This window comes from Rousettus aegyptiacus, unplaced genomic scaffold, assembly GCF_014176215.1.
Source record: "Rousettus aegyptiacus isolate mRouAeg1 unplaced genomic scaffold, mRouAeg1.p scaffold_m13_p_13, whole genome shotgun sequence".
Classification (NCBI taxonomy): Eukaryota; Metazoa; Chordata; class Mammalia; order Chiroptera; family Pteropodidae; genus Rousettus; species Rousettus aegyptiacus.
Window position 1 is genome coordinate 37,838,504 of NW_023416288.1, and position 69,580 is coordinate 37,908,083.

The 69,580-nt window shown below is 54.9% G+C and overlaps 1 protein-coding gene across 15 annotated transcripts; it reads left to right on the plus strand.

Annotated features, from left to right (window-relative positions):
• Nucleotides 1-1,015: 1,015 nt before the first annotated feature.
• ADCYAP1R1 (ADCYAP receptor type I) lies at nt 1,016-50,361 on the plus strand. Of its 15 annotated transcripts, none has more exons than XM_036230449.1 (18): nt 4,325-4,482; nt 5,772-6,081; nt 11,052-11,190; nt 12,641-12,746; nt 21,853-21,960; nt 25,451-25,492; nt 27,842-27,951; nt 28,619-28,716; nt 29,141-29,273; nt 30,168-30,321; nt 30,748-30,808; nt 31,364-31,433; nt 35,385-35,476; nt 38,784-38,867; nt 42,164-42,247; nt 45,129-45,258; nt 46,664-46,705; nt 48,150-50,361. In XM_036230449.1, the coding sequence occupies exons 3-18, from the start codon at nt 11,140-11,142 to the stop codon at nt 48,336-48,338; spliced, it is 1,554 nt and encodes a 517-aa protein (XP_036086342.1). In that variant the 5' UTR covers nt 4,325-4,482; nt 5,772-6,081; nt 11,052-11,139; the 3' UTR covers nt 48,339-50,361. The 15 variants fall into 15 exon arrangements, 14 of the variants coding, with proteins under 14 accessions (XP_036086341.1, XP_036086345.1, XP_036086342.1 ...); XR_004953962.1 differs by lacking the exon at nt 4,325-4,482 and adding an exon at nt 45,694-45,891 and having other exon boundaries at nt 5,678-6,081; nt 48,150-48,199; XM_036230448.1 differs by lacking the exons at nt 4,325-4,482; nt 5,772-6,081 and adding an exon at nt 1,016-1,097.
• The last annotated feature ends 19,219 nt before the right edge of the window (nt 50,362-69,580 follow it).

Below are 69,580 nucleotides of genomic sequence, written 5' to 3' on the forward strand. Positions count from 1 at the left end.
ATGAAGAAATAAAATTGATGAAAATCTACATAGGTTGTGTGTACCCTTCTTCTTTAATGCTGTCAAGACTGGTGAAGAAGATGAGGCTCAGAGAGGTCAAGTCACCTGCCCGGGCTCACAGAGCTGGTCCTGGAGCAGCGGAGGCTGGAATCCAGGCAGTCTGACTCTGGAGCAGTCATTTTAAATTCCTGTAGGCTCCTCTGTATGACCCCCACCCCTTTTCTTGCCACAGAGGTGTTCTCTAACAGATCACACTTGAAGGCATCCAGGCAAGCACTCCCAAGCTAGCTGATCTTCCCGATGTGGGGGTGAAGAAGACCCAAGGAGAGTGAGGTAAGGAAGGCTTCCTGGAGGAGGAGGAACAGGCTGACAGAAACGTGAGGATGTGAGAGGGAGAAAGGGCTTTCTCGCTCTGGGTAACCTGGGGATGATGGAAAAGAGGGTGGTGAGCCCCGGGGAAGGCCCGACTGAGCCTCAGAAGCCGTGAGTGAGACCGAGCGGGGGTTCTCGCCTCCGCATCCTCACCCCCCTGGTCCCTGCCGCGGCTCCTGCTGGAGTCTGCCTCCGGGTGGAGCGAAACCGGCGGGTGGGGTCCAGCTCCCCACTACCACCGCCCCCCACCCCCTCCACCCGGCCTAACCCCTCCCCCGGACGCCCATTGGCCTGCACCCCACCCCCGAGCCTGCGAAGCGCGCGGGGGGAGGTGGTGGTCCGCCGCCCGCCTCCCGCCCCCCGCCCGGGGCCTGGCTTCGCGGTGGAGGCGGCGCCTCTCCCGCAGGGCAGAGCGGCTGGGCGGGCGCGGGGCCCGGGGCGGGCGCGGGCCGGCGGGGGACGCCGCGCTTCGGCCTCGGGTGGCGACTGACAGCGGCGGCTGCAGGCGGACGCGGTCCCTGTGTGCGCACACGCACGCGCCGCGGCGCAGGGACCCCCGGCGGCGGCCGCCGGCGGACACACGGCCGCGAGACCCGAGCTCGGCGCGCGCCCCTGGGCGCACACGCTCCGCACCCGCGGGCGGCGCGGGGAGCGCACCCCGCGCCGCGTCTGCCCCAGGCGGGCCCGCAGCGCGCAGCCCCGCGACGAGGCCCCGCCGGGAGCAGGTAAGGGCCGCCCCTGCCCCTCCGCGCTCGGTCCCCTGTCTCCAGACTCCAGAACCTTCGCTGCTGGGCGACTGCGGACCCCCTCCTCCCGCTTGGCGGGCTCCGCACGGGCCAGGGGGCCAGGGCGGCGCGGGGCCAGCCCTGCGGGTCCGAAATGAAACCCCTTCGCCGCTGCTCGCTTCCTGCGCGACACGCTGACGTCCCTCCCCCGCAGATGTCGGAGGCGACCGGTCCCTGCAGCCCCCGGGGGGTGGGGTCGGCCTAGCCACCTCGCGCCCCTTCCGGTGCCGGAGGGGGGACCAGGGCCGGGAAGGCGCTGCGGCGGACCCTCAGCGACCCGGAGGGACCCGTCTCCCCACTCCCAGGGCGGACCGACGCACCTACGCGAACTGGCTGGCAAGGAACGCTCCAGGGTCCCCGGGGGCCGGACACCGCAGTCCTCGGGGGGTTTGCAGGGTGAGCAAGCGATGTGTTCAGTAGAGGATGGTGTCGGGGCAGCATACAACGCCCCCCTATGGTGACACATTCGGGATCGTTCCAAGGAACCTCTTCTCTCTCGGATCCCCGCGACGTGGAGGGGGTGGGGTTGGAATAGCTCTGGGGGTCCCGTGAAGAAACGTTCTTCGGGGGCCTGTGGGAGAGGACACCTGCCTCGGGGACTGTCGTGACCCCACCCCCCCCACCCCAGACCCTACTGGCCGCCTTAAAGGCACAGGTTCCTGCAGCAGGAGCGGGCGGGGGCCACATCCTGGCGGGACCTTGGCGCGTTGAGGAGTCAAAAGGGGCCAGGGCGCCAGTGGATAGAGCTGGACGCTGAGGAGGGAGCCCGGCCACAAGCCACCGACTGTATTTCACGTGGAGCTGGGGAGTGGAGCCTCATCCTCGTCGGAGCTCAGGCCCGCTTTGTAAACGCTGGGGGAGGTGGTGCATTTCTGTGCTTTTAGCGTAAGTGCGTCAGTTCCCAGCCTCCCCCGTGTCCACGAAGCCACCCCCTCCAACTGCCTACCCCCCAAAACACAGACAAACATCTGGCTTTTCTGGTGAGCAGCCCTGTGTGCGTGGCAGGGGAGGGGGGCAGCCGGCCATGGGGACGGGGCTACTCGCAGTCGGTGGAGGGCAGCTCTCCTCGGGGCTGCTGTTGGGCAGAGACAGACGAGCATCCTGGAGGTCAGGCTAGAGTCTTCAGAGCGGCTGTAGGATTCAGAAGAGGGTGGAAAACTATGTTTCGGACTTGCGGGGTGGGGCGGGTAGCAGCAGCATTCGGATCTTTCCAGGATGCCTCAATCTGGGTTTGCTGCTGAGTACAGGTGGAGTTGGGTGGGCAGAGCCCACAGTTCCAAACTGAATCTGGGGCTCCTGTTCCCCACTGACCTTGGGGAGGGCAAGCGGAGGCGCCAGACTGGACGCAGGCCAAAATTAGAACGTACGAATTAGACAGGACACACTGGACAGGCCCTGGGCTGGATCTTCCAACCGATCCATCAACAAGTGTGTGCGGGGTGACCAGGGAGCCGGCCAGTCCCTTCGCTCCCCCAAGGGCAGTTCATCCTTGGGGCTGTGTCTGGGACAAGACCCGGAGTCTGTTTGCCCCCGTGTCCTGCGAGGGCAGGTGTCTGTGGAGAGCCTCTCAAAGGCCCGTTTCCTGAATTCTAAGGATTAATCGGGCTAAAGGCTCCCTGAAGGGCCTGTTCTGTCTCAGGTTCAGGAGCCATCCTTTTGCATGCCGCCACCCTCTCTGCCATGCTCCTGCTTAGGGACGCTCCCTCAATTTGAGTTGAATAAACAGACACACAAAATGGATGTTTACAAATTGGTATGTGCAGCTAAGAGACTAGGATAGGCAGGAGCTAAGGCGGCCAGGGGGCTTTCTTCCTGGGGACGTGGCCTCAGGTGGAGTGTCTCAGTCTCTGGCCTCCCAGGGAGGAAGATTTCATTGACCTAGGGCGGGCACTGGTTAAGTAGCGACACCTCGAGCTGTCTGCCGGAGGGCAGAACCCAGGTGTGCCAGGTGTGGAGCATGAGCTCCGCTCAGTGCCTGAAGGCCTTGCTTCCCTGCGGCCACCCAGCACGGGGCCAGCGCCTGGGTGACCGTGGATTTCTTGTCATGGAGGTATGTGAGCAGAGGTCCCGTGCCCCAGGCAGGGGCCGCATGGAGGGCTTTCTCCTGGGGGAGGGCTACAGGCCCAGGAAGCCTCGGCCACCGCGGATCGGAGGAGTCAGAGTCCAGAGTCTGAATGACTGGGCCTAGTGGTCCAGCTGCCTGGCAACATTCAGGCTGGCAGCATCAGCTGCGACATGTTTGTACTGAGCCCTGGATGCCGTCAGAGGCACATGGTGACAGCCGCCCCCGCAGTGACACATAAAGGAGGAGTGACACATAGCCGGGGGAGCACATAGGTGTCTCATGGCACCTGCCAGAGAGCTGGGGCAAAACACGCAGCAGCAGAAAGCCGAACGGACATTGCCACACACACCCTCCCCTAGATCGAGGCACAACCGGGGACTCAGACGTTTGCCCAAGGAGGGTCGCGAGAGTCCCGCTTAACGAAAGACCAGGCGCACGTTGAACCGAATGGAGAGAAAGTGCACGTGTCGCATGAGACTAGAGCGAGGGCCGGCGAAGTTTCTGTCAAGGGCCAGATCGTCAGTGTTTCAGGCTTTGCCAGCTACACACTGCCGCAGCTGCTGAGTCCTGCAGTTGTAGCGCGGAAGCCACCACACGGGACACGGGAACACGGGCATGGCGGTGTTCCGCTCGGCTTTACTTAAGGACACCGGGATTCGAATTCCGTATAGACTTCACGTGTCACAAAGTGAGTCTTTTAATTTTTTTTTTTTCTGACCATTTAAACATGTAACCATCATTCTTGCTTGGCTCACCGGCTATAAAAAATACGGGTGACGGGCTGGTTGTGAGCTGCAGCAGGGGTCTGCCAGCCCCTCGCTGGGCCGGAAGGTGAGAGAAGTGATTCCTGAGGCTGGAGGAGGCCGGGGCCGAGGGCCGAGGGCCCAAGCCACTCCGGGGGCCCTGGACTCTGCCCTCCGCTCTGCCCGGCGCTCACGGCGGCCCTCCGTTTAATGGGTCAGTGCCACCAGAGGCTTCCTGCCTGCATCAGCACCCCGCCGCAGACAGGCCCACATCCTGTCCCTGTGGTAAAGCTCCCATGCTAAGGACACCCGAAAACCACATTCACGACTGCAAAAAAAAAAAAAAAAAAAATGACATCACAGCACTTGCGCTCACCGACCGAGCCCCGAGCCTCCTCTCCCATTCTCCCTCTGCACCTGGGTCTGTACCCACCTCCAGCAGGCACTCGTCGGGGGTTTCTGGGCCCTCACCGTGGGCTCTGCCTGTGTTCTTCGGAGGGACTGCTGGTTAATAGAGGTCAGTGCAGATGGAGTGGTGCTCTCAGGCCACCTCTCCGCGAGCCACACCCCCTGCCTGGGAGCTGCTCAGGAAACATCAGCCAACTGTCTGTCTGCTCCTGGCTTCCTGTTCCCTCCCGCTCTGCCTTCTCCCTCCAGCCCTCCCTCCGCCTTCCATCACTGCCCTTCCCACCCTGCTCTTTCCCCCCTTCTTTCATCCTCCACTTCTTCATTTCCCCTCTTTCCCCTCGTCCTCTTCCCTGGTCCAGGGAGCGCTCCCTGCCAGAGAACTCCTGGAACCCCTCCAGGACAGATGTGCCTGGACCAGCCAGTGTAGAGGGGCTTTGCAGCATGAGCGTGTGAAAGTCTCCCGGTCCTGGGGCCTCCCACCCTCACGGTGAACTGGGGTAGCACCACCAGGGTGCACATGTGTGCGCGACGCGGCCCTCCCTTCCCTCAGCCCGAGGGCCCCAAGTGGGAAATGCAGGGCTTGGGCGAGATCCTAGCTGGGCCCCTTCTGGGGACCTGGCTTCTGTCACCTGCTGTGTGCTCGACCCTGGGAATCATGCTCCGAAAGGGGAAGGCTTGCACACCCACGTGGAGCACCAGCATTAATGATTAAACCCGCAGTAGTCAGGACGCCCCTGGTGTCTGGGCCCTGCCCTTTATCAGCTCCACCCACCGTACTGAGGAGTAAGGGGTTCTGATGGTACCCCCTTCCTTCCCGGACGGAAGTGCAGTTCCCTCCCTTCGAGAGGTGAGCTGGGGCTGGGGGGGCAGTGTTTCATCTTTCAGCCTTTGCTCCCCGGCTCGCTGCACTGGGAGGGAGAGGGGGAATTGGGGGTGGGGGCTGCTCAGGTTTTATCAATAAAAGGAGCGTGGGGAGAGCAACGGAGGCCAGCGGTGCAGTCCTCCTGGGTCATCTTCTGTGTGATGTCCAGGCGTGGCACTGCCGGGTGATGGGGAGGGATGCTGGGCAGGCAGAAGGGTCCAGTAGGAGATGGCCCAGATGGCCACAGCCTCAGGAGGGGAGGAGGGGGACCCAGCTGTGTGGCTCCGTGGAAAGAGAGGGCGAGGAGCTGCCCCCCCACTGTGCGGGCTTCTCCAAGGCAGAGGATGGCTTGGAAGTACGAGGTGGGAAGACTCAGAGCTCCCCGCCGGGGGCCCGGACCAGCCTCTGGAGAGGGGTGAGTGCCCCATTCCAGGAGCCGAGCCATCCTCAGGCAGGGAGCAGCAGAGAAGATCCCGCAGAGTGTGGGCAGTGAGGGATGGCTGGAGGGTCACTCGCTCCCCTCCCACTCCATGCAGAAAGTCGGGAGCCCAGTGAGTCACCACTGGCTCCGGTGTGCTGACTGATGACGCCAGCTTCCTGTGTGCCTGGTGCAGTGGCTCATCGGAGGACAAGGCTGCTCTCGTCAGTGTCTGCTCCCAGGCAGTCCCTGGGCTGATGCGGCCTGGGGAGGGCAGGCCGTCCTGAGTCGGGAAGGCGGAGCGGACTCCCCTGCAGCCCAGGTATCTGCCACACATCCATCCGTTCCCGGAAGTCAGGGGTCCAGGACTTTCCACTGTGCGAACCTCGGCAAGCGTCCCCCCCTCTCTAGTCTCAGTTTCTCCACAGGTAACTCAGCGCCACAGGGAGGTGGTCTTCACAGTCCGTTTCGGGTCTGAAGTGCTGCGTTTATAATGAACTCTTCCTAAGAAGCGTACTTCGGATATGGAAATGCGGGCAGGGGGTAGCAGAAAGCACGGCCAGCCCCCGAGGGCATGAGAGGGATGGCTAAGGGGGCACCAGTGCGTTCTGGGCCGATCTTCCTTTCTTCAGTAACCGAGGCCGGCAGGAGCACGTGGATGGAGTGTGCGGGCTCTGGCGCCAGGCGGTTGGCATATTCGCTGTGTGGTCTTGGGGAAGCGGCTAAACCTCGTCTGTAGGCTGCGGGTAATGCTCGTAACCACTTCACGGGTTTGGGCAGGCGAAATGAGTTAACGTGTATTTATTGCTTGGAGGAGCGCCTGACACATACTGAGCGTTTAATAAATGTGAGTCATTAGCAAAGAAAGGTGCAGCTGGCCTGCTGGTCCCATTCTGAATGTGACACAGGCCTATGGGGGTAGAGGTGACAGCAAGACAGTGCGAACACCTGAACACAAGTGGTAAGGTCGTAATAATGGTCGAAGCGTGTATAGCCCTTCCTGGGAGCCAGGCTGTATAACATATTCCATTGTTTACCTGTGTAAATTTGTTGATGCCTCACAGTAGCATCTATGGAATAGGTATTACTATAATTCCCACTCTACAGGTAATCAAATTGAAGCACAGAAGAGCCAAATGACTTGCTCGAGGCCCTAAGGCTAAATCTCCAGCAAAATGGTCCCAAGTCCACCACAATAAACATAGAAAATAGAGTTTAATTGTCCTCAGAGCAGTTGCAAAAGCCGTTTGCCCCAGCAGAGCCTGGATCCGAGAGAGAAAGAGCCTGGGAATATCGGTGACCGTGTTATCCTGAGCCACTTGAGCCCAGTGTGCATCCTCAGGAAGGGGAGAGTCTAACCCCAGGTCGCTGGGTCAGGCCCTGTCCTGTGAGAGGGCCACTGGCAGCTCGGGGGAGTCCAGAGGAGGGAGGCAGCCAGGACAAGGAGGAGGAGTAGCAGCTGACAGGGGTCTGGGTGGCAGACCCAGGGGACATACCTCAGAAGGCAGAGGCACCACGCACGTGGCCCAGAAGGGTACCAAGTTTGAAGCAGGTGGGCCTAAGACTGAATTCTGAGCACTGTCCGGCAGGGGTGCCGGGAGGGGCTGAGGAGCTAACCATCCTGGACAGGCTGCAGGAGGTGGTCCCCGAGGCCCCCGCTGAGGTCGGGGGGTGGGGAGGTCAGGGCCTGGGAACTCCCAAGTTCTCTCTCACCGGTGTCTGTGCCCAGCTGGGCAGGGGACGGGCTGTAGTGGCCGAAGGGTAAATAAATGGGGACAACACTGGGCAAAGAGAATGGACCTTAGAAGTTCTCATCACAAGAAAAAAAATTGTAGCTATATATGGCGATGGATGTTAACCAGACTTATTGTGGCGATTATTCTGCAATACGAACAAATGTTGAATCGTTACGTTGTATGCTTGGAACTAACATGATGTTGTGTATCAATTATATCTGAGAGAGAGAGAGAGAGAGAGAGAGAGAGAGAGAGAGAGAGAGAAGGGGGGTGAGGTCAAAGCGGCATTGAGAACTCTGGGTCCAGCTCCGGAGGACACTTGCGTTGACAGGACCCCAGCCCCTCCACCTGGGGTCCCTGAGCTGGGGCCACACCCCTCTCCTGGCTCACCTCATTGCCTGAGCAGCCTGGTGGCAAAGCGGAGGGCAGGGGGCTGGTGGGGCCGAGGCCGCTGCTCCTCCGTGCTTCCGATCCAGGCAGCTGCAGCTGAGGGCAGGGGTGAGCATTCCGCCAGCCCGGCCTCCCGTGTGCGCGTGTGTGCGCGCATGTGTGCGTATGCACACACGTTTGCATGTGTGTATGTCCGCGTGTGTACCTGCGCCTGCATCTGAATCCAGATGCATTTTTAATCATCCCTGCATATCTGAGCGCCTTTGCACAATGAGCGTGTGCAACTGTGTATTTTTACATGTATCAATAATCCGATAAACATACCTCAATATCTATGCTGTGGTGTAATCGTGTCTGCACACATCTTTGTTCTCTGTTCTGTGAGCAAGCTTCTGTGATGCTGGGAAGGGAAGAGAGAGAGAGAGAGAGAGAGAGAGAGAGAGAGAGAGAGAGAGAGAGAGAGAGACGGGCAGACAGACAGAGGATCAGAAATCAGCCCTCAAACACAAGCTCTTTCTCCGCTTGCCCACTGCCACTCACTTTACCTCTACAGCAGCCCCAGCCGTGGAGGCCGCTGGCTCCCGCGGCCAGCTCTCCTGGTTCTCATAAAGGTTATGATCCCGCATTACGTGAGAGTTACCTGAAGAGCTTCAAACAACACCGATGTCCAGGCGCCAGCCCCAGAGGGCCAACTCAGTCGGGCAGGGGTGATTTTAGGTGCTCCCCAGTGGTCTCACGAGCCCCCTACATTGAGTGCTGGGCCAGCAGGGCAGGGCGCATCTTGGGACCAGGGCAGGGGGAGGCGGCAGTGAGTCTCCACGTGCGGGAGCCGGGTCCCGAAGGAGGGCGTGGTGCTGTTGCGGTCTCGGGGTGTCGCTGAGAGCAGGGATCTCCGATTCCATCTGAGTCCTCCTCCTCCTCCTCCTCCTCCTCCTCCTCCTCCTCCTCCTCCTGGAAGCGTTCCCTGTGCCCCAGGGCGGAGGTGACCCTCAGGAACAGCGGCTGGCTGATGTTTCCGGTGGCATCTCGCTGGGAGTACAAATGAGACGGTCTTCAAGAAGGGGCGCTGTGTGTCCCCTTGGTGACATAGGCCACTTCCCTCCTCTGGCTTTTGTCTGGGTCCTGCTAGCCATGAGGCAGTTGGAGGAGTCACCCTCCTCTGCTGAGAAAGCTGACCTGCGAAGCAAAGGGTCTGGATTGTGGAGCAGAACGCGGGCCCAGGCTGCTGGCCGAGGCGGCTGGCACCGCTGCCGGAGGGGCCGATGGGGGTGCTGGAGGGGCCGATGGGGGTGCTGGGGGCCCCCAGCCCTGCACTGGGTGGAGGCCTTCCTGACTCCACACCTCAGCTGCCTTTGGCCTGACGATGTCCCAGGTGTGGGAGAGTCAGCTCCAGATCTCACAGACCCTCTGTTTTGTGGTGGCTTCTCTCAGTCCTCTGAGAGAAATGGCCTCTAGCATAGCATCTGACGGGTGGGCCAGGCAGGTCAGACACGACCTTGGGCTCCCCAGGGAGAGTGGAGGTGGCTGAGACCCCTGTGTCATGCCAGAGACAGCCCGTGACCACTGGGGGTGTGTGCAGAGACTAAAGTTGAGTGTCCTGCACAGCTAGTGCCTCGGGGTGCCCAGGGGTGCTGGGGCCGGTGCTTCCCCATCCTGCACGGTCCTTCCCGAACTGCCGGGGAGAGGCGGGGCCGGCATCCACGTGGCTTCCTGGACTTCACGGAGCACGTCTCAGAGATACCCAGGCCTCCATCAGCATCTCCGAGCGGGCCCTGAGCAGACAGGGTGGCAGGTGGGTGAGAGGGGGCTCCTTTCATAGAGCCTTCCTGTGGCTGGTTTTCTGTCGCCTTTTTGGGTGCTTGATTCTCACCCAGTTGAGCTTAGAGAGGGCAGCGTGGGGAGGTAAGGAGAGAGAGAGGGAGGGATGCGTGGGTGGGTAGAGAGCCAGGGCACAAAGGCCCTGGTGTGTAAGGACTGACGGTCAGGCTGCAGCCCCCCTGGGCTTCCTGGCCCAGGCACCTGAGGGTTAGAGGTGGCCCTGACACGGGCCTACTCAATCTTTTTAATAACTTAATAGTAATAGAAATAAATTTTAAATTACTCTGCAGTATTCCATTGCATGGCTGTGCGGGGCCTGTTAACAGGGCCTGCCTGACGTGTGCTTTGTTGCCCCGTTTTTTGCTGTCGAAGCCATTTTAAATGACGCCGCAGAGAATATCCTTAGATATGCTTTTTTTTTTTTTTTTTTTTTTGTACAAGTGCAAATGTTTCTCTAGGAGAGAGACCCAGATGCGGAATTGTGGGAGCGAAGGAAATATTCGTTGATGATCGGTTTTTAGAAGCAGACCAGATTCTTCCCCTGGGACTGTGCCGCCTCCATGTCCCCCTCTCCAGACCCCCCGAACCTTGTCATGCCCCGTAGTGGCCCCAGTCCTCACGGACTGCCCCTCTTGGAGCTCCTGCAGCTCTGAGCCCGAGCGCACTCTTCGGTAGTCACTCCGTACGTGGCAGAGGTACAGGCTTTATCCTGGAGGCCGAGCGGGCTGAGGCCGGGTGAAGGGAGGCCGTGTCTGTTAGGGCACCAAGCTCGGCGGCTGGCACGAGGTGTCCCTCCGTGAGTGTGCAGGTTGGCGGCGTGGTCCTTTCTCACGCAGCGGTCTGGAGCCGGTGGAGCGGCCCAGCTCCGTGCACTCTCTTGGTCACTCTGGTTTCTTTCGGGGTGTTGCTTCCCAACTCGGAGGTGTCCTTCTGGCTGCGCCGCCAAAGCTCGGTCGGGTCACGCGTTTGGGAAGGCCAAAGGCGCAGAAGTGGAGAGCATGCGATGCTTTATGGGCAGATGGTGAGGGTGACATGTTTCTGTCACCCTCATTCCATAGGTGGTGACTTCATCACATGGCCTCACCTGAGAGAGAGCGAGAGGGACTGGGAAATGCCCTCTCCAGGTAGACATACACGTGACAGCTAAAATTCTGTCACTGCGGAGGGATATTTGGGGGCACAGGGAGTCATCTACTGCAGAGGAGGAAGCCCTCCGGGCTGTGCCGGAGCCGGCATGCTCCCCGCCGTATGCCCTGTGCCTAGCACCGAGGGGGTGCTGAGCAGATGTCTGTGGGACAGGAGAATCAAGAATGGCGTGAATGAAGGCTCGGAGGGGTTCCCCTTGGAGGCCGAGAGCCTTGCTGCAGGTGGGGAGGGGTCAGGAGGAAGGGCAGGGTGTCCCTGCCCCAACCCTGACACTGCCCGCAGGATTCATGCCTCGCCTTTCTTTCTAGCCCCTAGACACTGTGGGGCTGAGCAGCGGCTGCTCCGAGTCGGAGATAAGACGTGCCGGCTTGAGCCTTCTTCTGGGCGAGAAACATCATGGCCAGCATCATGCAGGCCTTGTTGACTGCCCTCCTCCTGCTGCCTATGGTAAGGACCCGGGAGCATCTGCTTCATGACCAGCCGGAGCCCCAGGCTCCCTCGAGTCCCCACCCCAAAGAACCGCTGTCTTCTGGGTGCCCTCAGCCAAGCCAGTACCTCCACTGGGCCATCCAGCACCGTTGAAATAGAAAGGATGCCCCTTCCCCAAACCATCTGCTGATTGGACCAGAAATTGTCACACAGTTCACAAATCTATTGCGATGGGGACATGTGTGGCAATCTTTAGAGGTGTGCAGTACACAACCTGCTCAACTGGATGTAGGGTCCCTGGTCAGGGCTGCAGAGGCTCTTTTGATCCCATTCCTAGCCCACAAGTCTGCCAGATTCGAGCTCAGAAGCTTGCTCTCTGCTCATGTCTCTCCCAGAGCCATGGGGTAGGGTGGGTTCCCCGAGCCGGCCCCGGCCCCTCAGGCTGGGAATACAGCCCGGCAGTGGACGCAGCTGTCTTCAGAGCCCCGGATGGGAGCCCGGCTTCTGCCCGCTTCACTGTGTGACCACAGAGAGGTCCGTCCCCGGAAGCCGCCTGCACATCTGTGAGCAGTCGGGGCTAGACCGGACCCCTGCACACCGCCCTTGGCAGTCAGACGTCCACTCGCAGACATTCCCTTACGGAACCGTTCCTGACCTGGCGTTTCGAGTTAGTGACAGCACTGGGACCCGGCTGTCACGACAGCAATTTGTGGGCTTTGGAGTCCCTTGGTCCTGTGCGCGCATCCACTAACGAGCTGTGGGAGCTTGGGCGAGTGCTTCTTACCTTCTCTGAGCCTCAGCTTCTGCCTCCGTAGAGTGGGGCGAAAGTAAATCAGAGAGGCCGGCAGGCCCAGCGAATGCCGCCGCCGCGCCTCCGCCCGCAGCCGCCGGCGGTGCACGCCCTCCCGGAGCCCCCGGAGGAGAGAGAGCTTGAGCCCCCTCTGCCCCTCCTCTCCGCCACCCTCTGCCAGCTCCCCTAATGTGCGGTGGTAGCCTCGTGGCCTCTGGAGCCAGAGCGTACAATCTACGAAGCTGTGTGACTTTGAGCAAGTTACTTAACATCTCTGTGCTTCAGTTTCCCATCTGTAAAATGAGAAATGGTAGAAATAGTACGCACTTTGCAATACTATTGAAATACACACATATACACACGTGTATACACGTTTATAACAATAACGCACGCACACAGTTAAGTGCTATAGATGTGTTTGCTGCTATTATGATAAGACGTAGACACAGAGACCTGGGGAGGGGGTGGGACCTCCCAAAGGCCGCACACCGAGTTGGGGGAGAAGACATGGGATCTAAGACAAAGTGGATGTGAGGGACCCTGCTGGCCCTGAAGTCTCTGTCACTACCCACTTCCTGCTTCTGAGTCTACCCCGCAGCTTCCCCTGGGGCCCAGGGAGCAGTGCTTGTACGGGAACCTCCTCACTCTCTCCCATTTCCACCCCACGTGTCCCCACAGACCACCGCCATGCACTCTGACTGCATGTTCAGGAAGGAGGAAGCCATGTGTCTGGAGAAGATCCAGAAGGCGAACGACCTGATGGGCTTTAACGACTCCTCCCCAGGTGAGCAGGGCGGAGGGGCGGATAAGGTGTCTCTAGCTTATAACACCAGCCTCCAGCCACCTCACAGAGAATGGCGGAGGGTCCTAGTCCCTGGGGCCATGGCATTCCGGATCTGGCCTGGGCAGTGGCGCTGGGGTTGCCCTCCCTGGGGACGGCCTGCTCTCTCTGGAAGGGGCTGTTCTGGGTGGGCGGAGGTGGCCGCCTCTCTGATCCTGCGGGGGCCGGCATCTGGGCTGGGCCGCGGCGGCCAGAGAGCTGCTTAGCAGGCAGCCTCGGCCTGGTGGCAGCAGGGACACAGCCACTGCGGGCGCACGAGCTGGCGAGCACCCGGGCAGCCCAAGGCAGGAGGCGTGGGGCCCTCGCCCACCCCGTCTGTCTGCTCGCTCGTCGGAAGCCAGAGAACGAGGCAGCAGCGGGAACCCCCGTCCTAACCTATCTGCTGCGGGGCTTCTCCGGCGCCTGCCGTCAGCACGGACAGGGTGCTGCCTTCTCGTGCCAGAGTGGGGAGGGTGGGGAGGGTGGGGGCGGGGTGGGGGTGGGGTGGGGCCAACCCACCCCGCAGGACGTCTAGCAGCCCAGGTCTTCTTGTTAGATGCTTGCGACAACCCAGAATGTCTCACATTTCCCAAGGTCCCAAGGGAGTGGCATGGCCTCCGGCTGAGAGCCCTTCTCCCAACTCTCCCGCTGTGCAAATGGGACCTGGAGCCCCACGGGAAGGGCGCCCTAGGCTCCTGGACTCCCAGCGGGGCCAGGGAGAGGCAGTACGTGGGGAGACGGGATTCGGGGGTGGGGGCGTCACTGGAGGCCTCGCCAGCCTCACTCGTGCCTCGGAGTGGCTCAGCGGGTCTCTCTGTCCAGACCCCAGAGGGATCCGCTTTTCCTCCTTGGTTACAGGGAGCTCTTTCTGAGCACCATCTGTTTAAATACGTGATTAATCTGCAGCCCAGTTATGTGTAACGGTCCCTCCGGGCTGAGCTCCCCGGCCAGTCGGCAAACATTAACTGGTAATGGAGTCGCTCCCAGCCACGCTGGGCTTTCCCTCCAGACGAGCACCGGCTCAGCCCTGACTGAGGCCGAAAGTGGATTCTAGGCCCCACCAGCTGGGGAAACCAAGGCAGGCGGGCCAGCTGGGCACCCAGTTGTAGGAGGCCAGAAGAGCATCTGGTCCAAGGAGCTCGTCCAGGGGATGGGAAGGTGGAGCCTCGAGGCGGGCCTGGGACCCAGGCGTCCTGCCTCCCAGCCCGGGGCCATCGCTCCTGCATCTCTGGTCTCCGCTGCATTTGGGGTTGAGCAATAAGAAGCCTCCAGGGGGGAGGCGTAGAGCTGGGAGGCGGGGTGAACTGCACAGCACTTTGTGGAGCCCCGGCTGGGAGAGGACGGGACGGCGAGGGGAGGCCAAGGGGTGTCCAGCTCCGCTCGCTTCAGGCCCGTGGTCTTGCAGGGGCTCCGCCGGCCAGCCGAGGTTGGAGGAGCACCTTCTCAAGGGGACTTCAGAACAGGGGCCCTCTGGGCACCTTCCCGGTGCTGAGGTTGTGGGAGGACGTTGACCGTGCTGTCAGCTGCCAGGGCAGGGCTTGCTAGGGCCTGAGGGAAGCCTCAGGCCAGGTCCCGCGGCATCCTTGAGTTCAGATTAAACCCGCCCGTGCAGTAGGGACAGCGGTCCCTGTCACCGTGCTGTGTGGCACACGACGACTCTGGGGAGCATTTAAGATGCTCGCCCCAGACCTGCATGATCAGCGCTGGGGCAGGGGGCTTGTTGAGGGCGTGCGTTAAAAGGCTCCGGATGATTCCAAGTTTGAGAACCACGGATTCGTCCAGAGGAGAGCCTCCTCCGAGATGCTCACGCCATCACAGGCCCGAGGGTGGCCCACGGGGTGCAGGTAAGCCAGGCAGGGGGCCTTGCGTCGAAGTGAGCGTTGCAAAGAATCGACAGCGGTGGGTTGGGTGATTAATCTGTGCATGGGGTGACTTGAGCGAGGCCGGCCCTCCTGCTGTACCCCTTCCCTGCACCCCCCGCCCTTTCTGTCCCCAGGCACATGCACTGTGCACAGAATGCTAACCATAGGTGAGCCAATGTCCCTGAAACACAGTTGCAAACGAAAACAGGAAGTGCGTGCCGGGGACTGTGAGTTTGCATTCCCAGCACTGCTTTTATGTATGTTTAACGTATTCGTATGTATTTTGTATATCTCCCCATGATCCTTTACACCCAACACCGCTGAGCTGTTAGAGGCGAGGCGTGCCCCTGGCGCTGTGTGTGTGTGTAATCGGAGGGACAGTGAGGGGCTCCAAGGAGGGCACCTGCACCCGTCAAATTCTCGTCCCTCACTGGTCCTGGGACCGCCACGCTCTCCGGAGAATGTCACATGGTAATGTGTTTCGTGGCCTTCAGCGTGGAAGCCACGGGACAGAGGCGCAGGAGCTCAGCAGGCCGGTGGAGGGGGCAGGAGATACGGACGAGGTCATGGGGAGTGGAAGCAAGCCTCCTGACCAGGCAGATGCATCTGCAGCATCCTCGGGATGTTCTAAAGACGTTTCTTCGGGCCGTTATTGAGGAGACGTATTTAGTGGTTTTGTCCCTCGTTCCAAACCCTTGAATGCTAAATGGGCCTGGAGACAACACTGAGTCTGTCATGTGACACACGGGGAGGCCGCAGTCACTGGCCAAGGCACGCAGAGGGCCGAGCCAGCTCTGGGACAGGGCCCAGGTCTGCCGCCCCGGCTGGGGGTGCCCTTTGTGCTGCGGACTCCGGTGCCAGACAGAAGGAGAAAGGACTCCTGTGCGTGGGAACCTGAGCCTCCGCTCCTGAGGTCCCCGAACCCACGCAGGTGGCAGGCACCGCCTGCCGAGCTGGATGCTTTGTTCCGTCTGCTCAGCCCAGGCGGCCTGCCTCCGAGGGCAAGTCCGGCCAGCGCCTCCTCTTTGCAGGGCTGCAGGCTTCTGACAGCCTGGAGGCCTTCCCTGCATTTAAGCAGGCTTGGTCAGGTGTGGTCCTCTTTGAGGGTTCCCCAGACTCTGGAGAAGATGGGAGAGGGCGGCCCGCAGTGGCCTTGGGGGAGGGGCAGGAGGGAGGAGTCTTCGTCCAGCCTCTGGGGCCTGTCCAGGGTGCCCAGTGCCTGGTCCAGCCCCGCCCCACTCCAGAAGCAGAGAGGCCTGGAAGAGGCGAGGCTCTCCAGGGCTGGGCTCCACGCCCCATCCTTAGAACAAGATCGGCTTCTGCTCTGTGCCTCCCAGCTGCCCTGAGGCTGACGCAGCGCCCCGCGTGGGGTAGGGGCGGGGTGTGCGGGCACCCTCACTCCGTGGCTCTCCTCCTCACCTCTGACCTGGGCCTGCATCGGATGCTCCCAGAAGGCCCTCAACACAGACTGCTGGGCCCAGCCCCCGAGTTTCCGACTCTCTGGGTCTGGATGGGCCCTGGGCTCCTGCGTTTCTGGCAGGTTCCCAGCGGCGTGTGTCCCTGGCCTGGGGTCCGCGCTGGAGAACCACTGACCCCTGGGGCGGTAGGGGTGGGGGGCTGTGTCGTCCGCCCCCCGCCCCCAGCACGTCGACCTCGCAGCCGTTCTCATTTCACAGGTCAGAAACATTCGCTGCAAAGTAAATTTCAGTAGATTGAGCCGTTTTTTACCCTTGACTGGTACGCCGCAATGAGGGGCCCGTTCTAACAACACCCAAGCATCCCTGGGTGGCTTCTCGCAGGGAAACTATGCCTTCGTCTGAGGCCCTGTCGTGTCTCTGTGTGGAAATGGACAAAATCGTCACCATGACAACCTGAGATGAGGTCCCAATTTTGTTCCAGTCGAGGCCGACGGCTCTTTCTTCCTGTCCGGCCTGCTCAGCGGCCTTTTTCTCTCCCGTTGTCGCCAGGTGCTGCCTGTCCCTGGCTGTCTTAGTGGGAGCAGCCTCGGAGAGTGGGTGCAGCATTCTCCCCGCAGACAGGGATCCCCCCACGCCTGAACCCCTGGGACCGTGTTCCACAGAGGCTTTCGGTGGGACAGGCTGAGCCGGGGGGCACAGGACTTAGTGTAACGTGGGGTACGACATGGGAGATGGATAGGGAGGCTTTGGAGATGTCCACGCGGGGAGTTCTCCCGGAAATTCTCGGCCTCCGCTGCGGGGGGAGGAAGCGGAGGGGAACCTTTCCAGCCTCTCAACGGCGTCCGATGCACTTGACCGTCCGTCCGCCCCTTGAAGCACGTGTCCCGGGCGGCCGCGCCACTGGCCTCTCCCGGGCTTCCTTGTGTTTCTGGCCACCCCTCCCTGGTCCGCTTTGCCAGCTCCTCTTCTGATGTCGGCATTTCTTCTTCCGTCTGGGCCAGGCCCCCTTCTCTTCTCCTCTCTTCTCTTCTTCAATCCACGCTGTTCGACTAGACATAGCATCCAGGTCCAGGGCCCTACATGCCGGCCGCTCCCCATTCTCTTTCCCCAGTTCTGACTCCAGAATTCTCTCTAACTGCGTGTTTGGAATCTAGCTCCACTTGGCCGCTTGCGCCATCTCAAACTAAATATATCCCAGACTAAACTCTTGAGTTCCAGCTTGCCTCATTCCCCCCACCATTTGCTCCTTAACTCATCCCAGTCTTCCCCACTGGGGTGAACGGCTCATCCGCCCAGACACTCAGGCCAGAAACCCAGGTGCCGTCCTTGGTACCTCTCTGCGCCTCACGGCATTGGTCAGGTAGCCTAGACTGTGCTGCAGTAACAAATAGGCCTTCGCATCTCAGAGACTCAGCGCGGGGACGTTTAATGTTTGCACGTGTCACAGGCCAGTGTGGTCAGCAGAGGTGGGAGGTAGAGCCCGACCCCACGTGGCCACTCAGCGATCGAGGCTCCTTTCATCTGCCGCCCTCAACATGTGGCCTCCGAGCATGCCGCAGAGACGGGAGAGGGAGAAGGGGCGTGGAGGCTTCCGGGACTGTCTTTGAGGCCAGTTCGTTCATCGCTTCCACCCACTTACGATTGGCGAGAACCCGGGGCGTGGGGGAGGGGGCGCGGAGCACCGGCACGCTCGCCGGCCACGTCCAGCCAGTCTGTCCCCAAGCCCTGTCCGTCCTTCCCCTGGCCTCTCCCACGCAGGACTCTTCTCCATCTTGACCGCCGTGTCTCCACATGGAGTCTCCCATCCTCCCCAGACCACTGCCATGTCCTAACGAACACAGCCAGGCGTTGGCTTTCCTGCTCCTGGAATGTTACCTTCCCACATCGCTGAACCCCATCGTGTGACCGCTGGTCTGAAAACCCGTCTGTGGGAGGCAGAGTAATACTGCTACCAAACACGCCCGTGTCCTACCTGTGGAAGTGCCCCCTTACGTGGCAAAAGGGACGCGGCAGGTGGAATTAAGGGCCTTAAGGTGGAGAGAGTATCCTAGATTTTTCAGGTGTATACAGAGTAGTCACAAGGGTCCTTACAAGTGAAAGAAGGAGGCGGGAGGGTCAGGGAAGGGGAAGAGCTTGAGGATGCCAGGCTACCGACTCTGAAGACGGAGAAAGGGGCCACAGGGCAAGGAATGTGTCCGGCCTCTTGAATCTGGAAAAGAAAAGAAACAGGTTCTTCCTTGGAGCTTCCAGAAGAAATGCAGCCCTGCAGACACCTCGGTTTTAGCCCAGTGAGATCCACTTCGGATCTCTGACCTCCAGAACCCTAAGATGAGAAGTCGTGCCATTCGGTTTGCTTTGTTGCAGCAGCAGCAGCAGCAGCAGCAGCAGCAGCAGCAGCAGCAGCAGCAGGAAGGCAACAGACCATCCGAGCGCGTCTCCGAGTGTTGAGCAAGAAATCCAGACTCTTGCGCTCGACTGCCAGGCCGTAAGCTCGGTGCAGGCAGAGAGCGATGCTGTTTTTTTAATCCACTCTCGCGTTGCTCTGCAGTGTCTGACTCATAATAGGCTCTTAATATTTCCTGAAGAAGTGAGTGAATAAAGGGGAGGGGAAGGGGAAAGTGAGAATAAAAAAAAAAAAAAAGGAAGAGGAGGAGGAGAAAAAAAGGCATCTTGAAATCTTCCAGGCGCAACAAAGCTCAGCTTTGTTGGGACTGGTGTCTAGAACAGATGGGGATGGGGAAGCTGAGCATGTTCTGTGGGCGTGGAAGGAGGCTAGGTTGCTGTCTTTAGTTAGAAAAACCCAAGGATCCCTCGGGAGCCCAAACCCTGTTCTTGACTCCCTGGAAAGGGTCCCTGGGAGGACACAGCTGGTCCCTGAGACCAGCACAGGCCCCACCGAGATGGGGAGAGGAGCTAGAGCCCGCATCTCTTTCTGTCTGGGTCGAGCTGGGAAGCAATAGCTACAAAAGAAATATGGATGGAGCACCCCAGGAAGGTCTGAGGAGGCCACCTGAGTCCCCTGGGACCCCAGCGATGCAGGCTAGAGGACTGAGAGCTCCTGACGGGGTCAGGAACGTTGTCCCCCAAAGGAAAACTGGTCCCCTGCTCATATTTCTGACGCCAGACGTGTGGGCTTTCCACACCAAGCAATTCTCTGATTTTCCGCAGACGCCAACTGGATGTCCCTACAAATTAACCCACTTCTGACACAAACTATCTGGCACAGACCCCACAGGTTAAGGGTTCTGTCCCTGAAAACTGCCCCTTCCCAAGTTCAGACGCCAACTGCAAGTTGTGGGTCCACAGATGACCCCCGCGTCTGTCTGACGTGGCGACAAACTGGGGGTGCCCATGACCTCCTCCTCTGGTTCAGTAATTTGCTCTAGTGGTTCACAGAACAGAGGGAAAAATACACAGGGAAATACACGTCACTGTTTACCGTAAGGAGAGTTATAAATAATGTGAACGACCAGCCAGGTGAGGACATTCTCAGGGCGAGGCCCGGGAGGGTCACACGTGCGAGAGCTTCTGCCTCTGTGGAGCTGGGGTGCACCACCTCCCGGCACATGGATGTGTTCCACCAGTCCAGAACCTTCTGAGCCCCACATTCGGGGTTTTTATAGGGGTTCCATGATGTGGACATGATTGATTAAGTCGTTGACCATCGGTGATTAACTCCATTTCTAGCCCCTCTCCTCTCCCTAGAGGTCGAGGGGTGGGGCTGTAAGTTCCACCCCTCGAATCACATGGTTGGTTCCTTCAGGGACCTGCGCCCATCCTCAGAAAGTCAGTTCATTCGCCTAGGTTAGGTGTGGCTGAAAGGGACTGATGCGTAGCCACAGATGCTCCTCGGCCCATCGCTCAGGAAATTCCGGCAGTGTGAGGAGCTCGGTGTCAGGACCCCGGGACGGAATTCCCATTCCACCCCACGTCACAGTGATGGAAACCCAGCCCCGGAGATCGGGTCCCGGAGTTACGGGTTCTGGTCTGTGGAGGGGACCTAGGCTGGGCACCTAGGGAGGCACCAGGAGGGGTTTGAGAATGTGGCAGGCCGCTGGGTGGGGTGGCGGGCACCTTGGCAGGTAGGCGCCCCTCGGGAGATGTTTGTCTTAGCAGTCGGCCAACAGAGGCCGCCGCAGCCTCCCCAGCCATCCTCTGGGCGGCCGTGGGTCCTGAGTGCATCTCTTTCCATTTTGGACTCTGGTCACTCAGAGTTGGGAGCACCCTCCAGGACACCCATCCCTCGGTGTGCACACAGGGAAACTAACTCAGGGAGGAGGGTGTAGAGATTCGCCAGAGTCATGCAGTGAGCCCTTGGCAGAAGCAGACAAATCTCAAGTCTTGTGGCTGCCATGCAAGGCTGAGGGGACACCCGGGCCCTTCCCTTCCTGTGCCCCCAAACGCGAACTTCTCACGTGTGGTTTCTGCACCACTGTGTCGCTGGGCCTGACCTGCCGGGCCCTGGCACGTACTGGGGGCTCTGAAGATACTTGTGAGGAGAATGAATCCTTGCCTTGCCCCACGCCTCTGACCCCCGACCAGGGAGCCCCTTGCCCCGCCCCCCGGTGACCGCTCACCCCCCGTCTAAAGTGCCCTGGGACCTCAGGAGCGTCAGCTGGCTGTGCCAGAGCCTGACGGTCCATGTTAAAGGAATGTCTGTGAACTGGGCTCCCGGGACGGGGGCCAGACGCAGCCGGGGTCCACGGCCGCTCCACGGTTAGCACGGGCCCTGGCGGCCAGCCAGAGGCGTGCGACTGGGTCCCTTTCAAGGACGCGATGTCATAGCCAGCCATGTGCCAGTGGGAGTCCCTCTGTGATGGGCAGACGACGGGCATGGTCAGTAACTGGCCTGTCGCTGTGAGACCCGAGTCGTGGCTCCCCCTGTGTGGCCTCAGCATCCTCACCGTCTCGGTTTGCTGTGCTCAGAGATTTCTGTGGTGTTTTGGGCTCTCAGACTTGGTCGTTTCGGGAGCAGAATGCTATAGGCCACTGTGTGTGACTGGGTGTGACTTCCATAATAGCCAGGTCTGAATTCTGAGAGACAGATCGCTTCTGGTCCAGACAGCACCCGAGTGTCAGTCATGGACCCAGCAGAGAGGCCGCGAGCTCATGAGGCCTGCCCCAGGCCCGTTCCCTGCCCGGCGCCTGCCCAGGCGTCCCCTGAGCTGGCCGCGAGCCCTCCGCTGGCCTTGATTCTCACCTGTCGGGGCTCTGGTTCCTCTCCCCACCCGGGCCTCTCTCGGGGGAATGATTTCCGGGGACACCTAACCGAAATTACGGAACTATTGATAATGACAGTAGGGAGCGGGCACTGAGTGAGCCCCGTGCATTTCTGAGAGCTTGATGCACTTGAGCTCATTAACCTCCACCGCAGCCCCGCGCAGTGGGACGCTGCCGGTCACCGGCTGGCTGGCCCTCCTGTGGCAGAGTAGCCCTCTCCACAGCCGGTGTTTATAGACTCCTCAGCGGGATGCGGCCCCTTCCAGAAACTGCTCTGCCGTTGGACCCTCCACCCTCTCTGCCTTTGCCTGTCTGTTGCGATCGCGCGGCCGCGTCCTCTTCCTCTGTCCGCCTCGTGAGTAGGGGGTCCTTAGGGTTTCCTCGTCTGTGTTCCTCTCTCGTCGCGCCCCTTTCCTGGTGAACTCCCACGGCATTGCCTCCCCTGCACCCGCTGTGCCGGAGCGAAAAGCCAAGACCGGGCCACGGGGCCGTGCGGAGGCATGGGGGCGAGGAGACCTCCGAGAGGCGTCCGCGTCCGTGGCCCGGCTCACCGCGCTCTCTCTCGCACAGGCTGCCCCGGGATGTGGGACAACATCACGTGCTGGAAGCCCGCCCACGTGGGCGAGATCGTGCTGGTCAGCTGCCCCGAGCTCTTCCAAATCCTCAATCCAGACCAAGGTGGGTTTCCCGCCGGGGCCTGCTCAGGCCACACTCGGTGCAGCCCCAGACTTCCGTGGGACAAGCTCCAAGGACACAGGGTGCCCTGCAGGCAGGTGGTCCCTGCTCCGGAGCTCACGAGCCGGAGAGGCACGAAACCACTGAGCTCGTGCACACAGGACCATGGAGCCTGCCCTCAGACGTGGCTCCCAAGTCCACGTGGGGATACGTCATCGTGGGCGAGACAGGGCTGGGCTCTCAGATGTGGCCTCAAACACTTCCCCAGCTGGGGACGTTGGGCAAGGCATTCGCCCCTCTGTGCCCCGTTCCCACGTGGCGTGGTGGCTGGAGAACCGAGAGAGGCACATGGGCATCATTCAGCGCAGAGCTGGGCGCGTGGTAAAGCCCCGCGGTAACTCGTTAGCTGATGTTATTATCATTGTCACTCGTAGAGAGATGGCCAGGGGTGCAGGGGGACACACAGGCACGGACACACAAGGAGTCCCCCTCGGGCAGCTGGACACAAGACGCCGGCTCACGTCCACACTCGCACGCCTGCTTATCTCGGTACAGGCGCAGGGCCCAGATGCGCACAGTGCGTTAGCGCACACTGTGTGCCTGGAGCAAAGCGTGTTCTAGGTCCTCACTGCCCTCAGGGAGGGCTCAGGAGAGGAGCTGCTGGGGGTCCTGCCCCCTGGCGGCTTCTGGACTGCCTGTGAGAGGACAGTGGACACACAGGAGCGGTGTGACTTGCAGAGGCCAGACTGGGTGGCTGGTGTGTGAAGGGAGGCTAGGTGGGTACGGTTGTGCAGAGCTCAGTGTGGGTGTGTCTGTGCTTGGTGTGTGTGTGCGGGGGGAGGAGCTACTGAAGTCCCTGGGCGGTATTGAGGGGCCCCAGACTGATGTGGGAGTCCTTGGGGTGGGCAGTGGCTGAGCTTTGTGGCTCAGGATATGGGGATATGGGGCAGGGGAGAGGGCAGTTCTCTGCCCACGGACATGAGGCCTCGATGACCACAACTCCGTGGAGAGGGGTCTGAACTTGTATCTCTCCCTCGGGTGTGACTCTGGTGGGCTCTCCAGGGCTCTTCCTGCCTTCAGCTGAGGCCTCGTGATGCCCAAAGAAGGCTGGCGTCTGACCACATCACACCAACCCAGGGAAGAGCCTAGAACCAGACCCCGGCTCTCCACCCCAGCCCTATGGGCGTTAAGGGAAGCAGTTCAGCAAGCTGAGGGCGTTGAGTGGGAGCTGGGTGAGCAGGAGATGGCAGGTCTGGGCTCCGGCCAGGTGGCTTACTGGGAACCACCCACTGGCCCCGGGTTGGGGCCTTGGTTTGAGGAGGGGTCTGAGTCACATGTGTGGCCATGCCCAGGTCCCTTGCAACCGAGGCCTCAGCTTCCTCCTTCACCCGCCTAAGGCTTCGGTCAGTCTCCTTCTAGTAGAGAGTGTCCAGGCTTCACTCCACTCCGAAGTCCTGCCTGCACGTCCCCTGTCCCGTCTGTGAGAGACAGAGGCAAATTCTTTTTCACACCAGTGACACCAGCGACAGTGTGTCGGGGTGCCAAGCTCCCGCCATGGGCTCCCAGTTCCGAGACCGCGGAAGGCAGGCTTTCGCTACAATGCGTGGGACCCCGCCTCCCGCACTTCCCCTCATCGGGCGACTAGGGGACTGGGCGCGACCACTTCCTGTCCTGAACAGGATAGGAAGTGAATTTTGAAAGAGCAGACGTACGAGGGAAGTGCTCACGGGGACGAGGTACAGTGCGTGGGGGGCGTCAGGACCAGGCGGCCCAGCGGTTCAGCCCAGCCCCTAACTCATTCCTGTAGAAACCGAGTTAGTCACCACCTGCATGCATGCGCTCCTTTCATTCATCGTGTATTTAAAATTTATTCAAAATCTGCTTTGGGTCAGGCACCCTGGCGAGACTGCTTCTTGTCAACAACAAGAAAAGAAAAGGCAAAAATGAATCAGCAGTAAAACGAGATTTTCTTAGGATAAACGTCCCTTCAGACTCCATCCTTCCCTCCGGCAACTGCACAATGAATGTGTTCTTTAGACCTGATTCTTAACGCTTCATTAAGGGCGGACGTCGTAGCATCTCTCTGGTCACGAAGCCGGGTTCCGGAGACTCAGAAAGTCGGGAATGGCGTTGCTCGCCGAAGCCCTCGCTTCCCAGGGCTGGCTCCGGCGCCCACCGCGGTAGTTGTCACCCCGCGGGGTGTGGAGCTGCAGGAGCAACGCTCTCTCTCCTCCTCCGGAATCCCTCATTAACGGTGTCCTGTTCCGGAGGAGAGAGAGAAGCGTCCAGTGTCTGGGCAGGCCCCAGCTCGTAGTCCTTATGGCTCTGGGCCCCCAGCAGAGCCTCTGCAGAGTTTGGGAGTTGGAAGGGGGTCAGGAATCGGAGGGTTCAGTGAGAGCGGACCCCGCATCGGCCTCCTTCTCACTAATGCACTCTCTCTTTCTCTGTTTCGGCCTGGGAGACAGAAACCAAGGGTAAGAGGAGCCCTGGAGAGGACAGACTGCCGATCATCTGTCTGTCTGCCATCCAGCAGGAGCCCAGCTCTGACTGCTGGGACTGGGTGGGGTGGGGTGAGAGGCTCATCAGGGACCAGGTTCTTCCCTCCTTCCCCCCTCCCTCCTTCCCCCTCGGCCACCCTAGAGGGATCCAGGGAGATGGAAGACACAGCTCTTGGCCTTAGGATGCTCGTGGGCTTATGTGGGAAGATGAGACTAACACGTGGAGGGGTTAGAGAAGAAGCTCCCACACGCATAAGTGCAGGCCTGACTGTGCGTGTGTGTGTGTGTGTGAGCCCGGACACAGACATCCCCGAGTGACCTCTGAGTTGGAATGCACAGCAAGCAGGAGAACAAAAGAGACCTAGTGATGTCGCATGCAGGCACAATAACGTAAAGGCCAAGGAAGGCTTCCTGGAGGAGGTGGCATGCCAGACGGAGCTTGGAAACAGGATTTGGAGAAGTGGAGGGGAAGTGGGGGTTCACTGCTCGTAGGAGAGCTGGCGTGGGCGGAGGTGGGAATAGTGAGTCGAGGGCAAGAGAAACACGTCCGAGGGCGACGTCTTTGGAATTTCTGGGTTCCCTGGAGGAGAGCGGCCTGGGGGCTGAGGGGGAGGGTGACACCTGTGCCCAGGCTCGTGGTGCTCTTCCTTGGCCTTCACTCGCGAAGGCCCGGTAGTCCTTGCTCATTCCTCTCCCACTCCAGGGGCCCTCCCGTCACCCTGACAATGCCCCATTTCCACTTCCTGTGGGCCGGCGGGGAGAACTGAGTCATCAGCCATCACGCGTACCTCAGAAATAACAAAGCAAATGAGACTGACATTAGAATGTGCAGTGTGTCAGAGAGGTATGCGAGACGGCCCCTGGGCCGAGCTCCCACCCCTCGCCCCCCAGACCAGGGGCAGCCTGGGCCTTCCGTCACGGACAGTCAGCAGTGCACGGCCCTGGCAAGCTGATGGCCGGGCTTTCTGACTCTTGCCCATGTCTGTGTTTTGCAGGGGAGCCTGGTTTCATGCACAGTAACTCCTTAGACCTCTCAGGTAAGGCGATAAGCTGGGGTCAGCTGTGGGCTGGCTGGAGGGAGGGCATCTGCTGACGCGTGAGCGTGGGGACCCTTCTTCCAGGCCCGGCCGTGCCTCTCTGTGGCCGTGGGACCTTTGGCAGGTCGTTTTCCTCCTCTGATAAAGCTGCGATTTTCTCCATGGGAACTTGCACTCCAGCTCTGAGACAGAACACTGTGCATACAGTTTCAGTGGGGCAGAGATCTCACAAAGCCCCATCATGGACTTCAAATATTAGGTCGCCCCTGAGCGTTTTGAACTCCCACATAACAGAACGGCGGTTCTCACGCAATCAGCATGCGGGCTTGCTACAACTCAGACTCCTGGGGCCCACGCTCAGGACCTCCAATTTAATAGGCCTGGTGGGGTCTGAGGATGCACATCTGAAGCCAGTGTCCCTGGTGACCCCCCCCGGGCTGGTCTGGAGCGGGTGCCTGCTTTGAGAACCGCTCTCCCGAGGACCTCGCTCCCACAGAGTTGCTGGGGCGAGGAAGCCCAGTGTAGGAGATGCACTCGCTGGTGGGCGGCAGTCTGCAGGGCTGTTCCCTCTTCCCCTCTGAGCGCTGGGGTGGCGAGTGTATAGAATAGTACTGAGCACAAAGGCTCACACTTTTCCCAGCCCACACTGAGTCATAATCAGAAAAGGAGAAAGAAGGAGAATAAGAGAAAGGAAGCGGCTCCTACCTCTAGAACGCTTTTTCAAAAATCGATTTCAAAGCCACTTCCCTTTCCTCTCCTCGCACCCTGGCATGGGCAAAGCGGAGAGGGGACGAGGCTCAGGAAGGGAAGGGGTGGGACAAAGGCCGTGGTCCCTTACGATGCGAGGACGCTAGACGAAGTGTTCACAGGGGCCCGGAAAAAGGTTGCCCGTGGGGTTCTGGGCCGAATTTGCTGGAAGAAAGAACAGTTTGGCATCAGACTGTGAGGCAGAAGTGACCACTTCTCCGCCCAGGGCTGCCGGACGTCCTTCTTGTCCTGCGTCATGGGACTCAGAATCCCAGAAGCTTTGGAGATCAGTCTCCCTACTCTGGGCAGAGCTGGCCTTAGAGCTTCCGACTCAACCGGCAAGGACATGAGTTTGGAAAAGTGGGGGTGGGGGTTGGGGAGCGTCGCATGTCTCGGCCTCTGCTCCGCCCTCGCCTCCTTCCCAAGCTCTCCAGAGGTGGCCTTGGCCACACGGGGGCGATCCTTCCAGCAGCATGAGTGCCGGAGCCCCTTGACTGCACATGTCTGCCTCTTGTCGTACACAATTTCCTGGCCCCTGAATCCTGTGAAAAGAAGAACCATCCCTTGTGTCCTGATTTACCAGGTGAACTCCCAGGAGGCCAGTCTGGGAACAGTGGCCAGTCTGGGGCCACTCAGGGCTGGGCTGGAGGCAGAGGGGGCTGCTCGCCTTCTCCCGGCCCTGGACATCGTGGGTCACCCTTACAGGTGATCAGGAGAGGGGAGGATGAGATGAACAATCGTCCAAGGCTGAAACAGCCCCAGGGTGGGTGAAAGCCACCAGTAAATGACTCCCACCACGGCCAGTGTCCCACAAAATAGTCTTCAAAGTCAATCCAAAGGAAAAAAATACGTTGGTGACAAGAAACAGACCTCTAGACCTGGAAAGGCAGAAGTTATTTTTTTAAAACACATAAATATACGTCTTAATAAGATCTGGTCCCGGGGTAATGGAGGTCTGGTTCTTGTTAATTAAGCCGCTTTGTCTCCTTGGTGCGAGATATGGCGGCTGCTGGAGGACCCAGAGCTCCCAGTGGAAGAGTCACCTGGGCTGAGATTCTCAAGGTGTGACAGGAACTCCTGCCCCACAGTCGCCTGAAGTGATCCCTGGGCCACAGTCCCCGGGTCGGGGGTGGTGGGGGGCAGGGGTGAGGAGGTTGGGCCTGAAATCTGACAAATTTTTGATCCCAGGTTCTTCCTGCTCATTGACATTTGATACATGCTGACCCGGGGCCTGAGGGAGGGGCTCTGGCCTTTTGCTGGCTGGGGAGCATTTGCCAGTTCCAGAAACGGGGGTTTGGGGGGACAGGGGCTTGATTCAGGCTGGCTCAGACCCCTCACCCCTTGTTCAAAGATAACCTTGGGCCTTGTGCCCACCCTACCGCTAGGTCCTTTGTACAAGCTGAGCCTGAGGTCATCGGCAGTCACTGTCTGCCCTCAGACAGAGGAGGAAGGATTTCATGAGCCTCGAGTCACCATGTTTCCCGGATGGGCATATGGGTTTCCAGGAATTTATTTCTTCCACTTAAGAAATCGCTTTTGAACAAGAGTCTCGGGGCCCTCTGGGACGAGTCCCGTGCCTCACCGGGCTGTCCTTCTCTGCAGACATGCGGGTGGTGAGCCGGAACTGCACAGAGGACGGCTGGTCCGAGCCGTTCCCTCATTATTTTGATGCTTGTGGGTTTGACGACTATGAATCTGAGACTGGGGACCAGGTGAGAGTCCGCCTCCCACCAGCGGGCGGCGGAGGTGGGGCTGAGGAGGTGCAGGCAAGGGTGTTCCCACCGGGAGCCTTGACCGCCCGTGGGACTGGACTGCGGGAAGCCCAGGTCCTTCTGCAGCCTTCGTGGGCATTCGCTGTGTCCCTGAGCCAGATGCTGGGAGGGGAAGATGCATTCATTCATTCTGGGCTGAGAAGTAGCTGGTTTGCGGCCCGAGCTCCTCCAGCCCCCACCACGTGTCCCCCACCTCCCTGGTTGCTCCCTGGCTGCCCAGGACACCCAGCCTTTCGATGGCCCGGTGGCGGGAGGGTGGATGCTGGGCCCAGCGGGGCTCCTGCTGCACCCTTCCCCGGGCTGAGGCTGGTGCACGTTAGGGTCGGTCAGGGCCTCTGCATTCGACAAGCCTTCACTGAGTGTCTGCAGAGTGTGAACACCTGTGCAGAGAGGCGGAAGCAGCTCAGCAGGGGACAAGGCGTTGGGGAGGCCGCATGGTGGAGGCACTGAGGAGGGACTGGGGGAAGCGAGGGCAGCGAGAGGGGAAGAAAGGTGGGGGGAGCTGGGCAGAGGGCCCAGGGGCGGCAGGCCCTGGCCCGGGACACTGGGTGCTGGAGGCCGGCCTCGGGCCCACGTGGAGCCCTGCATGTCCCTCGTCCTGCTCCAGAATTTCTACTACTTGTCGGTGAAGTCCCTGTACACGGTTGGCTACAGCACGTCCCTCGTCACCCTCACCACTGCCATGGTCATCCTGTGCCGCTTCCGGTGAGCTCCCCAGCACTGCTGCAGCGGGCGCGGCCACCCCAGCTCAGACCCTTTGCTCTGTCCCCTGGGTGTCGGTCCTGGAGCTCCCTGGAGCACTTTCCCTACCCCTAGGATAACGGTTGGGAAACTTGACCGCAGAGAGGGCAACTGCCTGGTCCAGGGCCACCCAGCAGGAGGCCTCCGTGCCTCAGTTGTGTTTTCCTGGTCTAGATAGGTCACAGGAGAGAGGAGTCTGGTCTGGAGGTGTCATGGGGCGAGGCGACAAGGGCTTGAAACGGAGAGAGGTGGGAGGAAGGCGTGATCTGGGCGGGAGACCCCACTGAGACAAAGCCCTGCCGCCGGCCCAGAGCACCCTCCACGTGGGGGTCAGAATGCGGTGGGTTCACTGTTTCAAAGCCTTTTCCTCCGCCGGCCCGCGGCGTAGGAAGCTGCATTGCACCCGGAACTTCATCCACATGAACCTGTTTGCGTCGTTCATGCTGAGAGCCATCGCCGTCTTCATCAAAGACTGGATCCTCTACGCGGAGCAGAGCAGCGACCACTGCTTCATCTCCACCGTGAGCGAGCCGAGCCCCGCCCGGAAGGGCCCCCTCCCTGCCACGGCGCCCCCCACCCCCGCCCCACCCAGGACCCCCCCGCCATCTAGGTGCTTCCCTGCAGGTTAAGGCATTGTCCCCAGTGAACACGGAAATCTAGGAGTGGCCACGAGATTATCAGTAGCCAGTGATTTTCCTGTATGACGTCACTTCCTGTCCCTTGGCACGTGCGTGCACTTGGCAGAGCAGTCAGAGAAGGTCAGGTGGAAAGGCCAAGTCCCACTTGGCTGAGGAGGCACGTAGGCTCAGAAAGAGGGCGTGCCTGGCCCCTGGTCACTCGACCCACCCTGAGGCTGGGGGGCCGATTGGCTTGCATTACTCCCCAGCCACTTCCCCTGTTCTCAGACCTGCGGAGGTAAGCGGAGAAGGTAGGCTGCGATGGGGCAGGCCGGAGAGGACAGTGCCGAGCACAGGGCCTGACCCGGGAGGGCAGCACTCGGAAGAGGGACCAGGACTGTGTCCTCACCCATGTGGTGTCCAAAACCCTGATTTTCCCAAAGGGCCTCCCTAGTCACCTCGCCTCTGGGGGCCAGGGGAAGGGCGAGATGATGGGGGAGCATGAGCCTGGGGAGGGGAGGGGGCTCCATGCTCAGCCCCCAACCCTGTCCTTCTCTGACGTGGGCAGTGTCGCCTTTGTGGGCATCCTGGGCTCAATCTTAGGCTGCTACAATGTTAAACTCTCAGAATCCGGGAAGGTCGTGCGATTCAGACCCATAGGGTGTATGAGCCCAAACATGCCATGCCGAAGGACGCTCAGGGTTCCCCGCCCCGGTCCTGTGGGGCTGGATTCGCAGGGCTCAGCGGGGCGGGGCATGGGGGCTCACGTCTCCCTCGCCCTCCGGGCTCTGTCCGCAGGTGGAATGCAAGGCCACGATGGTTTTCTTCCACTACTGCGTCGTGTCCAACTACTTTTGGCTGTTTGTCGAGGGCCTGTACCTCTTCACCCTGCTGGTGGAGACCTTCTTCCCCGAGAGGAGATACTTCTGCTGGTACATCCTCATTGGCTGGGGTAGGTCACTGGCTGCGGTCCGGACAGGCTCAGGCCTCATGGCCAGGTAAATCCTTGGTGCTGCTGTGAAGGAGTGTCAAGGCAGAGGACGGAGGTACTTTCCTGCTGATGGCACACTCCTGTATTTTGGGCCCTTTCTCGCTCTTCTTGCCCATGGGAAGCCCACTGTCTGAGAGGCTATATGCTCAGGGGTCTTTCTGAGAGCTGAGATAGCCCACAATGAAGGGGAGACATGGACCCCTAGGAAGCCTGGGTGTGAGGGACAGTTGGGGTCCCCAGAACTCCAGGTCTGAGAGGGGGATACGCCTCATGGGTCAGAGCCCCAGGTCTGAGAGGGTGATGGCCGTCGGGAGCCCCACGTCTGAGGGGGACATTGGACCTGCTGGTTTTCCTATTATCACAGGGCTCCTTTTCCTGCTCTTCCAGGGACCCCAACTGTGTGCGTGTTTGTGTGGGCCATGCTGAGGCTCTACTTTGATAACACAGGGTGAGTACGCGAGCCAGGGGGGCCGGAGCCTGGAGGAGCCCCCTGCAGACGGGCTCTCGGAGCCCCCGACAAACCACCTGGTGCAGGGTGTGGATTGCACCCCTGGCCCTGGGCACTGACTGCACCCTGACCCCACCGTAGGTGGACCCACTGGCCACATCTTAGCCAAAGGCAGTGAGAGAATGCACAGTTTTAGAGCCCACTCTGCTCTTGGGCCCAACTCTGAGTGTCTGTTTTCCTTTTAGGGAGGGAGGAAGAAGATCCATGGGGAGATTGCACCCCCAAGAGCCCTAGATCTGAGGGGGGAATGCGGCCTTTGCCCAGGAACCCCTTGGTGACCCTGACTCTTGGGTACCTGTCCCTGCCTTAACAGGGAAATGGAAGGAAGGACCACAGCACTGAAGAAGCAGGCCCTGTCCGCAGCTCCTCCACGCTCTCTCCCCAGCTGTCCCTCCGCGTGGAGCCGCAGCAGTGCCCTGGGGCCAGGGACATTACCTCACACACACCTCAGGCCTCGAGCATAATCTCTGTTCCTCCTCCCTGTCTGTCTTTCAGCTGTTGGGATATGAATGACAACACGGCTCTGTGGTGGGTGATCAAAGGCCCCGTGGTTGGTTCCATAATGGTGAGTGTCCTTGGAGCAGGGAAGAGGCAATGGCCTGGGGAAAAAGGCACACGGGAGAGGACATAAAGAGGTCTCCACCCAAACCAACCTCCTTCTTTTTCATGGCTGTATTATATTCTGCAACATGGACGTACACATTGTGCAGCGACTCTGCTAGCATTGGCCATATATATCATCCCAATTTTCCTTCTCATGGAAAATACTACGAGGAACATTTCTGTGCATAACTTTGAACACAGTGACTATTTCTTTAGAATAAATCCTTAGAAGTGGGATTGCTGGATCAAAAAAGGGTACCCTAAGTTGCAGTCTGCACTTATAATATCAGTCAGTTAAATTTTTCCACAACCCTGTGAGGAATAGAGGTTGCTCGTTGTGGTAATCTACATTTCTCCACATTATTAGTGCTGCAGAACATTTTTTTCCCCCAAACACCTATTGACAATTGTTTTTATTCTGGTTATTACTAGAATATTGCTAATTTTGCTTATTTTTATAGCTCAGTTGTTGTCTTTCTTACGGTTTGAAGGATAGTATGTTTCATCTGGTACATCTGTTGTAAGTGTATATCCCAGATGGCATAACTCCTGTATAGTCAAACCGTCCGGCTTTCTTTTTTACAAATTTCAAGCCTTATTTCTTGTTTAAGGAGGCCTCTTCCAATCTAAGATATAAAAATAGGTTTCTCGATTGTTTTGTAACATTTTCATGAATTGGGTTATTACATAATTAAATCCAGCTGAAATTTTCTTTCTTTGATCTAAAATGCTCCCTAATTTTGTTTTTGTTTTTTTAACGGATAAACATTCCACTCTCTCAATATTTTTTAATTGACGAGATCATCTTTTCTCCATTATGTTGAGATGCCATTGCATCACAATACTTAATGTACTCTACTTGAATTTAGTTCCAGATTTTCTATTCTGTGTTATTAATACCAGCTTTTCCCATGGCCAGTCCTCCATCGCGCTGGTTACATGTAGCGTGTTTTGGTATCTGGTACACTGATTTTCCCTTCTTTATTCTTTTTTCTTCAAAAACTTCTTTCACGTTTACTTTTTCAGGCAGATTTTGAGATCCCTTGTTGAGTTACGAAAATAAAGTCTGGTTGGGATTTTTATAGGCATTGCATTGAATTTATAAACTAATTTGGAAGATACAGTTGTTTCCCCATCGCTCTTATCTACGATCTTGCTTTCTGAGTCTTTAGTTACCATGGTCAGTCATGCTCTGAAAATATTAAGTGGAGAAAATTCCAGAAGCTGTGCGATTCAGAAGCTTTAAATTGCGCACCATTATGAGCAGCGTGATGAAATCCCACCCTGTCCCACCCAGGACACGAACCACCCTTTTGTCCAGCATCTCCTCGCTCTGTCGGCTCCCCCCACCTGTTAGTCACTTAGCGGCCATCTCGGTTATCCGGCTGGTTATCATATTGCAAGAGAAAGAGAGACCGACCACATTCACATAGCTTCTATTACGGTACGTTGTTATAACTGTTAGGTAGTGTCATTAATCTCTTACTTCACCTAACCGATGGATTAAATTGATCATAGGTATGTGTGTCTGGGAAAAAACTTAGTATATGTAGGGTTTCACACTGTTCCTGGTTTCAGGCATCCAGGAAAGTCTCCTTTGTGGATAACGGGGTACTCCTGTAATTGATTTTCTTAAAATATTATGTCTTCCTCGCCAAGAATATGTCGTGAGTCCCCATTTCTTCAGTCTTTCTTATAGAGTCATTTTGTATAGTTTTTAGTTGCCTTGTTAAATTTGCTTCTAAGGTAAATCCTGCCAGTCTGCTTTTAGTGTGTCTAGGAATCACTCTTCCATTATGTCTGTTAGTAGATTACTACTGGAGTGTAAGGAAGCTATTAGTTTTTGTTTCTCTTTGCTCAGCTACCTTTCAAAACTCTCTTATTAGTTCTCATCCCTTTTCATGTTGTTTCTTGTGCATTTTCTAGGTAGAAAATGACATAATCTTTAAGTAAAAATAGTTTTTACTCTTTCTAATATTTATACCATTTATTCCTTGATTTTGTTAAGGATGATGTTTGCTATAGTTTTGGGAAGTTACCTTTCGATGAATTAGGCAAGTTTCTATTCATGGCTTGTTCAGTATGCATTTTTTTTTAAATTCGGAAATAGGTGTCGAATTTTATCAAATGTGTTTTGGAGACATTTATCGAAGTAATTATTTCTTTAGTGATGGACATTTCTATTATTCCATTGTTTCTTCGTTATGAACAATGCCACAATGGATATATTCGTGCATATCTTTGTGAATATGTGAATATGTCTTCAGAACGAATCTCTAGGAGTGAAATTTTTTGGACAAAAGCTGTGTACATTTGACATTTTCACTAGCAGCATATAAGAGTGCTCATTTCTCATGTCTTTGTTGATGTTACAATTACTGAACTACATGCATTCTTGGCATAAAACCATTATGGCCATGATCTGTTTATTCTTTTAGTATACTGCTATTTGTTCGTATTTTTATAGTTTTTGCATTGTTTTTCATGAGTTCTCTGTTTTCAGGTGTGTGTGTGTGTGTGTGTGTGTGTGTGTGTGTGTGCATGCGTGCGCGCGCGCACCTTCTGTCCTTGTCTGGGTTTTGGAGCAGGGTTTTGTTAGCCTCAGGTAATTTGAGAGGTTTTCTTTTTATCTGTTTTCAAAAACGAAGTAGTACATAAATTGCATCTTCCTTAAACAGATAATCTGAAACTGGTCTGTAAAGGGATCTGGGCCTGGTGCTTTTTCCTGCACACATCTTTGATTACTTTTTAAATTTCTTTGGAGGCCATTGCTGTGAGAAGATTTTCTACATCTTCTCATTTTGGTTTTGTTAATTTTTATTTTCCCATTTCGCTTGATTTTTCTCTTAGGATTTAAAATATTCTATGTATCTGTTGTTTTATCCTTTGATTTTGTTTAGTTGCATTATCCCCTTTTGAGTGGACTAACACGTGCAGTTAGCAGCATTTGCCAAGCTAAATTCCAGGTACTGATTAGACACTGGGCAGATAGTGCAGACCTGACAGAACCCCGCTCTCCTGGAGCGTGCTTTATCATCCTAATAGACCTGTGAAAACAACCAATAAGCAAAACAAGACCTAAAAATGAAATTTATTTTTATAGATCAAGTCTACCTTCCCCCCCCATTTCTTTATAGTGAATTTTTATCTTTATTAATTTCTTTCTTATATAAGTTAACTTTGTGATACTCTTTCCCTAGCTTTTGATTTGAATGCTTAATTATTCATCTTCAGTATTTATTCTTTTTTAGTGTTAGGCTAGCCATTTTTTTCTCCCAGTGCCGCTTCAGCTGCACGTGGAAGGCGTTGCTGTGCAGTCCGCTCGTGGTGGTGCCTCGTTTCTCTGTATTTGCTTATCTCCTTCCTCCTTTCTCACCACATGCACAGCTTCTCATTTTGTTTAGAGAGCATTTGTCCCCGATCTTTATCTGAAGGTAAATGCTCCTGTTACTATTCCCAGGCAGTCCTTTAATTAATAATGTGTACGATTGTCCATTCTGGTTCCCTGTGTGCAATGACTCCGAACTTGGAGTTCCTCCAGAGGACAGCTCTCGCCTCTGTAATAGCCTCTTCTCTGTCTGTCTGGCATTATAGGTTTTCCATCACCCTGACCCTGTTTGTTCTTTCTCTTCCAGAAATCGCTCACTTTTCTGGCTCACCCATGATATTCATTCTTGTTTCTCGGTACTCCTATGGAATTCTTTTTCTTCTCTCTTCTGTCATTTCAGTGATCCTGTGGGAGGCTGGGGAGATGAACACGTGTTCTCACATCCCTATCTTGCATTATGAGTCTAGGTGGGACCTTGATCGGAGGGGCGAAGGCTCTGTCGGGGGAACAGCAGCCTAAGCGGAGGCAGGGGCGTGGAAAGTCTTTGGCCACGGTCATTGCCATCTGCTTGTCTTTGCTCCTCAGGTGAACTTCGGGCTCTTCGTGGGCATCATCATCATCCTCGTGCAGAAACTCCAGTCTCCGGACACGGGAGGCAACGAGTCCAGCGTCTACTTGTAAGTACCGTCGTGTGAATGCCACAGTCGCTCTGACAGCTGCGTGGGCCCTGCGCTCAGGTCACGGGAGCAGAAGGCCTGGGTTTTGCTGGCAGGGTGATCTAGCAGGGGCTTCGCAAGATTTCCTTCTGATTAAAGTGACTTCACAGTGTAGCCTCCCACCACCTGTCCTTCAGCCACCCTAGGAGCTCCTGACCCGCACGGTGGTTCCAGGGGAGGGAAGAGAGAGACTCATACCAGGGAAATCACGGTGGAAATTGCCAGATTCCCGAGAGTAATTAGTTAGGGTGTTGGTTGCTGAGAAGTCGGATTTCCTTTGGGGAATGCCTGTTCTTTGGGAAGCTCGCGAACACCACCGGGTACACCGTTGCCTGATAGTCTCCCACCAGCCCAGGGTGTACGAGGTGCTCCAGCCCGCATCAGCGAGTCAGGCGGACCTTCGCGCCGGCCTGGGTATTGAGAAGGGGGATGCTTTTTCTTCACTTCCTCTGAGGGCTGCTCTCCTGGGTCTGGTTCTCCTCCTCCCTGAGCAGAGCATCATCTGATACGTTTGGGGGCGACGGGGTTCGCAGGCAACGTCTTATCGTCGAGCGTAGGGTTTTCTCCACTTCCGCAGCTGTTTGTTTAGTTTCCTGCGAGGTTTCGCAGTCTCGTTCCGACAGCCCGGCCCTGCTCGCTCTGTCCCGCCCCTTTCCAAGCCCTCAGCTCATTCCGGATCAGACTCAGCATCTTTCCTCTCACCTTTTTGCCTTGTGATCAAAAGCACAGCCAGCTAGGTGTGTGCGGTGTGGGGACACTTCCGATGCTGGGGAAGAAGGTCTGTCCCCGTGCTCGGCTGGAGGGGCCAGATGGGCAAAGACAACTGAGGACATTTTTGGGGGTCTACCCACAGGCAAGGTATAATCCATGTGTATTGTGTCCCCGGTTTTTAAGAAGAGAGCAGGTTGAAAGCGGCTGAAGTATTCTCATGGCATCAGTGGGGAGCTTTGTCCTGCCTTCATCAGAGACCCCAGCCTGTGGCTCAGAGTTTTAATGGCTGCCCAGTGGACAAGTGGGGCAGCAGAGAGACCCCAGCAGAGGGCTCCCCGCCTCATCCAGCTGTTCTCCTGCGGGGAGGGAGAGGCATGTAATGCTCAGAGACCCATGCCAGGTCCTTCCCTGAGACTCCTTGGGGCTTCCCTTGGTCTCTCTGCTCAGCCTGGGCACCTCCCCTTCTAGAAGCCCTTCCTCTGGGGCCGTGGGATCAGGACAGGGCCTGGCTTGCCAGCTTTGTTTTCATCTGCATGGAGGACGATTCCATTACACTGGGATTTTTCTGTTATCCATTTACCGATGTTTTAAAAAAAATTTTAAATATTTTTGCAAGTTTTTACCAACCCCTGTTTATATATGTGTATGGTCAAAAATTGTTCATCCGTGTTAGTCATAAAGCCTCTGAGGCACCGCACCGCGGGCCAGTGGGGCCTGCTGTCTGCAGCTAACCGCCTGCCTTGTGGAGGCCGCTCCTGCCTTTGTCTCAAGGACCCGCACAATGGGGCCCTGTGCTCCCCGTACCTCCCTGTCCAGTGCCAGAAACCATGTCCTTGTGCCTGGACCCACTTCCTCCTGCTGGAGGGTGCATTGGCTCCCACACTAACAGTCACCTCAGACATCTGAAGCCGCCGTGTAGCTACATCGGCCTCTGTCCTTGGAGCTCTGGCAGCCTCGGCCTCCCCCACTCCACTGACCCCTCTACTTCTCGTTAGGATCTATGTCTTCTTCTGAAGTCCCTGGGGCTCTCCCAGCTTCTTCTCACTCTGCCCGTGTGGGGACACACACGGGAGCTCAGTCATAGCCTAGATATTGACTGCACAGACCCTACTTTACCAGTTCAGACATCCTGCCCCAGGCAGTAAGAACCCCCAGGGTCCGGTGGGAGAGAAGCATGGGGCCAGGGTTTTGAAGTTATGGCAGACTGGGAGCTGTAGATTCCTGTCGGGCCTTCCTGATAGCACCTAATGCAGAGGTAAGAACCATTTGTAGTTAGCACGTGGTTCATACAAGCATACCTCAGAGATATTACAGGTCTGGTTCCAGATCGCTGTGACAGAATGAATGTCACAATGAAACGAGTCGCACAAATTTTTTAGTGTCTTAGTGCGTATAAAAGTTATGTTTACACTATGCTGTAGTTTATTAAATGTGCAATAGCACTATGTCTGAAAAAACCAATGTACATGCCTTAATTAAAAAATACTTTCTTGCTGAAAATTGCTAACCATTATCTGAGCCTTCAGCGAGTAGTAATCATTTTGCTGGTAGGGGGTTTTGCCTCAATGCTGATGGCTGCTGACTGACCAGGGTGGTGGTTGCTGAAGGCTGGGGTGGCTGTGGCAATTCTTAAAATAAGGCAACTGTGAAGTTAGCTTCCCTGATTGACTCTTCCTTTCAAGAAAGATGTCTTCGATTTGTAAAAAGTGCAAGATGTGCAAAATGCAATAAAATGAGGTGTGCCTGCACATTTAAGCACAGACAGTTAAAGAATCAGCTAGCTGGTTTGCTTCTATTGTGTAAAAAAAATCCCTTTGTGACCTCAACAAATCCTTTTTTTAAGGAAAAGTGAAACCTGTGCTCATCTCAAGCCCCAAAGATTCAAACCTCAGATGGATGTGATCTGCAAGGCAGGGGCCAGGTCCAACGCAGAACAAGGGGTCATCTCGATCCTATTAAGTTCGGCAGCATGTTTGAGTGTTTCCAGGGTCCAGGAGACCCTATGAGGAATAATCACAGTGACGAGGCTGCTAAGAAATGCAGAGAGCGTTGAAAAACACCTGCGACTCAGCTCATGCACATTTCATGCCCGCAAACACGCAGAGAATCTGGGGAGGCTGGTACAAAGCACGTGGGCATGTGAAACAGAACCCCCTGTTACATAACCGAGGGAGCCAGTTGCCAGTGAGGTGCGGTGAACCCCGCAGGGAAGAGTGAAACCACAGTCACACTCACACCATCATACCTGTCCTCAGGGGATTTCCAGGTGAGAAGATGGTGTTGAGCAAATATATAAACAAGGCTTCCTGGAAGAAGAGGCTCCAGTGGGTTCTAGCCTCGTATAAAGCTGCCCACTTGGGGGAGGGGCGTCGAGCAGGAGTGGGGCTACTGCTGGGGAAGGGGAACTATGGGGGTGCCGGAATGGGCAGGCCATGGTGGGAGAGGGAGATTTCAGGGCTGCGCCTGAGTCCCCTCGGGCCACCAGAGTTATGTGTGGGGTTGAGAAGCACTTCAGATCTGCCCACAATAGCTTTTTGATTTTTTCCTCTGTTTCCAGAGCAAATTTAAGCCCCGGAGTCCCCAAGAAAGCCCGAGAGGACCCCCTGCCTGTGCCCTCAGACCAGCATTCACTCCCTTTCCTGTAGGTTGGCTCCAGCTGCTCAGATGATAAGGGTTTGTCCTTCGTAGACCAAGACGGCGCTCCCAACCCAGCCTCAGAAGGACCCATTGGGGGCTGGGCCCCTGCAGGGGGCAGTGGCACTGAGCCACCCACACTCTCACCTGATGCTCCTGGTAGAATGAGGATCCGGGCTCAGGACTCCGGCGCTGAGTGTGGGCCTGGGTCAGGGTCAGCTTGTGCTCAGGCGTGGCTTGGTGTTGGGCAGGGGTCAGGCCTCAGCCTGGGGCTGGGGTCAGGGTTGTCCTGCCATTTCCTGGGGACTCCAGTTTACCTCTGTGAGAAGTCACCTAGCTCAGAAAGGGGAGGGTGAGGCTCCAGGGCAGACAGTGATTGCGCTGAGAGCATCTCGGGCCTGGCCCTGTGGGGAGCTGGCTTTGTTCCCAGGGGTCTCCTTATTCGAGGTGGGCATTGGGCGCTGCCTCTCGGGTCTGGGGTGGGGGAGGGAAATTCCATCCGTATCCCCCTCAGAGACCCCGCAGAGAGGGTCTCCATAGCCCCTCAGGGTAGAGGAAGGAGAAGAGAACAGGCTCCATGATGCCGTAGTTGGCTCAGCGGGGCTCTGACATTCCCAGTATCAGGAGGATGACATTTAGCTCTGAAGACACGCTTTTCCGTGGTGAGGCAGACCTGCAGCCAGGAAGCTTTGGGTCCAGGGACTCAGCCACCACCTGAGGCTTCCGGTTCGTGGGGAGCTCCATCTTTCGCTTCCCAAACCCCTCTCTCCCCTGCCTAGGAGCACCCCATCCTCCCCAACTCCTGTCAGGGACTGGCAGCAGGAAATGGTCACGCCCATTTTTCAGGTAGAGAAACCGAGGCCCAGGGAAGGAAAGCGTCACCACCTAAGGTCACCCAGCAGGCCAGGCGCCTTGAGTCCTTCCTCATGCCCGTTTCTGGCTTTTCCTTTCAGTGAGTCCTTTTGCACAGCCTTTGAAGATGCAGGGAGAGGAGGGTGTTTGGGAAGAAGAACCCCCCCCTTTGTCCCTAGACCCTTCTCCTGAGAGCCCTCCCAGGTGCCAGGTACCCCACCTGTTCTTGCCCTGCTCCCCTGTCCCCATCAGAGGAGTCTGATTTCCCAGCTAACTTGCCCCTTGATGGCCTTGAGCCTTCTTTGAGGAATCAGAGGGGTCTGTATTTACTGGACCCAGGGTCCAGGAAGGGCAGGGATAATTTGAGAGCTCAGCAGGGAAAGATCTCAAAGAAGGACAGCTAGGGCTTAAGCATTCTGGCTGAGGGTTTGTGCCTGGCATTTAGGAGGTGACATCCAAGGTTTGGGCTCTCAGGCTCCTGGCCCCTGACCTCCGTGGTTCACCCAGGCCAAGGGCGAGGGACCAGGCCCCCGAACGTAGGGGAGAGTAGCCACCTTTCGATCTGGGCAAAATAAATTTGAAAACTAAGATGGCTTTCATTTCTGAATACCCAATTAAGTATTTTTAATGTTTGAGAAAAACATATATGTCCATCTGTCTCTTCGTTTAAACACGAAACGGATCGTTGCCATTTATCGAGCACGTGTGAAGAATTTCTCAGACACGTGGCTTCTTCACACAGTGCTTCTTGAGCTTTGATTGGCATGTGGATCACCTAGGGGTCTTGTTAAAGGACAGAATCTGAGCCAGCGGATTCGGGGCGACACCCGAGATGCCGGCTTTCAAGAAATGCTCCAGCGGTGGCGATGCTGCTGGTGTAGGGTCCACATTCTGGGTAGCAGGACGTCATAACTCACACCCCTCATCTGTAAAATGGGCCAGTAGCACCCACCTCACGGTGCGGTGCAAACTGAAAGCTCCTTTTTATGAAATGAGAACCACAAGTCCCACTGAGGCACAGATGGTTGTGTGGACCCCACCTTGCCCCCGTCTTTGGCGTGTGTGATTCAGATGTTTGCCTTAGCGAAATGACACATCGCCACCTGCCGGGGACCTTCAGGCTTGCTCTCCAAGGGATGGAAGCACGAATAACGAATCTGTGAATGCCAAAGGTCTGGTCTCCTCATGTGTATCTGTCCTCGTTGGCGTCAGGTCCCCTCAGACTGGTCAGTTCACTGGCAGGAGCTCAGTGTGCTGGGTGTCTGCGTAGGGTGTGTAAAGTAGGTCCGTTGCAGTCTGATTAGATGACACAGCTCTTAATCCATCTCTTACGTGTTTGTCCGAGAAGGAAAACAAGTGTCCATGGTTTGTGCCATCCCGAGCGTAAGCAGGACCGAGAAGGGCTAGAAGAGGTGGAGATCCCGCCTGAGGCCTCTCTGAGGAGGTGGTGGCTCTGTTCCCGCCAGGCAGAATGTCCAGCTAGACTGACGCCCTGCCCGTGGTGGATGCCTCTAAAGGATCTCTCGTTTCTGCAGGCGTGGAGCCATGGGGCTGTGCCCAAAAGGTGCCCCTCAGCCTTCAGCCCCTCCCCGTTGAATTTCTGTCAAGAGGTCTAGCCTGGCGGGCGCGGTGCAATAGAACTCTCGGCAGTGATGGGGTGCCCTCCCTCTGTGCTGCCCACGTGGGAGCCACTGGCCACCCGTGGCTGTTGGGCCTCGGCAGTGTGGCTGGGGGCACTGAGGAAGTGGAGTTTTAATTTGACTTAATTTTAAGTCAGATCGCCTCAGAGGGGTAGTGGCTGTCATCTTGGATCCGTCAGGTCTAGACTTACAGTCGGTTCCATCCATCCTCCCTCTGCTACCCGGCACCGAGGCACCTGGGCGCCCAGAGGGGGGAAGGTGCATGCAGAAGTGGAGAGGTGTAGAGGGGGAGACTGGTGGACCCTTGAGTCAGGTTTCCCAGCCCAGCCTGGAACTGGCCTGGTTCCAGACTTGGTCCGCCAGGCTGGGCAGCACGAGGCTCGTGGCGTGAGTTTCCAGCTGCCCGTCTCCCTGACTGGCCTCCCACAAGGCCGTGCTCTGAGCCAGGCGCTGACTCTGGAAACCGCTTCTGGCTCCCTGCATGAGACCCAGCCCGGCCCCCCTTCCGAACACGTGCGGTCCCTCCGAGCTCCCCTGACCCGCGCGCGGTCCCGGTGCGAGCGCTCGTGTGGGCATGTGCGTCCGTGCACACACGTGCGCGTGTACGGGCGTGTGCAGCGGTGTCCGGAGCTGACCCTGTCTCGGCCCTCGGCTTTCTCCCGGTCTCCCACGTCGCCGCCTGGCCCCGCGTCCACACCCCAGCCCCGGCTCCTCTCCCCTCACCATCCATCCTGCCGCTCTAAGTCCCGCCTCCGTTTCTCCGTCGCCCAATGCCCCCAGCTGACAGAAACGCTGATCTTGTCACACCCAGCAGCTGCGTGCAGAAATGCTACTGCAAGCCACAGCGGGCTCAGCAGCACTCTTGCAAGATGTCAGAGCTGTCCACCATTACTCTGTAAGTGTGCGTGGCGTGGCTGTGGCCTTGTCCTGGAGGGGTGGGGGGCGCATGGGGCTGCCGCTGCCTGGAGCCTGCGTCCGGCCGCCGGGCAGCCTGTGCCCCTGGCCCCCAGCCCTCTCCTGGCCGTTGCATGCTGGCGCCTGTGTGCCTTGTGAGTTCTCGGCCGCCTTGTGACAGAGGGCGGGAGGGGCGGCTCTGGCAATGCAGATGCAGCAGCAGCCGTGGGGGGCGCAGCCGGGGCTTGGCCGGGGCTGAGGACGGACCCAGAGCTTCTGCCGCTGCCGCCGCGACGTGTCCTCTGCGCCCAGCGCCCCGCGTCTCCGGTGCCCGGCACGGGGCGGGGACCCGCTCCGCCGCGAACGCCTTTCGCACGCCGGCCGGCGTTCACCCTGTCGGCCCCCACGACCACCGTGCGAGATGGGTACTTGCGTCACCCCATTTTACAGATGAGGAAACCGAGGCACAGAGAGGTGAAGGGACTCCTCCGGGTCACACAATTGTCAGGGTGAGGATTCGAAGCCAGAGAGTCCCGTCACCGGCGCCAGGGTGTCTCCGACACCCTTTAAGTGGGGGAGCCCCCTGTCACTGGGCAGCTCTGACTCGGAAGCTCTTCTTGGTATTTTTAAGGACTTTCCTGCCATCGATGCCTCCTCGTGGCAGGGAGACCGATGCCAAGGCCCCGCGTCACTGTCACCCCAGGTGAATCAGACCGTAGGGTGATTCCGTGACTATCCTCGAAGAATGTCCCTGTCCCGAGGCCTCTGGTCAGCTCTGAAGGATGAAGGTGCCAGGGCTGCAGGCCCTCGTGACCTCCTCTTCTGCCCACACTGCCCTGTCTGCCAGAGGGCTCACTTCTGCCCTGGGTCCCTGGCAGAAGCTCCACGGGGCGAGCGGTGAGGGGAGGCGTGGCCCCTGGGCTGTGCGAAGGGACACCCCGTTGCCAGTGTCCGCACCTGCCTGGGGCTGGGAAGGTCCGTGCCTGAAAGGTCACTTTCTCTAGCACTGATCCCGTCCCATCCACAGCCACCACAGACGCTGGAGGGGTCTAGCCTTTTGGTTTCCAGGGCGGTTTCAAACTTCAGGGACACGTCCCTGGAAACGGGCCCATTTGTGGGAGAAGAGGCAGGAGCGGGGAGGCCAGGGACGACGCCCTTGCCGCGGCCCTTCGTCGGGTTCACAGAACGATCCCAAGATGCCCACGTGCCTCCCCTTCCAGGCCAACTTCCGCTCTGTAGCCAACACTCCCCGCCGCCTTCTGGGGTCAGGCCCCGGGAGCCTGGCAAGGAGCAGGAGCCCCGCGCCCAGGCCCTCGTTAGTTTTAAGGCCTGTGAGGCTTTCACACTGACCCCTGGCACATTCTGAGCGTGAGCCCGGTGCCTGGCCCGTGCTGGCCGCGGGACAGAGCAGACAGCGAGGCGCCACGCCCGCCTGCAGGGAGCCGCAGTCTGAGGGTCAGCAGACCAGAGGAGGGATGAGAGGACAGCCCGCTCCAGGACCACGCCTGGGCTCGGCGGGGCCCTGCTCAGATCCCGTTGGTTCCGGCCCTTGTCCGGGGACCCCAGGCTTGCAGCGCGCGGGCCGTCAGCGAGCAGGGGGAGGGTGGGGGCGCCCAGCACTCGAGGCGCTTCTCCCTTCCAGGGATGAGCCGACGAGGTCCACCGAAGGTCTCCCCGCCTCCCCCTCCCCTTCCTCGGGCTCCTGCCCTCCTCCTCTTCCTCCCCCTCCCGCTCCCTCCTTTCTCCCGCCTCAGTAGGCACTGGGAAGCCCAGGGCCAAACTCAGACTCCATGGGTTCGGGTTCGCTGCTTCTGAGATCTGGAGCCGGGATTCAACAGAACATTCTCGCCCAGAGAGGCCAGGGTGGGGAAGAGGGAGGGGCACACGGTTGAATGGCCACCTCCACGCCCAGCTGTCCACCCCATGGACCAGCTCTGCCGGGACAGGGGGCACTGAACCTCCCGCTCACCCAGACTCAGAGGGCCCAGGGGAGGGGGCAGACCTTACAGGCAAGGCAGGCTTGCTCTTTGAGGTGACTCAGGGGAAGCTCGTATGCTGGGGTGCTCAGAGGCGGGCTCCCCGTCCTGGAGACGTTCTGGGAGCCCCACTCCTGACAGAGCAGAACCCACAAGTGCAGGTGCTGTGCACATTCCTGATGCCTTACCGTGGCTCCGCGCCCCACCCCTCAGAACAGAGTCCTGCGCCCCTGGGCCAGGGAGCTGGTTGCCGGCAGGGAACCCCAGAAGAGCTGGTCTCGGGGGCCAGAGGTCCTTCTGGCCCTTTCTTCCCTGCCCCGCCCACTGGAGGACGGCTTCCTCCCCCTGCTGACTCAGCTGAGGGTGGCAGGTTCCTCGGCTTGCGGCTTGCGTGGGCGCTGCTAACGCCCACTGTCAGACAGCCCTTCCTAGGACCCTGCCCGTGTCTCTGTCTCTCCCGTGGCCCACCCAGCTCCCCTCCCCCCAGCGCCTCCCTGTCCCTGTCGCTCTCTGACTCTGCTCAGGCGCACAGAGTTCCCTTCCAGAGCAGGACGTTCGCTTTGCGTGAGGACCCACCATGTCACCCGAGCCTCCCAGTTCCCACCCTGCATTTCGCCCTGACTTCACTTCCCCCAAGGGGTTTCTCCTCCCACGAGGGGAGTCTGTCACTCACTCACTCACGTGTGTGCGCCCAAGTGGCTCTACGGGATGCTGATGTGGCCTAGAGGGACGGTGCCCTGCACACTGGGGGTTGTATCCCCAGACCTCCCAGGGAGAGGGTTCCGTGGGAGGGCGGGGCCCGGCTCTGGGAGAGCAGAAAGGGCTGGGCCTGGGATTCTCTGCCCCCCATGGCTGTGGTCCGAGCTCTGGTGGCCCCTGGAGCGGACGCCCTGCTCTCGCCCACAGACGGCTGGCCCGGTCCACCCTGCTGCTCATCCCGCTGTTCGGGATCCACTACACGGTGTTCGCCTTCTCCCCGGAGAACGTCAGCAAGAGGGAGAGGCTCGTGTTCGAGCTGGGGCTGGGCTCCTTCCAGGTAGGTGTGGCGCGTGGGGCAGGGGGCGGGGCGTGGGGGAGGCGGGGCGTGTGGAGGGGCGGGGCGTGAGGAGGGGTGGGGCGTGGAGCCGGGCAGAGCATGGGGAGGGGACCGGGCGTGGGGGCTCCAACAGAGCCCTGAGCTGCTGGCCATTCTGGGAACTTCTCTAGCCGAGACTGGGCCTCTGTGTCTCTGTCTCCGAGGTGAGAGGCCCGGAGTAGAAGGGAGCTGGGAGGGCCCTCTCTGCCGCCTACCCTCCGGGCTCCTGTGAGAAGACAGGAGCTGTGTCTGGGTGTCTTGGGTGTCCTGAGCCAGGCCTCCCTCTGGTGACCTAAGACGGCAGCTCCTCATCCCTCACCAGGAGCCCGAGGTGTGGGTGGAGTGCCCTCGAGGGACCTCTGCGTCCACATCCTCACTTTAGTCCGCGCACCGCAGGAAGCTGGGGTCTGTCTCACCTGAGTCAGGATCCCCAGTGCAGGACCTGGCCACAGACTGCTGAGCGAGTTGAACTGGTGGACTAGAGCACGGATATATAAACAAATGACTCAGGGAGTGAGAGAGTGGGGGTGGCTGCTGGCTCCGGGTGTGAAGGAGGAAGGAGGGGAGCTGTCAGCAGTGGCGTGAGGGTGCACAGTGAGTAGGCGGGAGCAGGGGTGGGGCGTGAAGGCAGGGCTGGCTCCCTGGGGTGTCCCAGGGTACCGCACGCACCTCTCCCTAATCCAACCGGTGAAACGAGCAATTGACCTCGATGGTCAGAAAGTGTCTTTGTGCATCTGACGCGAGCCTCTTCTGCATTCCCTCCACCACCCCATTTTAATTCTTGGCCTGGTGAGGCCGCGAGTTGTATAGACAAAGCCCCAGCCAGGAAGTCAAAGCCTGGGCTTCCTGCCACACCACGAGAAGTCTGAGTGCGAAGAAGCCGTGGAACAAACATGTGTAGGACGGCGGAATGCCCGCTCTGTGCCAAGCGCACACTCGCGTGGTGTTTGGGCGTGCTGTGCACGAGAGTGTCTGGCCGAGCGGAGGGGGTAACACGGGCCTGTGCTGGCCTGGAGGGGCGCTGCCCTCAGGAGCACTGCAGGCTGGTTGGGGAGCCCAGAGAACACTCCGGGGTATTCTGGGGGTGCTTCTTATAGAAAGAGAGGGAGAGCTGGTCCTTGGGCATGTGAGCTACGAAGCCGGGTGTGTCGGTGGGAGGGGACTCTCCCCCCGGCCACTTGGCTTTGTGGGTGCGGTCGTCTCGTCTGAGCAGAACTCGTCCCTTCTTACCCCAGGCGGGTGCCCCCAGACAAGTCCTTGTGTTTTTCTGCTTCCTGGTGTCACTCTCTGCCCCTGCTGCTGCTTACACAGCCCCGTGGAAGGTTCCTTGCTAGCATGCTCAGGCTTTTCCCCTCTCTCCCCGCAGGGCTTTGTGGTGGCCGTTCTCTACTGTTTTCTGAATGGAGAGGTAAGACCTCGGTCCTCTGGCTTCTAGCAGTGGAGGTGGGGATTGCCGGGGAGCAGACGGGAGTGTGGCCTGCTGGTCACGCAGGAGCTTATTCTCCAGACCAGGGCTCTGCCAGATTCCCAAAGCTGCAGGAGGAGGTCAGCAGCAGGGCCAGGATCTCCTGATGGCCTCCACCCTGTGCCAGAATCTCTCCCACTTTGCTTGCAATGCAGCTAAGGCATCAGCTGCTGGGCACGGACCCCCTGGGGAGGGCTCTTACCGTAAGACCCAGCTTCGTAAAGAAGAATTGTAAGTGAGGAAGGGCAAGGCACAGGAAATGGTACCTACAGTTCACGAGGCCATGAAGGCAGGGTGCTGAGCGGGTTGTCGCCCAAACTCATCCCTGATAGAGGGGGAACTCTGGGGACTTGGCAGAGACCATGGGGAGAGGCCTGGAACCTTCTAGTGATGCTCCATTTCCATAGCTCTGGCCCATTAGGGTGATGCTTTTGAGCAGAGCCCATAACAGAAATGCTGATATGGGTTTGGGGGCTGGATGGATGGGACGGACTTGGAGAGTGGGCGGAAGTCCTCGCACCAGAGCTTGGGTCTTGGCCGTGAGACCTGGGCGGGTTCCTCCCCTTTTTGCATCCAAGAAACAAGAAAATTAGGCTCAGTGATCACGACTGCCTGCAGAAGGGTCAGATAAGAATAGATAAGGAGAGGCAGACAGGGCCCTGCGGGGAGTGGTCAGGGGAGATGAGGGTGGGTGTGTGGGGGGCTTGTCCGGCACCTGCCGCGGAAGTAGGAGCTAGAACTGGAGGGGGCGGTGCCGTTCCCAGTCGTTCGGTTCGTGCGTTGCATGAAGGTGGCGGACGGAGGGGGCATGTGGAGGGTACAGCCGGGCATGCCAGGCACGCACCGTGCTAAGCTCATGCGGGGCGTTCGCCCAAAGAGGCACATGGTTCAGTGGTTCTCAGCCTTGACCGCATACTGCAATGCCCTGGGAAGCTCATCCCAGAGGTCTTGATGTGATTGTTCTGGGTCCGGTCTGGACATCTGGATTATTAAAGGTCTGCACATGATATAGCAGGTAGCTCACTGTTGACAGTCACCAAGAATGAGGGGCTCCTCGCCTGATCTCTCTGTGCCGAGGGCTGGCTTTGTAGACTCCCTGAAAAACCCAATGGGATGGTCCCTGAATGTGGAACCCGAAGGTCCGGGGTCCATACCCACAGACTCTAGGAAACCATTAGGGCTTTGTTCAGACAGTGACATGGGCAAGGGACTGAGGTAGCTTCTCAGAGCATTCCTTTACCTTGCGGGCTGCAAGCTGCAGTTCGGGAGTCAGCGGGGTGCTGCTGGAGGTGGCAGGGCCAGCCCGGAGGGGCCCAGGGTGGGTAGGCAGGCAGACGGGGCTGGAGAGGGATCCGTGCAGAAGGGACGCCCACCTTGCTCCCTGCAGGTGCAGGCCGAGATCAAGCGCAAGTGGCGGAGCTGGAAGGTGAACCGCTACTTCGCCGTGGACTTCAAGCACCGGCACCCGTCCCTGGCCAGCAGCGGGGTGAACGGGGGCACCCAGCTCTCCATCCTGAGCAAGAGCAGCTCCCAGATTCGCATGTCCGGCCTCCCGGCGGACAACCTGGCCACCTGAGCCCGTCCCCGCTTCTCCTCCACGCACAGGCGGGGCTGCAGGCGGGCGCTGGCCCTCAGGCGGTGGGTGCACTCTCCTCTCCCTTCCGGCAGGCCCGGGGCTGGAAGCGGGGCTCCCCGAGGGGAGAGAAGGATGCAGGGCCCACATGGGTATTTCCCCTCCCTGTTTTCGCACTGGTCCCACCCACCGTGGACCCCAGGGCCCTGATCCCAGACATGTAAATACTACGCGAATGTGGAAAAGTTGTCCCATCCCGACCCCTTTGCCTCCCCTCAAGCAGGTCCCCAGCTCCGCTCCACCCCGTCTCCTCCGCCAGCCTCAGCGATCTGACCTTGTGGGAGAGGCTGATGACCTTGCTTTGGGGGCTTGGGTAGGTGGGGCCTGCCTGACAGCCTCCCGCAGTGTCTGACCCTCACTGTGGACTCCTCGTGTCTGCTCACCACCCTGGGGCCCGCGTCAGGCTGGCCCAGTCCTGCGGCCAGCCGGAGGTCCAGCCTGGATGGCCAGAGTGTCCTTCGGCGCAGGCCGGACGTGAAGCTCCCTCACGTTCACCCAGCATCTTGGTGTCCGGGTGCCCAGCCTCTGCATTTCAGGGCAATGGGACAGCTCTAGAGCTGTTCCAATCAGAGACTTCAGTTTGGGTGTAGGGCTAAACGTCAGAGAAAGTTCTGGTGCTTTTCATTTGGTCCAAGAAAAATTGCCGAGCCAGAAACGTGAACGTGACTGGAAAGGAGATGGGAAGAGTCTGGGGGAACCCATGGAGGAAGACTTTCGCCATCTCCATTATTTTTCCCCCGATGCTAGGGGGTCAGGGCCTCATCTCATAGCCTCCCTTCTCCCCTCCGCCCCAAGCATCAGCTGTAGAAGGTGAGGGATGGACGCCCCCGAGAAACCACGCCCCCGCCATGCCTACCACACACAGCCCTGAGAGCCCCGTCCCCATTTCCCCTCAAGTCAAAGCCATGACTAGGATGAACCGGACGCCTTCCTGTGACGTCAGTGAATTCTGAAGCACTTTTCCCCTCCATGAGCCCAAGTCCAGGGCCCAGGGGCCCTGCCACCCCCCACCCACCTCCATGGACAATGAGCTCCAGCCACCAGCTCCTTGGGCTTGGACGCAGCTGGAGACCTCTGCAAAGACTTCCCCGCGTGCGCTCTTGCCATCAAATCACTGAGAAGGACACTTGAGGGTCCTGGGTGTTGAGAGGAGAAGCCACGCCCACCATGGCTGTTAGCAGAAGCTGCTGACGGAAGGAGCTGGGCACCCCACACCTGTCCCGGCTCCCCACAGCCTAAGAATTTAAAATGGGTCAGAGCTAGGTTTGGGGGGTTGGAGGGCCGTGGCCTGTGTGTGGGGGCTGGCTTCGCTCCATGGCAGCTTGGGGTGTCCCTGTCTTGTGTTTGTGGACTTGCTTCCTGGTTGTGCTCTGGAATGCTTGGTGAGTCTGGGAGTGGGGGGCATGCTGCTTTGCCTGGTTTTAGAAAGAGGAAGGGGCCTGAGGAACTGTTCGCTTTCGGAGAGGCCTTCGAAGTGACCGAAGGGCTGAGCTGCTTGGTTGAGGGACGAGGCCTGTGTCTTTGGCCAGTTGAGCAGTGTGGACCCCGGACCTTCAGCAAAGCTAGGGGGAGAAAGGGCGCTCCCTGCCATTTCGTGGGTACATGTGGAGACTTGGACTGGTCGTGGGGTGTACAGCGGCCCTTCCCTCCTGCACCTGCCTCGAGATCCCCCTCCCTGCTCTGGGGGACAAGTGTGTTCCCCTCGTGGGTGTCCCCTGGCCACTTCCACTTTGGGCCTTGATGAGGGGCTTGAGATAATTGGAAGGAGCCATAAACTGGGATTCACAGACACAGGACTTGTCCTCGTCACGCTAAGACCACTGAGACTCTGGACAGAGCACCCCTGGCTGGGCCTCAGTTTCCCCCTTTTTGAGATGAGGTGACTTCTAATGCTTCTCCGGGCTCTGGACCTCAGCAGCAATTCTCCGGTTCAAACCTAAGGCATCTAAAAGGGCATATGTCATGGCTCCACATGTCATCGGAGGTCTCGAAGCGCATATCTGTGCGTGTGTGCATGCGCGTGCGTGTGCACGTGGGGGAGATGCCGTGTGTGTGCATGCATGTGCAAACGTGTGTGCGTACACGCGTGTGTGGATGCTGTGTGTGTGTGCGTGTGCGTATGCACGTGCATATGTGTGTGCGCATATCTGTGCGTGTGTGCATGCCTGTGCGTGTGCACGTGGGGGAGATGCTGTGTGTGTGTGTGCATGCATGTGCGTGTGCACGTGGGGGAGATGGTGTGTGTGCATGCATGTGCAAACGTGTGCGCGCACATGCATGTGTGGATGCCGTGTGTGTATATGCGTATGCACGTGCATATGTGTGTACATGCATGTGTGTGTGAGATGCGTGTATGTGGATGCTGTGTGTGCGTATGCACGTGCATACGTGTGTGTACATGCTGTGTGTGTGTGATGCTGTGTGTATTTGTGGGCGTACACATGTGCGTGTGCATGCACGTGCATGTGTGTGTACACGCATGTGTGCGTGTGTGAGATGCTGTGTGTGTTTGTGGGCGTACACATGTGCGTGTGCATGCACGTGCATGTGTGTGTACATGCATGTGTGTGTGAGAGATGCTGTGTGTGTGTGTGGGCGTACACATGTGCGTGTGCATGCACGTGCGTGTGCGTGTGCGTGATGCTCTGTATACTTAGAAGTGGGACATCTACCCCTTCCATTTGGGCACCGTGGTGGAAGCTGGCGGGCCGGAGGGACGGGTCATGCCAGGGACAGACGGACAGATGCCTCGGGCATGGCATGCAGCCCCCGCCCTGTCCCTGGCCCGGGGCAGGGTGCCACGACTGAGGGGTTCCCCCAAGTATGCACCCTCTTCCTTCGTCCTCGCCCCCACCAGCAGGTCCGCCTCACTGTGGAAGAAGAGGCTTTGACTTTATATATAGATCATCACAAAACGGCAAAAACAGAATCAACCCCGAACCCATGTGCTGCTGCCTGAGCCTGGGGCCTGTGTCCTTGCAGAAGTGCCGGCTGCTGTTGGTTTGTCGGTTTGTTTTTTTTTATCCCCAAATGAACTATTTCCCGTCTTGTGAGCTGATGTGCTCAATGCATTTTGAGTGTTCCAGGAGGTGAGGCAGCTGGCCTTCAGCGCCCCTGGGGGGACAGCACAAGGCCTGGGGCAAACCCTTCCCTCTCCGACCCTCTGTTTTCAAGTCTGTAAAACGGGCAGCAAGACTAGGCGGCTTGTCCAGCTCATTGGATCTCCGGAATTCTCTGTCTAAACACCAGCTGTCTCCTGGGGACGGGCACCGGGCGAGGCCTGCGGTGTTTGCCTGGTCCGGGAGAGGGTGAGAGACCATGCCGAGGGAGGTGGGGTCAGCGACCTTGGCAGTGGTTAGGCTAGAGGGAGGCGGCTTCCCGAAGACTCCACGTCTCCAGAAGGTCATCGCCAGGAAGGGCATTATCCTGGTTCTGTGCAATCCTAGAGGACGAGACTCCCCCGCGGGAGGCCGAGTTCTCCTCGGGATGAAGGCGTCTCTTACCCGCTGTCATGACTGTCCCGCTGTGGGCAGCGTCGGGAGAGCCTCCAGCCCTGAGGGACATGGAACTCCAGGTCAGGGATGCTGAGGCTGTCAGGGCCCGCGTGGGGTCACAAGGTGGGATCGGTGGCTCTGATGCTCCCCGTGCTGTGGGCTTCGTGACTCCCCCCACGCCTGAGGCCAGGCCACATTCATTCTCTGTCTCAGTGGGCAGCTCTGTGACCCTCCTCGACACAGCCAGCGGCCTGCGGCGATCCCGTCTCCAATCCGATCCCGTCTCCAATCCCCTCCCGTCCGCAAACCAGCCTCTCTGGGGAACAGGGCCGGGGAGCTGGAGCTGGCACGAGGCTCGACATCCGCCTGAGCCCATCGTCACCCATCGCGGGGGCCAACTCGCCTCCTTCATCGGGCCCGTTCCCTTCCCAGAAGGCGCACTAGCAGAGGCTTTCCTTGTAGCTCCGGGCGTGCCCTTGGCCTCCTCAAGGCCACTCCAAAGCGAAGGCACTGTATTTTGTCACCACGAATTCCTACCTGAGCCAGGTGGCCTTGGGAGCTGCTGGGAGAGCCCTGAGCAGGGCACGGGGGGCCTGGGCTTCTCCCAACTTTGCCACTGACCTGCTGTTTGGGCTGATGACAAGACACTTCCAGGGGGGCCTTGCCAGGTACCCGCTCCCGGCATGCTTTACAAACTCAACTGGGGAAATGGGCCGAATGAGACGTGCCCAGCTCTGCGCGTGAGCCTGATGAGACCCGCGGTCAAGCTTCTACACTGCAAACACCTAGCCTTGCCCAGGAGAGGGGCTACAGGGGCCATTAGGACTGCAGACTGCAGGAGGAGCGGTGGAGAGGGCGTGACGTGGGGAGACCCGCCTGCCAGCCTGGGCCTCAGCATCCGCTCCGTACCCCAAGGCCGAACCTCTCCGGGCCTCCGCATCCTCATCTGGGAAACGGGAGGGTGTGATGGGTGGTCTTTCCCACGGGATAAGGATGGGGAGAGGCCCTGTGCGTGAAAGGGCTTTGGTCGCTATACAGCTGTGGCCTGGTTATTGGGGTGAAGCCCCCCTGAAAGGGACCGTGTGCTGTTTGTCAACTGCTTTGAGCTCTCCTAGGTCAGCCTTTGTCCCATTTGTAAAAACCACCAGCACTGGGGGCAGAGGAGAGCCAGGAGCTCGGATGGACACAGAACTCCAGGTTTGTTCCATGGGCTGATTTGAGTCTGTTCCTGCAGTTAGGATGGGGAAACTTCTGTGTGGGTGATGTTGGGGTTCCCTGCCACCCACATGGGAATCTTTCAGAGACCTGGGACATCCCTCAAGTGGGCCGAGGGCCCGTTCCTTCTCCTTTCCTTGACCTCGAGGTCCCGGGATGTGTCTGCGCTTGGCCACGTGTGTCTCCTCGTGTCCGTCTCGAGGGCTGGAGTGAGGCAGCCCCCTGGTGTCCCCGACGCGGCTCCAGGACCCCTCATGAGACCCTGGCCCGCCTGGGTTTCCTCTCCCGCGACAGAGACGAGCCCCGTGGACCTCGCTGCTGCTGCTCCGCATTAACGCTGTGCTCACAACCTTGTCCGGGCTTCGAAGGGTGTCCAACTGCTGTAGGTGACTCAATAAATGTCTTATCGTTTTGTTCCTGGTGGCTGTAACTTGGCAGAAGCGGAGGGCAGGGAGGAGAGGAGGCGGGAGGGGAGGAAATCCGATCCCTCAGAGTGATCCTGGCTCCTGTGGCCTTTTAGATTCCTGAGGAGAGGTCGAATGAGCTTAGAGTAGCCTTGGGAAAGTCAAGTCCTGGCCTTGAAAGGACCTGCAAGGATCAAACGACTTGAGTGGAATCAAAGTCACTTGGACGTTTTGGGTTCCTAGAGATGGAAGTGGCTCACCTCATGGCTTTGATGCCTCGTGGCCTTCGTACTGTTTTATTAGCGTGGCCACCATATCTCCCCAAAGCTTACCTGCAGCGAGCGCGTCATTCAGGTAACTGCAGGTGCGTCTCTGGTGGCCAGAGGCCCCTCCCCTAATGCTTCTGAATGTTCAGAGCCATCAGCCCCTGCCAGATTAGGTAACCAGTTCCAGGTAACCCCCATTTCCTTGAGGTTCTATGGACTACCACAACCTCAAGTGCCCGTTTTTATATTTGCCTGAATTTTTAGTAGCTACCCACAGGAGACAATTTTGACTGACAAAGTAGGAAAGGAGGGAGCTTAGGAAAAAGACATTGAGTAGCTCACAGCACTCTTGTGGGGCCAGTAAAACCAGAAAAGGTGTCTCAAGTCATCGTGCCACAGAACTGACGAAGGTGTCGGCTGTCACCGCCAGCCCAGCGATGTCTCGTGCCAGGGACCCAAAGTCTCAATGACCATTTCCGAAAGCGAATGGCTCTGCCGCCGTTCTCACCGGCACGTCTGACTCCACACGCAGCCTCTTTCCTCAGGGCGCTCACCTCCCCTGAGTCCACTGGATGAGCTGTGTTCTGTCTACCACCAGGGAGGCTGGACGCTGGCTGTTCTGGATTCTACCTTGGGGAGGCCAGGCCCAGAAGCCTGCAGAGTTTCTAAACTTAACAGTCGTGTTAAGAGGTCCTGAAATAATAACTGCCCTGCACCGCAGGACTGGGGTCTGAAGCAGTTGTAGGAACGGCCCACTCTGAAGAAGCCGAGTCGATGAAAAGGGAGCCTGTGAGCGATCCCACGACCAGCGAGGCCACTTGCCGAATGCACCCCGGTGCCTGGTGGTGGGCGTTCTCAGCTGGGAGGCTCAGGGGGAGAGTGAGAGAAGGAAAAAGAACCCTTGCTAGTTCAGTAGTTTTCTCTTAAGAAGCCTCGCGTAGACTTGCATCTCACTGCTCAAAATCACATGGCCACGCTTCACGGCAAGGCAGTGAAGCGAGGCGCCCCCAATAACATCGGAAGAAGAGAATGGGTTCTGCCTGGCGAAGGGTAGTTTGTGCCACAGTCTCCAAGCCCTAGATCTTCAGGGGTTTGGGCGGTGGTTGCTGGGCTCCTCCGTGCCTGTGAAAAACCAGAGGCCGAGGCATCCCATGATGCCCCCCTTTACTACGTGGGGAACAAACTAGGGGACGCCATCTCCAATCTGGACCCTAGAGCGACCTGGAGCATCTCCGGTCGAAGCCGAGGGACCCGCGTATGCCGACCTGCAGGAACCTGCTCCCGTGTGCGGTGCGAGGGCCCATCCACGTTAGCACAGGGGCCTCCATCGCCCTGCTCTCCCGAGCGCATCTCCTGAGGGGCTTCTACGTCATTTAAACTTTTTAATTTGGGGGATCCTCAGAGTCATGATGTTATGCCGTTCACTTTTTTTGGGTGGGTGGGGGGTCTTTTAATTTCTGTCCGTTGCCCTCAAGTGAACTCAATTGAGGTGTCCATGCCTCCCAATTTTGTTAGACTGTCCATCGAGATGTTTCTCCCCGCTGTCCTGGATGCAGACGTCATGAAACTCAGTCACAAAGAGTTCTTTTAACTTTCGGGATGCCGTTTTGTAAATGCTTATGTAGAGGTAGTTTTCCTTGACCTCCGAAATACTTCCTTCCTAAATTTCCAGAAAGGAGAGGCTTGGGAGGTGTTAATCTTTTTAGAAGGATTGTGGCAAAAGGGGATGCGCTTTTTATTTGTTTATTCAACAAATGCTTGTTGACCATCTAACGCTTCACTTACCACATGTTTCTTGAGTGCCTACAATGTGTCAGGAGCTGTTCTGCCACTGGTGAGCATCGCAGATAAGGTCCCTGCTCTCAGGAGTTACATTCTAAGTAAAGAAGGAAAGAAATGAGGTGATTGCAGATAGAGGAAGGTGTTATGGAGAAAATAAAGCAGTTGATAAGTAGAGAGTGCTGGGAGTGGGGTGGACTATTTTAATGGGACATCCAAATAGGATGCAGACATTTAAGCTTCTAACCATCCTGCCCCTCGCAGCCTCACTGGCCCATCTTCTGGGGATCCCTCCAAACACCTTGGTGGATAGAATTCCACATAAAGAGATCATCGAGAACAAAAGCACCGCCCCCCCTTCCCAATAAGAATAAATGCACCAGGGTATGAAATAAATGAACAGGTCCAAGGAAGGATGTATCACTGTCCTGGGGCCTCTGCAACACATTACTATAAACTAGGTGGCTTAAAACAACAGAAATCAACTCTCTCACAGTTCTGGAGGCTAGACATCTAGAATTAAGGGGTCGGCGGGGCGATGCTCCTTGAAGGCGTCACCGACACCTTTCCCTTAGCTTCTAGAGTTGCTGGCAATCCTTGGCAGTCCTTGGCTCGTAGACACATCACTCAAGTCTTGTCTTTAGCCACCACGTGGCTTTCCCCTCTCTGTCTGTCTCGATCTCTCTATCTTTTGCTCTTCTTATAAAAATGACAGTCGTATTGGACTTAGGATCCGCCCTCATCTAGTATGGCCTCCTATTAACTAATTACATCTGCGAAGACCCTGGTTCCAGATAAGATCGCATTGACAGGTACCTGGAGTTAGGAATTCAGCGTGTTCGGAGGAGGCGCAATTCAACACATGCCAGAAAGCAATAGAGTTTTAGGGTTCCCTGGCTGAGGTGACGCACTGCTTTGACTCCAACTCTCGTGTTTTCCATCGAAAGTGACTGGCTCTTGAGTTCCCGTTGCCTGCTAGGTCACAGTTCTCACAGCAGCATCTACACCCTTTGGGGCCCCATCTCAGCCGGCGACTCTGGACGAAATTAATTTATGTGGCATGGATGCTGAGCTCTCGCTGCCCAAAGAGCCCCAGCTTCCAAAGAAACTCAGCACCCACTTCGAAGCAGAAGCAAAAGCAAACCCGAACAAGAGTTCGACAATCAGCCTCGCATCCTCAGGGATGCTGGAAGACTTACACAAAACCACCACTGACTTCTCTTCCGACTCGTGCAGACTCTCGCGGAGGGTTGGGGAGCGGAGTCTCAGCCTTACTGCGCTTTTCATCCACCGACCCAATGGGCAGAGTCTCTGTTCGGCCCTGAGGGCTTTGTCTCGGGCTACGCCTCCCAGGGGTTCTTCTGCCTCTTTCCCTTCCAGACAGCCCCACCTCCAGGCTATTCCATTGTCACTTCTTCTCCCTCAGCCCACGCCCATCCTCTCTACCCCTGGCCTAGACTCAGGCGTGGTGCGGCGGTCAATGCTTTCCTCGAGCTGATACCCTGTTGGCGCCTCTGTCTTTTGGGTTTCCTTGGCACCTGGGAGTCATCTGTGGTTTTCTCATCAATCCCTTCTCTTTAGACAATCTCTCCGTGGGCAAAAGCATCCACCGCTATGCATTAAACATGACCTCAGCTGATAATCCCTACTATTTATCTCCAGGCACAATGTCTTTGGCAGTGAATACCATGGAGAGAGCCGAGTGGACTTGGTTCCAGCACCATAGACAGTTCCAAGACTCTATGCCTGCTTGAGCGTAGGCTCTTTGGCTACTTTATCTGACGTGAACAAAGGCAGATCTAGGTATTGTCGGTCCTGAAACTCATATACTTGCGGGGAAGGATCCCCTTTAATAAAAATGAAAACATTTAAATTCAAAATTGGTATAACAGTGAGTTTTTTAGAATGACAAAAGTTGACAACGATCGTAATTATAAAATTCAGAAAAATAACAATATTTGTATTAATTACACTCTGATGCTTTTTTTTTTTTGCCTGACTCCATACATGCTGAACTTTGTTTCTCTACCACTACTTTGACATTCTAGGACGTTTTCATATGACAATACGATCTCTGGCCCTCTGCCTTTCTTTGTATGTAATACAGAGTGGAATATAAGAGTATTCCTGGATGGCTAATAATAATCTAACTATTTAATAAAGCCACAGTACACTACTTAGTGGCAGCCCAATCTGAATGTACCACTGACTTAACTTCCCCTTAGCTGGGTCACCAAAATGCCCACGGTTGGTTCAACACTGCCCAACATATGAGGTGGTGTTAGGCTTTGCAGCCTTTTGCAACATACAGGACTTGACTGTGAGAGGCATCTGACCCAGCTGCCTTACGGGGAAATGCGTCCCGAGAGGGCAGCTCAGGGCTTCTCTGTGAAGTAGAGGCCCCTGAGGAGGTGATGATGATGTCAGCTGACAACAGAAACCCATACCACGGGCATAGGAGGAAGACCAAGGTCATAGTGACAAGGAGGCTGAAAAGAGTCCAAGAGGAAAGTCTTCTGTGTGAAATGCTGTTACTGATTTATGAGCTTTCGGACAGAACCCAGCAGCCGGCGGGGGGAGGTGGGCCTGTTGAGTCAGCCCTGGCCCCAGGCCCCACAGACCTCGGCACTTGCAGGCAGCAGAGCACAGGACTCGTCCAGCTTCCCCAGGGATTTGAGACCTACAAATCACCCTGACGGAGGCAGGACAGGCAGCTGGCTTGAAAGAGGGTTGGTCACTTTGCAGTCGACTCCAGTTATTAGGAGCAGGCCCCAGCACCTTCTGGAACCCAGGCCCAGGATGCTGGCATTCTTGGCTTTGACTGGACCCCCAGGACTGGCTGGAGCCCCTGTGCTCGAATGGAGTGGCACACTGAGTTCTGAGAGATCTAAACGCCTCTGTGGATCTGTGTGAGACCCAAGCAGCCCTGAGCCTTCGAGACACCAAAGCCTGAGACCGGGCCCTGGCCCAGAAGTCCAGCCATCTGGAAGCACTAAGTGCAGAAGACAGGCCTCCTGGGGTCTGCAGAAGGCCTGGTAAATGGCCGCACCTCCTCAATCATTTGCATCATAAGCAGAGAAATACTTAAAACGGGGCATGACACAACTGGTCATTTACTTGAACTACAAGCCGGTGAGGCAGTAGCAAATATTTTTAAAAATCCTCAGGAATTGAGAGCAAATCCTCCCCCCACCGCACTGCCCGCAGTCAAGGTGCGTATAGTCAAGTTCCTGATCTTGAGTTCTTGGGGAGGAAAATCGGTTTATGGTCTGCACTGCCCTCTACTGGTCGCTGGGATAACAGCAAGAGCAGCAGCAAGCTCCCTTCTGGAAATCGCAGGAGCTCCTCCCAGAGCCAAGTTTCCTGCCAGCCCTGCTTGTTTTCACACAATGACTCATAGATGAGATAATGAGGGGCAAGAGCAAGTTAAAATATTTACTATAATTAACACCAGGAGGAAAAACTTATATCTTAAATTGCTCGTGGAAAGAATGAGGCCCAGAGAGGATTTTGCAGTGCATTTTCTCTAGATGAAGACTACATTTACATCTTTTTTCTTTCCTGATGTCCGTGTAAGAACATCTAAACCTTTAGAAAAATTTTTTAAAATTTTATTTGAGGCAAACCAATGACGTGCCGGGAGGCAAGATTGCAAATGCTCTGAGAATGAAAGTTTTGTGGTGCATTTTATACAATTTGAATTACGAGGGTTCTCTAAAAGGCCGATTGATAATATAATTCTTGGGAACTCCGTGCTCTGCTCTCCAACGTCAGAATCCTGTGTTGTGTCCTTTGGATCAGCATCCTGCCCTTACAGTTCCTTAGCGGCGGGCTCTTCTTCTATCCTATGTCTCAGCTAGGTGGTTACCTTCTCAACCTCTGGTCCCAAAGGTTAAACAATAGCCTTGTGTTCGGTGCAGGGGGGTGGGGGAGGGTAGAGCCTATCCGTTCCCTGCCTCCAGACCCCATTTCAGGCTGGAGCTCCCTGATGGCAACAGGCATTAATCCTGGCAGATGGCAGGGGTGGGAGGGGCCTGGGGATCTCACTGCCCTAATTCCTTTGATTCCTCTCTGGCCTGAACCTTACTCCCGCTTTCTGCCTCTGTTCATACAGGCTTTAGTACGGGGAAGACATTTAGCTTTTGCAGTTCTGCGTAAAGTTTAATTCTCTGATTTTTGACTTCCTAGACCTTAACAAGGCTGAATCCTGTTCCCATTCTCATTTCAGACAGGCCTGCGTTGACTAAACCATTCCCCTTTTCTAAAGAAACTTACTAGAGTAAAAGGAAATGGAACAGGAGGCTAAATTATATTATCTAGGGATATACATTGGCATAATAAAACTTTAAAGAAACAAAATAAGCGATTGCTTTAAGTCAGGATAGTCATTAATCTGAGTGGCAGGGACAGGATTGTGATTGAGATGCCACATGGGGGACTTCTGAAGTGACTTTTGATTTGGGTGCTGGCTGTAAAGGTATTATCTTATGATTTATTAAAGCTATACATTTTTTGGTATAGTTTCTATATGTGTATTTATCTTACATTTAAAAAATCTGATTAAACAATTCCATTGAAAGGCAGAGATTGTCAGACTGCATTAAAAAATGTGATCAAACTGTATTTAGCCTATAAGAGACACATTGTAGGTTCTGAGAAACAAGTAGATTAAAAGTAAAAAGATGAAAAAGGATATATTATGCAAACAACAACCACAGGAACGCTAACCTGGCTATCTGATAGACAAAATAGACGTAACAATAAAGGGTCAATCAATCAGGAAGTTATAACAATTATAAACACGTACACATCTAATAACAGAACACAAAAATACATGAAGCAAAACTTATAGAAACGCAGGAGAAATAGATAATTCACCAATATTAGCTGGATACTTCAATACCTCGCTTTCAAATAACGGCTAGAATGACTAGACAGAAGATCAGTAAGGAAATAGAAGACTTGGACAACACTGTAAACCTAGCTAGATCTAACGACATCTGTAGAACACTCCACCTAATAACAGAATAGACATTTTTCTCAAGTGCACATAAAATATTCTTCCGGATAGACCATATGCTAAGCTATAAAATAAACCTCGATAAATTTAAAATAATATAAATAATAAAAAAATATGCTCTTCACAATGGAATGAAATTAGAAATCAATAAAAGGAAAAAATTGGGAAACTCACAAATTCATGGAAATTTAACAACATCCTCCTAAATAACCTATGGGTCAAGAAGAAATCAAAAGAGAAGTCAAAGACTGCTTCAAGAGGAAAGAAAATGAAGATACGACGTACCAGAAACTTACGTGATGCAACTAACACAGTGTTTAGAGGAGAATTTATAGCTGTAGATGCCTATATAAAAATACAGATAAAAAACTGGTACGTGAATGTTTCCAGTAGCATGTTTTCTAAATAGCCCAAAGGTGGAAACAATCCAAATGCCAATCAATTGATGAATAGATAAACAAAGGTGACAATCCGTATAACATATGATTACATATTATTTGGACATAAAATAATCAAACAATGAAACATGCTACAGCATGAATAAACCTCGAAAACAGTATGCTAAGTGAAAAAAGCCAGTCACCAAAGGCCACATATTATATGATTCCATTCAAATGAAAAGTCCAGAACAGCAAAACACGGAGATAGAAAGTAGGTTAGTGGTTACTTAGGGCTGCAGGATTGAGGGAGGGAGAAGGATGAGAGTCGGAAGGTGCCGGGCTTCTTTCTGAGATGACGAAAATATTCTAAAATTGACAGTAGTGATGGTCGCGAATATCTGTGACTATACTAAAAACTATTTATCTCAATAAAGCTGTCTTTAACAAGTTAAAACATGAAACAGCTTCCGGTTAAGATGGCGGAGTGGGTAAACGCCATGCTGGCCTCCTCTCACAAACGCATCAAAATTGCAACTAAACTACAGAATAGACATCATTGGGAGTCGCCTGAAGTCTAGCTGAACAGAAGTTCTACAACTGGGGACACACAGAAGAAGCCACTTCAAGACAGGTAGGAGGGGCGGGGATGCAAAGCGGGCTGGTCCCACATCCACGTGTGGTGGTTGAGAATCGGGCCACTTTGGCTGCGGAGGCCCCTCTGGAAGAACGAGGGGTCCCAGCGCCATACCAAGCTCCTCAGCCCAGGGTTCCAGGCCTGGGGAGAGAAGTCCCCACAACCTCTGGCTGTGAAAACTGGCGGAGTTTGTGGCTGAGCGAAACGAGGGCTGAATGAGTCACAGGTGCTTCCCTTAAGGGGCCCGCAACCAGACTTACTTGGTGACAGACTCACTCGCTCTGAGCTTTGGGCTGGGGCAGCAGCTCAGGAGGCGCCAGGGACACACAAGGAGGAACCAAATTGTCTGGTTTCGGGGTGAGGGCTGGAGGGGAAGCTTTCTGCCAGACAGAAGTGCTGGCAGAGGACATCGTTCCTTTGCTGAGCCCTCTGGGCTTGCAGACCCAGGCGGCCACCATATCTGAGTCTCCATCACCATAGCAAATACTAGTCTCCCCACTCCACCTAACTTGTGGCCCCCCCGCCCCCCGGCCACTTACAGTGGCCTTTCCATACAAACAGCCTGCCTTGATTTATGCTGTGGACTTTTCTAAAATCTCTCAAAGGTTCATAAAACCCAAACAAGCACAATCTTCCTCGGCATGCCCCACACTTCTTGCTGAGCAGCCCAAGCCTGGCACTCGTGGCAGCAGGCCTTGGTTTGCAGTTTGGCCTCTCGAGGCACTTCCAAGCCCGGCGTGGGCGGTTGCCATCTGCAGATTGCTTGATGGCTCATACCAGGTGGCCCTGGGCAGGGCACAGGCTGCAGATGAACCAGGCCTGAAGCAGGGCCCCCATACCCGCAATTGGCTGGCTTCAGTGTGAGCTAGAGCACCACCTAGGGGCACATCTGAGGATGACACATCCAAAGGGCAGACAGGGAAGGCACAGAGTCCTGCTAACGTGAATCCTGCTCTGTAGGATCAGCCCCTGCTCACAGCTCCTCCACGGGTCATGGCCAGTCCTCACAACCAATCGGCCTGAGGGGTCAATGCTTCCCATTGATGTGCCAACAGCAACCAAGGCTCAACTACAATAGAAAGGCACACGCGACCAATACAAGGTACATATCTTGTACCTAGTTCTGGTGACCCAGGAAGACTGTGCCACTGGGCCCCACAGCATACTTACTACATAAGGTCACTCTACTAAGACCAGGAGACACAGCAGCCTTACCTAATACACAGAATCAGACACAGAGAGGCAGGAAAAATGGGGAGACAGAAGAAATAAGTTGCAAATGAAAGAGCAGAAAGAAGTTCCAGGAAAAGAATTAAACAAAAACAGAGACAAGCAATCTACCAGATGCAGAGTTCCAAATACTGGTTACAAGGATGCTCAATGAACTTAGGGGAAGAATAGATGAACTCAGAATTTTAACAAAGAGATAGACACGATAAAAATGGAGATAGAAAACAAAGAACCCGTCAGAGATGAAAAATACAGTAACTGAAATGAAGAATACCTTAGGAAGAATCAACAGCAGATTAGATGAAATGGAGGATCAAATCAGCAATTTAGAAGATAAGAAAGCAGAAAGCACCCAATCAGAATAGCAACAAGAAAAGAGAATTAAAAAAAAAAATGAGTATAGTTTAAGGGGCCTCTGGGATGACATTGAGTGTACCAACATTCGCATCATAGGGATACCAGAAGAAGAGAGAGAGCAAGGAATTGAAAACCTGTTTCAAAAAATGACTAAAAACTTCCCTAACTTGGTGAAGGAAGTAGACATACAAGCCTAAGAAATGCGGAGAGTCCTGAACAAGACGAACTCAAAGAGGCCCACACCAAGACACATCATCATGAAAATGCTTAGGGTTAAGGACAAAGGGAGAATTTCAAAAGCAGTGGGAGAAAGGCAGTTAGTTAGTTACCTATAAGGGAGCTCCCACAAGACTGTCAGCTGAATTCTCAACGGAAACTTTGCAGGCCAGAAGGGACTGGTATGAAAAGCTAGGACCTGCAACTGAGATTACTCCACCCAGCAAAGCCATTATTTAGAATTGAAGGACAGACAAAGAGCTTCCCAGACAAGAAAAGCTGAAGGAGTTCATCCTCACCAAGCCAACATTACGGGAAAAATTAGAGGAACTTCTTTAAGAAAAAAAAATATGTATAATAAAATGGCAATAACTACATTTCTATCAACAATTATTTTAAATGTAAATGAAGTAAATGCTCCAATCAAAAAATGAGTCGCTAAATGGGTAAGAAAATAAGACCCTTACATATGCTGCCTATAAGAAACTCACTTCAGATTGAAAGACACACACAGACTGAAAGTAAATGGTTGATGAAAGATGTTTCCCTAAAATCGAAACAAACAAACAAAAAGCTAGGGCAGCAATACCTATACCAGACAGAACAGACTTTAAGACAAAGGCTATAACAAGAGACAAAGCAGGACGTAGTTATCCCTTCTCTGGGTATTTATCTGAAGAAACCCAAAACACTACTTTGAAGGGACAAGTGAATCCATATGTTCATTGCAGCATTATCAACAGTGGCCAAGATATGGAGGCTACCTGGGTGTCCCTCGATGCATGAATGGATAAAGAAATGGTGGTGTATGTATACAATGGAATATTACTCGGCCATAAGAAGGAACAGAATCTTGCCGTCTGCAACAACATGGATGGATACAGAGGGTGTTGTGCTGAGTGGAGTCAGACAGAGAAAGACAAATGTCATGAATGGAATGTAGAGAACAGGATAAATGAACAAACAACAGAAACAAGCGCATAGATATTGAGAGCAACTTTTGATGGTTGCAGATTGGAAGGAGGAGGACGAGTGAAGGGGGAGGGGATTAAGAGTTATAAACTGGTATTTACAAAATACTCATGGGAATGTAGAGTACAGCATGGAGAATATGGTCAGTAGTATTGTAGTAATTATGTATGCTGTCAGATGGGGATTGGATTTATAGGGGTGATCACTCCATAAGTTATATAAATGTCTAATCACTGTGTTGTACACCTGAAATGAATATAATATTCTTTGTCAACTATAATTGAAAAAATATATAAAATATTTAAAAAAATTAAATACCACTAAAAAAGAGAAATATTGCTGTAAGTAGATTTGATTACATTAGAGTCAGACATATTTTGAAGGATCTGTAAAGTCAGTCTTAAATAATAATGATGATGATGATGATGATGATAAATATAAACATTAAAAGTTTGGATTTTCTTGTCTTTAATCAACTTAAACTGCTTGTTTTATGTAAATGAATATTATCATAGAATAGATTCTATCTTTTATATTTAGTGTCTTCAGCATCTTTTATATTTCAACTTAGCTTTTGTAATGAACTATTATTGTAAAGGCTGTACAAAGGCTGTTTATAATTTTAAGGTATAAATGTGCTAAAATTTAGGTAATGAATCTCCTTATCCTCTGTAAAAATTGTCAAACTGTTTTCCAAAGTGGCTGTGCCATTTCTCATATCCGCTAGCGATGTATAAGAGATCCAGTTTTTCTGTACCTTTGCCACTCAGTATTGTTAGTTTTTTTTTTTAAGTCTTTCTAATAGGTGTATAGTGATGTCCACTGCAGCTTTAATCTCAATTTCTCTAATGAATTATGCTGATGAATATCTTTTTGTGTGTTTATTCGCCACTCATATCTTTCCTTTAGTTAACTGTCTCTTCATACCTTCTATCCATTTTTCAAAATATTGAGTTATTTGTATTCTTATTACTGAGAGTGAGTGTTTAAAAAATTCTTCATTAGCTATATAACTTATAAATATTTTCCTCCAGCCTATGGCTTTTCTTTATTTTCTTAACAGTATCTTTAGAAGAATAGACTTAACATTTTTATAAGGCCCAATTTATCAATTAAAAATCATTTTGCTACTTTCGTTTTCAAAGACATATTATGCAGTAGAAAATTGAGATCTTTTGAAGAATTTTGAGGAGTGGAGCAACATATTGAAAGAGATATTAAAGAAAAAAACAATATAAATTGAAATAGAAATCTAGAGTAAGAAAAGTCAGTCGTTACAATAAAAAACTAAGAGTGAAGTAAATGAGGATTTAGGTAAGTGCGGTTACAACAAAAACTGCAGAGAGTCCTTGACTGGCACCATGAAAAGGCCCGCCCTCCTTAAATCCACCTGGCCTGTCCCTCTAATGTGCTCCTTTTGGCTATAATGTTTACATCAGTTAGCTATTGCTGCGTCAGCCCCAAATGAAGAGTTATAAAACTATTACCATTTATTTAGTTCATGATTCTGAAGATTGGCAGTTTGGGCTGGAATCACCTGGGTGGTCTTCTGGTTTCTGCAAACTCTCTCTTGCATCTGTGGATGCCTTTGCCCATCTTGGCTGGGCTTCTGCACATGTCTCAGTGCCTTTGTAGAATGGCTCGTCTCTGTGGCTCCCCCAGGCTGGCCTGGAGTCATTTGCTTGGCAGCATGCAGAACTCTAAGAGACTGAGCCGAAGAATGCAAGACCTCCTGAGGACCACGCTCAGACCTGACAAGTGTTCTCCACTGCATTTTTATTGGACAAAACTGGTCACAGCCAGCCCAGACCGCAGGAGTAAATACAGAGAGGAGAATAACTGTCGCTATTTTTCACAAACCAGCTATTTCAAGGTCTATCTCATAACCTGGCCTAAGGACATTTTGTGATGGTGAAGGGATTATTTCCTGAGACAAAATTTCATTAGATTCATTACTGAAGGATTTGGGACCCGTAAAAACGAACCAGAAATACGATCTAAAGTGGAAATTCCAAATCTTGTTATTTGCTTCCCACAAGGGTAAGAAACAGACACGTTATTAAGAGCTGTACTTTGCTACAAATATTAACTAACAACAATTGACCCTCTGTGGGATTTTCCGTTTATTTACTAGAAGCTGTTCCTGTAATTTCCGACGTGCTGTTATCTATGAGATTATCTTTCTTTTAGCTGTGCTGGGTTTTCAGATGCATTAATACAGCTTAATATCTCTTCCTGATGCTTCCGTAATTAAAAGCTTGTTAGATTTCCAAATAAGAAACTATATCCAGTCGCTAGTAATAAAGACTGCTAATAATCAGGGGGAGAACATCAGCAAGGGACAACATCATCCAGACGTGAGGGATCTTGTAATCAGACAAAGAAAAGGGACCAGGAGTCTGGGTAGGATCGTAGGACAGTGATGTGTGTGGCTCTGGGAAGCCAGCCTCCCTGGAGAGGGGCCCCAGCTGATGGAGGGTCACCCATGGGCAGCCCGAATGTTAGTCCAGGTGACTTTTTGCCAAGATGAATGTTTGAATCCTGGGTCCCAGAAGAACAGCTCATGCTTGCCTTTCCAGTCATCCCTCTGTCCTTCCTTACTTCCCTAACTCCAAGATTCCTTCCCTCTGGCTGCCTTTGCAGCCTTGGTCCTCACAACGGATAACAGTTCTACTCGTTTAAGGATCGGCCACTAGATGGCACCAGCCGTTCACATTAAAGTACTTTATTGAGCTGCTTCCACAGGTCCCTCGCTGGTGCGTGAAGGCAGGGTCTGAAGATAATTTTTCTGTTTTTCTGCAACGCCACTGTCATTCTCCCATTTTTCTCTCCATCTTCTTCCCTTCGATCTGTTCTTTTTGTAGTTCCCTCTTCATTGATGACACCCTTTTAACCCAATCAGTTCAAGAGCTGAAAAACCAGTTTTCTCACACAGCTCACACCCTTCTGTCCAGCCTGCTACCAATTCCTGTTGCTCCAGCGCACATCAACCTCTTCCATCCTCCAATTGCACTGAGCGATGCTGCCATTGGTCTGATCACCTGTGAGTCTGAAGATAGTGCTGTTGCTGGCACTCATGCCGGGGACATAACAGTGACATAGAACCTGAAATCTTGAGGATGAGTCAAAGTTAGCCAGGCAAATGGGGGTAAAAGTATTCTCTATAAAGCGGTGGTCCCCAACCTGGGGCTTTTTTGCCCCACAGGGGGCTTTTGGTGATGCCCGTAGACACTTTTGGTTGTTACAACCTATGGGGAGGGGAAAGTGATCCTGGCACGTAGTGGGTAGAGGCCAGGGTCGCTGCTAAGCACCTTACAATGCACGGGACAGCCCCCAGCACAAAAAATTATTCAGCCCTAAAATATCGATAGTACCGAGCCGGACGACTCGGCGAAAATAGCAGAGGGGCGAGAGAACGTGGCTTTTTTGAAGAACCGGAAGAGTTTTACTACAGTGGAAGAAAGAGGTGGGGAGGTGTGGCTAGAGGCTCAATGTGCGGAGTTGCACTCAGGAGTGTAAACTCTCTCCAAGGCCAGTGGAAGCCGTTGGAGTTACCAGAGGCTTTATTCTAAGGGTCATTGAGGGACACCGTATTTTTATACTATCGTATTTATTGGCAGACTCAGAAATATTTCGTGAATAAATAGGCCCTTTGTCAGCCGCTGGTTGAGCCAGGCCTTCTTGTCCAGATCTCTATAGAAAAAATACTGGTATGCTATGATCCTTCTGGTTTTGCGTTGCTTGTCTAAATAAATACAGTTAATTTTTTTTGCACAAAACAATTTTGATAAATGTATTTATTAAGCATTATATATTATCTGTAAATTTAAAAATTTTCTACACACGATAATATCATCTTCAAATGCTGGCTTGTTAAAATGGAACATAAATTAGTATTTCTACCACTTCTTTGTTAATGCAAAACCCTGGAATAGTTATCATATATTTTAATTTTATATACCTGTTAATCCCTATAAACAATTATTATCTTTATACAATCACATTTATTTCAACTCACTCACATTGACTTTCCTTTTGCTCTTTATTCTTTCCTGCATTTCCGTGATTAATCTGGGATCATTTTCCTTATGCCTTTGGTATTCCATTTATTGTATATCTGCGGCTGATGAATGCTCTCAGCTTTTTATTGTCTGAAATATCTTAAAAAAATTTTTTTTGAGACTATTTTCTAGGAATAGCAAGGTTAGCAGCTATTTTCTTAGGGTACTTTGAAGATGTTATTCCATTGTTGGCTGGATTCCATTATTTTCATTGAGAAGTAAGCTGTAATTCTTATTTTGCTTTGTTGAAGGAAATGTATCCTTTTCCCCTAGTTATTTTCAACATATTTTTCTCGCTTATATTTTTTCAGCAGTTTAACTTTGATAATTAGATGTGTTTTTCTTTATATTTTCTGCTTGGGGTTCATAGTGTTTCTTAAACCCATAGCTTGATATCTTTCATCAGGTTTAGAGAATTTCTATTTAGTATCACTTCAAATGTTGCTTCAGTCCCATTTATTTTTTTACATACTCTCTTGGACTACAATTATACATACTAAATTTTTCGCTATGTCTTATATGTCTCTTACTCCATTCCTCTTTCTTTTATGCTTCATTTTTGATATTTTCTTCTTATCTATTCCCAGTTAAGAAATTTTCTCTCACTCTATCTCTGTCTCTCTAAATACGCACACACACACACACACACACACACACACACTATGTATATATATATATATATATATATGCATTTATTTTTGTTAGGCACATCTGTTGAGTTTTTAATTTCAGTTTTACATTTAAAATTTTCTTATTGTATAGTTTTCAATTTCTTTTTTTAATTAATTAATTTTTATTATGGTGGCATTGGTTAATGTAATCTAGTAAGTTACAGGTGTACAATTCAACAGTAAGGCATATATATATATATATATATTGCATTGTGTGTTCAACATGCATAGTTAGATTTCTTTCTGCCACCACATATTTTCTAATGAAATCCACCATCTTGTCAGCTATTTCTTGAACAACTATAATTACTTATTTAAAGACCGTATCTGATGAAACCGGTATTGAATTACCTGTGGCTCTATGTCTGTGATTTGTTTTTTCCCCCATGGTTTGAACCATCTGTTTTTATTTCCTGATGTAACAAGTTTTGACTAATTCCTGTAATGAATATAAAAACATTTTAGAGATGCTCTGGATGGTGTTAT

Coding starts and splice junctions, on each gene's coding strand:
- ADCYAP1R1 (XM_036230448.1), top strand. CDS start 11,140: ATGGCCAGCATCATGCAGGCCTTGTTGACTGCCCTCCTCCTGCTGCCT. Junction 25,493..27,841: donor TAACTCCTTAGACCTCTCAG/GTAAGGCGATAA, acceptor CCTTCTCTGCAG/ACATGCGGGTGGTGAGCCGG. Junction 45,259..46,663: donor TGGGGCTGGGCTCCTTCCAG/GTAGGTGTGGCG, acceptor CTCTCCCCGCAG/GGCTTTGTGGTGGCCGTTCT.